The 72089-nt window shown below is 41.2% G+C and overlaps 1 long non-coding RNA gene across 1 annotated transcript; it reads right to left on the bottom strand.

The window, feature by feature from the left end:
- Nucleotides 1-16407: 16407 nt before the first annotated feature.
- On the bottom strand, nucleotides 16408-61875 carry LOC148149844 (uncharacterized). Its single transcript, XR_015757371.1, has 3 exons — nucleotides 61794-61875; nucleotides 36351-36455; nucleotides 16408-16533 (listed from the first exon to the last, which is right to left on the bottom strand). It is a non-coding gene; the product is annotated as an uncharacterized LOC148149844 (long non-coding RNA).
- Between the last annotated feature and the right edge of the window lie 10214 nt (nucleotides 61876-72089).

Below are 72089 nucleotides of genomic sequence, written 5' to 3'. Positions count from 1 at the left end.
AAACAGATTCTTCGGTCCAACTCGTCTATGCTGACCAAGTTTCCCAAACTAAGCTAGTCCCATTTGCCTATATTTGGCCCATATACTTCCTATTCATGTACCTGTTCAAATGTGTTTTAAATATTGGAACTGTGCCTACATCTACAACTTCTTCTGGCAGCTTATTCCACATACAAACCTCCCTCTGTGTGAAAAAGTTGCCCTTCAGGTCCCTTTTAAATCTTTCTCCTCTCACCTTAAAATTATGCCCTCCAGTTTTGAAAGCTCCTACAGTGGGGAAAAGAACTTTGCAACTCATGATTTTATAAATCTCCATAAGGTCACCTCTCAGTTTCCTATACTCCATTGGAAAAGGTCCCATGCCTATCCAGCCTCTCCCTATAACTCAAACCCTCTAGTCCCAGTAATATCGTGGTGAATCTTTTCTGCACCCGCTGCAGTTTAGTAATATCCTTCCTACAGAAGAGTGATCAGAACTGTACATTGTACACCAAAAGTGGTCTCACAAGCATCCTGTAAGAGACCATCATGTATTTCAGATGTAATGCAAATAGATATTAGTTTGTGGAAATAAACCCACTTACTATTCCCACGATTGAAATCATTTTCAGTTAAAGACTTTGTGTGGGTATCCAGTACCATTTGGTGTCAGTAGCTCAGCCTAATACCAGCAAGGATTGGAGACAGCAAATCTACTCAAAGTTTCATAGCCCCACCATTGTCATACCAACCAGGCCAATAAAGAATGGCAGAAATTGCTGGGGAAACTCAGTAGGCCTGGAAGCATCTGTGGAGAGAGAGCAGAGTTAACTTTTCGCATCTTCTTCAGGAACTGAGAGTAAATGGACTGCTAGGAAAGAATTCTAGCTACTGTCAGTTCTGAACAAGGGTCACCAGACTTGAAAAGTTAACTTTAGATGTTTTCTACAGGTGTTGTCAGACCTGTTGAGTTTCCCCAACAATTTCTGTTTTGTTTCAGATCTTCAACATATGCAGTTCTTTAAAGAAAGAATGAAGAAAAACAATAAGGAAAGCCAATCAGTTAATGCAGAGGAACCTCGATTATCTGAAGGATATAAGCACAGAGTATTTCATTTGGTTAATTGAATTCCAGATAATTGAATGCCAGTTAACATAGTTTAGCCAAACATCGGGATCTTCTGATTTTGCCAGATAATCCAATATGTGGATAATTAAAGGCCAGATAATTGAGGTTCCTCTGCATATCCCTCAAGATCAGTCAATATGAAAATGGCAAGCTGATGGTAGCTCATTGAATTTATTAGGATCTGGTGGAGTTGAAGTCGTGTATGTGGAGGTATTGTGGTTATATCACTGGAATAGTAATCCAGAGCACCAGCCTAAAGTTCTGGGAACATGGGCTTGAATCTCACTATTGTACATGATGAAATTTGAATTCAGTAGAAAAAATCTGCAAGCAAAACATAGCAGAATGATGGCCATGCAATCACTGCTGATTGATGCAAAAACTCATCTGGGTCACTGCTATCCTTTAGTGAAAAAATTTCACCATGTTTCTCTGAACTGGTCTATGTGTGACCATAGCAATGTGATGACTCTTAACTGCTCTCTGGGATATTCTAGCAAGACATTCAGTTCATGGGTAGTTAGGGATGGGCTACAAATTTTGACTTTGTCCATACCCAATGAACGAATAAAAAGAAGTCTAAGCTATCAAACTAAGACTTTATATAGGATGAATGAAACAAATGTTGTAGTATTAAGCATTTATTGAGCTTCTCCAGTGATCAACAGGGGAATTCAATGCACTATTGAAGAATAGATTTATTGTTCTTGGTATACTTCTAATACATTGCCATAGTCATTCAGTGTTGATGCTGTAGTAGGTAGCCAGTCTATCATGTTTAAAAAATGATGTTGTAAGTTGACAATAGCAGCTTACATAGCAGTTGACTATAGTTGACTTAAATAATAGTTTTCTGATTATTCAATTCACAAAATAGGTTTCATACTGCGCCAACAGCAAGGACCCCCAAGGAATGCTCTTTGATCACAAAATACGAAACATTTGAATAAATAATTGAATAAGATGTATCATCCACCTTTCATGTGGTTCTTCTTGTCTACTGTCCAGTCTAACAAGCTTTTCTATTCTGAGCTGAGAAAAAGGCTCAACTAATGAATTCCATTTGTAGAATATCATATCTGATGTTTTACCCCAAGGATTGAACTTTAAAAGCAGCCCCTACTTGTAATCTCTTTTCCTACGTAATGAATGAAATGACCCACTTTGCGAGGGGACAGATTTCCTCTGAGTCCATTGTAACAAAATCAAGCACTTGTTAGACAATGCAGGGTAGATTGCCATCTTTACCCCTTGGGTGTTCAGCCTTGATGGGTGAAAAATGTACATAGTACAGGCAATGCTTCAATGCTTGAACAGTGCGCACTATTTAGTGCTGCACATGGCTCAAAGTGGAATTATTTCCCTTTGAATACTAAAGGACACCTTAAGATAGTCTTTATTGACAAGAACATTAGAAGTAAGAACATTTAAGCCCGCATATAGTAATTCCCGTGAGCATCTAGAGCTCTCAGTTGCAATGGCAAGTTGCCTGAAATAAACTTCTGAACTTTGCTGGGTTTGTTGTGAGTTTTCCATCCACACGTTTGCTAAGATTTCTGTGCATTGATGCTCTGGATAGACTGCTCAAATAATTGCGCCTGAATGTTTAGGCTTCATTTTAGATTTTGACATCAAAGGCATACACTGCACCTGGGCAGAATGGAAAGTACTCTTGTAAAGGCCTCTACATCCAGGGATTAATATTGGCAGTGACAAAAAAATGAAATGCTACCAGCATTGTGGTAAATTTGAAAGACTGTGCTGGCAAGAACTGCTGATAAAATGGTGCCTCCAGAGAAGAATGATCTTCTGCACAGACAATGCAAAAGAAATTTTTTAAAAGTTGTCTCTTCTGAATCAGCCATGCTAGCGTTCTGGAAATTATTTTGACAAGAAGCCTTTAATCAATTCTCCATGCCTCAGTAAGGAAGAAAACAAAATAGGAATTGTGGCAATTGACCTATGTGCAAAATGACAATTCCTGTCAGTCCAATATTTCCTCTGTAATTTGTTAGTGATTGGGGAAAGTGGGGATAATATTTTTATCAAGGAACTGATTGGCCTCACTCTGTGCTGTACCATTCTAGGATTCTGTGAAAATGACAGAAAAGACAACATTGCGTGGTATGTAAGACATATGCTATTTAATTGTTTTCCTATTAGCGTGTGTATATTAATTCAGAATACTACTGTTCACTAGATTGGTTTTATCCCAGATGTATTCATATAACACCAGATCCATTACACAGTTTATTTTCATGTAATGTATTGCTAAGCATGAAACAGAAACTGTATGACGGAGGGACTGAAATATGCTTTTATTACAAGTGAGAGACCTCATAATTCCGAAACGACAAAGTTACTTAATGGTCTGCCTTCTGAATGGATTCGTCATAAAAAGCGTTTCATCTTCCCTTCTTTTCTGTGTTGATTTCGTTTCATCACAACTTCGTTCAGTTAGGAACATGCCTGCCTTCAAGTCAGAAAGTTGTATTGGAACCTCCAAACAGAAATTTGATTTTGTATTCAAGATTAATACTCCAAAGCTGATTTGCTGAATGTGCTGCTCTCCAGATTAGATGGCGCAAAGGCATGTGCAGAACCTATTGATCAGCTAAGGGCCACTTCTGCAAAATGACTGCAAGCACGTTGACACAATAGTTACTGTTGAGAGTGAACCAAGAAGAACAACTTCATATATTTATTCCAATGAAAAGGGTGTGTGAAAAGTAAAATATAAAATTTTTCATCATCTAGAAAAGAATAATTTGATTAAGGATAGTCAACACAGTTTTGTGAAGGGTAGATCGTGCCTAAAAAAACTTATTGAGTTCTTTGAGAAGGTGACCAAACAGGTAGATGAGAGTAAACCAGTTGATGTGGTGTATATGGATTTCGCAAGGCGTTTGATAAGGTTCCCCACAGTAGGCTATCGTACAAAATGTGGAGGAATGGGATTGTGGGAGATATAGCAGTTTGGATCAGTAATTGGCTTGCTGAAAGAAGAAAAAGAGTGGTGGTTGATGGGAATTGTTCATCCTGGAGTCCAGTTACCAGTGGTGTACCGCAGGGGTCAGTGTTGGGTCCACTGCTGTTCGTCATTTTTATAAACGACCTGGATGAGGGCGTAGAAGGGTGGGTTAGTAAATTTGCAGGTGACACTAAGGTCGGTGGAGTTGTGGATAGTGACGAACAATGTTGTAGGTTACAGAGAGACATAGATAAGCTGCAAAGCTGGGCTGAGAGGTAGCAAATGGAGTTTAATGCGGATAAGTGTGAGGTGATTCACTTTGGTTGGAGTAACCGGAATGCAAAGTACTGGGCTAATGGTAAGATTCTTGGTGGTGTAGATGAGCAGAGAGATATTGGTGTCCAGGTGCACAGATCCTTGAAAGTTGTCACCCAGATTGACAGGGTTGCTAAGAAGGCATACAGTGTTTTAGCTTTTATTAATAGAGGGATCGAGTTCGGGAAACATGAGGTTATGCTACAGATGTTCAAAACTCTAATGCAGCCGCACTTGGAGTATTGTGTACAGTTCTGGTCACCACATTATAAGAAGGATGTGGAAGCTTTGGAAAGGGTGCAGAGGAGATTTACTAGGATGTTGCCTGGTATGGAGGGAAGGTCTTACGAGGAAAGGCTGAGGGACTTGAGGCTGTTTTCGTTAGAGAGAAGAAGGTTGAGAGGTGACTTAATAGAGACATATAAGATAATCAGAGGGTTAGATAGGGTGGACAGGGAGAGCCTTTTTCCAAGAATGGTGACGACGAGCATGAGGGGGCATAGCTTTAAATTGAGGGGTGTAGATACAGGATAGATGTCAGAGGTAGTTTCTTTACTCAGAGAGTAGTAAGGGTATGGAATGCTTTGCCTGCAACGATAGTAGATTCACCAACTTTAAGTACATTTAAGTCGTCATTGGACAAGCATATGGACGTACATGGAATAGTGTAGGTTAGATGGGCTTCAGATTGGTATGACAGGTCGGCGCAACATCGAGGGCCGAAGGGCCTGTACTGCGCTGTAATGTTCTATGTTCTATGTTCTATAAAAAAGAAAACTAAAGAAAATTTTTAAGAGGGAGAAGTAAATAAAGTCATTAATAAAAAGTAAAAGAAAGCAAGCCTTTTTAAAACTTCTAACAATAATTTCTAATCTTGAGGAATGAGACTCAACACTTGTAAATTTACATTTTCAGTGTTAGAAAGATTGTTTGTTAGTAATTAAGTCTTGTCATACCATTTAGCAAATTTCACAAATAAATGCAACTTGTATTCTGGTGTTAACTTTGGCTCAGTTAGAGGAATGTGAGTTCAAGTATCACTCCAGGATTTTAAAGTGAAAGCCATTACAGTGTAGGACTATACTGTTATAGCATAGTGATTTGGATAAGATGTTAAACTGAGATTCTGTCTCCTGTCACAGATTGACATTGGCAATATTTTGTAGAAGAGTAAGGGAGTTATCTCTGAATTCCTGGCCAATATTTTTACCTCAATTGATATCATAAAAAGCACATTATGATATTGCTACCCCTTTGCTTTTTGTGAGATCTTGCTGTGTGAGCATTGGTTGCCACATTTGGTACAAAGCAGCAGCGACTACATTTCAGACGGAACTTCATTAACTGTCGAGTGCAGTATGATGTCCAACCTACATGAAAGATGCTAAGTAAATGTAAGCCTTTCTGTCCTCTGCCAATTTTCACTTTTTTTTGATTTGGTGCTGGATTTATAAGCAACTGTGCTCAGTGAAGTCTTAGAACATTTCTGCAGGAGTTTCTCAGGGTAGTGTCCTAGACCCAAGCATCTTCAAATCCTTAATTAATGACCTTCCCTGCAATATAAAGTCAGAATAAGTGATGTTCGCTGATAATTGCTCAATGTTCAGCATTGTTTGAGATTCCTCAGATATTGATGCAGCCTGTATTCACATGCAGCGAGACCTGGCACACACCAGGCTTGGGTAGACAAGTGATGAGTAATATCCATGTCACCCAAGTACGAGGCAATTACTATTTTCAGCAACAGAAAATGTGACCATCGCCTTTTGCTATTGAACAACAATACCATCATTGAACCTCACACCATGAGCATACTGATCATTATCATTGACCAGAACTGGATTGGACCAATCATAAAATACCGTGGTTACAAGAGTAAGTCAGATGCTGGGAATTCAACAGTTCCTAGTTGGCAGCTGATCTGAACCCCTTATCTTCAGTCAAAATGGCTGATGGAAAGAATTTACTGAATCCCATAGCTGTACAAGAACATAATGGAGGTTTTGATCCAGCTTCCAGGTAATGAGAAAAGTGTCTGGCATTTGGTGAGAGGCAAGAATAACTCAACCCAGGAGGTACGCCCTCCTATAAGTGGAGGCAATTAGGCTTGTTAGTAAGACACACAAGACCAACTAACCCTAAGCCCACCAGGAATTAAAGAGGACATAGGGATTGAATTGGGTACACACAGGTCTCACATGCGTACAGAGAGAGATGGCTGTAGCCTTGTGGGGTGGGTTGGTCCTTTGTTCAGAAGCACATGGTATCAGATTGGTATCTACCCTCATGTCTTATTATACAAGCCTTTCATCCTTTCACTCTTAACCATGAATCCTGACCCCACAACCTCCATGCCTTTTATTATCTTTTCTGGTAGCACTGTAATAACCACACCTGCTGCACATTCCCTTCGAGTGCAACAATTCAACAGGAAAAGTGACCCAAGTACTGATATCAAAAGAAATCAAGGATAGAACTAGGTTCTAAGAAGAATAATCAAAAGTTTCTAGAAAACGATAGCCAGCCTAAATACTGGGAGATATTTAGAATTCAGCAGAGGAGAATCAAAAGATAAAAATAGAGTATGACAGTGTAGTGACTAAGGAAGCCTGATGGAAAGAAGTTTAGTTTATTGTAGAACGCTAAAGTAAAGCCACTATTCATGGCATACATAAGTTAGTTCCAGCCCAGGTCAGGCATAAAGGGCTTGGTGATGTGTTCCAGCTGGACATGCTAGCAACTCATGTTCAGTAAGTTCCATGAAGAGATTATTAGAGATTCTCCATAGGCCTTGTAGGGGGTATCAGAGACAGTAAATTTGCAAAGAACATAAAAGAAGACTGTGAGACTATCTATAATTAATTGGGGAAAAAAGTGGGCTTGTTGTAGCTCACAAACCCATCAACACACTAAAAGGGCAGCTAATGAACTTGAAAGACCCTATACAGACAACAAGCAAAACTAATGTTATTTATAAAATACCATGCAAGGATTGTAACAAACACTACATTGGACAAACAAGCAGAAAACTAGCCCCCAGGATACATGAACATCAACTAACCACAAAACGACATGACCCTCTCTCACTAGTATCCTTACATACAGAGAAGGAAGGGCACCACTTCAACTGGGAAAACACATCCATTCTAGGACAAGCCATGCACGAGAATTCCTAGAAGCATGGCAGTCCAACCGGAACTCTATCAACAAACACATCGAGTTATACCCCATCTACCATCTCCTGAGAAAAATAACAGGAAGTTACATCACCACAGAAAATTATGTCACTACAGGAAATGACATCACCAACCCAAAGAAACCCAAACATACAAATAGAAAGCAGGAATTATTAATACTGCTTCGCCCAGAAGCCCACTGAAGATGTTACCTAGTAGGGTGACGAAACATCTGGAAATAAACCTTCCACCTCAGTGTGCAAACCTACATCCATTGGAATACTGTGTTCAACTTTGGTCTCCCAGCTATAGGAAAGATGTTGTGAAACTTGAAAGGGTACAGAAAAGATTTGCAAAGATATTGTCAGTTATGGAGTGTTTGAGCTATAGGAAGAGGCTGAATAGAACATAGAACATAGAATAGTACAGCACAGAACAGACCCTTCAGCCCACGATGTTGTGCCGACCACTGATCCTCATGTATGCACCCTCAAATTTCTGTGACCATATGCATGTCCTGTAGTCTCTTAAATGTCCCCAATGACCTTGCTTCCACAACTGCTGCTGGCAACGCATTCCATGTTCTCACAACTCTCTGTGTAAAGAACCCGCCTCTGACATCCCCTCTATACTTTCCTCCAACCAGCTTAAAACTATGACCCCTCGTGTTAGTCATTTCTGCCCTGGGAAATAATTTCTGGCTATCGACTCTATCTATGCCGCTCATTATCTTGTATACCTCAATTAGGTCCCCTCTCCTCCTCCTTTTCTCCAATGAAAAAATTCTGAGCTCAGTCAACCTCTCTTCATAAGATAAGCCCTCCAGTCCAGGCAGCATCCTGGTAAACCTCCTCTGAACTCTCTCCAAAGCATCCACATCTTTCCTATAATAGGGCGACCAGAACTGGATGCAGCATTCCAAGTGCGGTCTAACCAAAGTTTTATAGACTGTAACAAGATCTCACGACTCTTAAACTCAATCCCCCTGTTAATGAAAGCCAAAAATCACTACAGTATGGAAACAGGCCGTTCAGCCCAACCAGTCCACTCTGATCCATCGAAGAGTATCCCACCTAAACCCATTACTCTACATTTACCCCTGACTAATGCACCCATCTATACATCCCTGACAGCTATGGGCAATTTAACATGGTAAATTCATCTAACCTGCACATCTTCGAACTGTGGGAGGAAACTGGAGAACCTAGAGGAAACCACACAAACACGGGCTGAATGTGCAAACTCCACCCAGACAGTCACCCAGGCTGGAATTAAACTCATATCTTTGGCACTGTGAGGCAGCAGTACTAACCACTGGGCCAATGAGCCACCATGCCACCAAATAGGCTCAGGTTATTTTCCCTGGAGAGTCGGAGGCTGAGTGGTGACCTTGTGGAGATATATAAAATTATTAAGGGCATAGTTATGGTGAGCAGCCAAGGGGATTGGGGTCCAAATCTCAAGGTCATAGGTTAAGGTGAGAGGAGAAAGATTTAAAGGGACCTAAGGGACAGCTTTTTCATGCATGGAATGAGCTGCCAGAGGAAGTGGTGGAGGCCAGTATAATTACAACATTTTAAAGGCATCTAGCTGGGTATATGAATAAGAAGATCTTAGATGAATATGGGCCAAGTGCTGGCAAATGGGACTAGATTAATTCAGGATATCAGGCTGGCATGGATGAGTCGGACTGAAGGGTCTGTTTCCATGCTCTGGATCTTTCTATCCCTTTAACTACTTGTCCATGTGGCATCAGCCAAAATAGAGAAGGATGGGTTCACACTGTGCGATGTCCCAGTTTATGTGATTCAGTACAGAATCACACAAGAGATTTACCTCATAAGCAGGAAAGCGACATGATACCTTTGTACTGCTATCAGATCAAATGGCACAGAAGGAGTTCATTCAGACTATTGCACTTCTGGAGGACCTGCACTATCCTCTTGGCCTTGAAGACACACAAGAAGTCAAGAATGTTTCCTCCTTTAATATACCCAATAACTCTTTCTATTTATTATATCATTCATGGACTTGTTGTTTGGGCCAGAATTTATTGTCCATCCCTGACTGTCTTTTAGAAGGTGGCAGTGATCTGCCTTCCTGAATTACTGACATCCACAAGGTGCATGTACACACACACAGATCTGTAAGGAGCGAGTTCCCAGAATTATTTGATGGAGTGACTATTTGTCATTTCTCTCTCTCTCTCTCTCTCCCACTCCTTTTGCAGCTTCCGTATTTTGATTTGTGTTTTGTTTCATCTTTCACTTTCCCTTTCGGACATGTGATGACCCTGACCAAATTATTCTGGATCTTTTCATCCTTCATAACATCTAACTGAGACCATCTGGAAATGAGGGCATAGGTAACAAGTGATGGTTAACAAAGTTGCAGCTGTGGAAATGTAGATCCCTCCCGGATGGAATGGCATGACTTAATGCTCTCAGTACTTAAATTGTTCTGTCTTGGGCAAGACATTAATTGTGTGCTCTTGTGGTTAACTGCCTGGTTATCACCAAAAGAAATCACACTGAAAAGAGGTTCATGATGTGAATATAGATATAATCCATTGTGCTGCAGTTACTGGATCATGATAGTGTCAGGGTTCTTCTTGATGTTAAATTGGGTGCTTTTCACCTCTCAGTCTAAGGGTAACTCTTTGACATCCTCCTCTTGATTTAGTTATTAAAGACAAAATAACTATACACTTTCCTCGAATTCCCACACAATGCCCTGTCTTCCCTCATGCTTTCAAATGTTTGAACAATGATAACTCTCTTTGGAAAACTCTCCATCAAGGGAACATTAAAAAGCTCTGTGTTAGAAGTGATTGGGTAAATGATGGCCTATAGCAACAACTCATTAGTATACTGATCCAACTGTTGCTAACACAATCCTCTTTGTTCCTCTTCTATGTTTTAAAAGAAAATACTAAGATGTTTAAACAGTGCACTTGCTGAAGATAAAGGAGTCTATTAGTAAGTGGGTAGTGTGTTGAAGCTGGAATGGGAATACAGTGAAAACTGGACTAACCAGAGCATGTGCTGATGTGAAGCATATGATATTACTTAAGTAGGCATGAAAGCAATCTGGTTTAATATCACACAGTTTAGTGAAAGGAATGTCAGGGTTACACAAGGTTAGGGGTAGATTGATGTGAAAAAGCTGTACTTACTTTTTTGTGGGGTGGGGGGAAGAAAAAATGGTAAACTGTTTAAATATGCTCCTTCTTCATTTAAAAACAAAAGAATATAAATTGCAACGATTACCCGACGCGAGGGTTTGTGAAATTCAAGTGTCCATGTAACAGTCTATGCTTAACTTATAAAACAAGCTCTGCTTAAAGGAAGACAGATGGGTCTATCAGTCTTGCATTTAATGGCCCACCTGCCAATCTCTCCCAGATGGGAATATGTCTAGGGTCTGAACGCACACACACGAAAAAAAATTAAGTACAATGGACATAAACTTTCTTAAAAAGAAAAGACTAGTGACTAAAAAAAGCTGAAATGAGAATTTAACAAGTTGCTATAAATCAAAATTTTAAAAGTATTGGGGCAAGAGATGAAAATAGCAAAAATAAAGCAAACAAACAAAAAAGAAATTGCTTTGTCCCCATCAGCCTCCACACATACTTGGTATAAATTTAAAAATGTAATAAAAATTCATGATGCACACATCTTAACAGCATTACCCAAGTCTCAAGAGCTTCATGACAAGAATCAAAAAAATTCATGCTGATACCTAATGATTTTGTTTTGACAGTCTGGAAGTCGAAAACATCCAGCCCATTACACAATGAAACCATTTCCTGTTTTCTGTGAAGCATTACAGCCCAGCATGAGGCTCTGAGGGGTGACTATAATTAACCATAAAACATCTCTTTACAGGTTCAACACGTGTTACCATATCCAAGTACCTCTGACAAACTCGCCGTTTGGCTTCTGCAGTTGAGGTTAGAGAGACCAGAGGTATTGTCTGTGTGTCCATTGAATTATCAGGATCCCAAGGAGCAAGATCATATCCCCAAGTTTCAATGATGTTGACGTATATTGGAAGGGCATAAAACTTTCTCAGACTCGATATGGCTATCAGCCATTTCCCTCCACCCTAGGCTCTTCTTAGAATTTGCCATAGTGCTGAACAATCTCAGCGAATTAGTCATTCCAGCAAAATTGACTGAATTTTGGGATGGAAAAAACTTAACCTCTGCATCACATGTGGCTGAATCTTTTATTTTCATATAAATAGCTGTCTTCTTTCTTTGAAAGCGCAGCCAAGTGCACCAATTAAGTCAGAGCAGTCCAATGATTGAGCCTGGGTCTGCCAAACAACTAAACCATTAGAATAGTGGGCCGTATAATTTTCAAGGCTGTCGGTGAATGTTCCAAATCACTCACAATTATTTGAATGTATCCCAACTGGCATAGAAGGTTGCGTGAAAATGTCATGACCTAGGTGAAAGGATAAGGCCAACTGACCTTCCACTATGAAGTGCAGGATATGAGATTATGGCCAGTTAAGTAATAGCTCAGTTGGTTCAATGGCTGGCTTGTAATGTGTAGCAAAGCCAACAGCATGGGTTCAATTCCCTTACCAATTATGAAGGACTCTCCTTCTCAACCTCTTCATTTGCCTGAGGTATGGTGACCCTCAGGCTAAACCACCACCAGTCATCACTCTCTAATAAGAGGACAGGATTTTACTTTTTAGTGGTTATGTCACAGCCACCCAACCCCATTCCCAGTATATGTTGGAACACTGACCATTATAAAAGAAAAGAAAGGTATTTTACTGGCCTTTTCCTTTAGCCTTCAACTAGGAGGTGCTGTGGTCATGATGGAAAGACTCTACCCTCCTGAGCAACAGAAAGCAGAGGTGCGTGAGAGACACACACATTCTGCTAACAGAAAATCCCTCCCAGGTGGTGGAGTTGTGATTTGCTTAATGTTTCAAGATAAGGCATAGGGATCAAAACAACCATTCTGGCACAGCTCACCAGACTGAACACTGGAAATTAGCCAGATTTGCCTTTATGGCATCACACTTTGCAGGGACAGGGTTCTGAGATTGTTATTGTGGACTCTTTTCCTCTCTGCACAATAAACAAGTGGGTTTCCTCTCCCCTGTTGACTCTTGCTTTGCTCAAAGTCTGCATTATTGTTGCCTGAGGTGATGACCAATGGATCAATCATTGCACCCCCATTCTGAACATGTATCCTTAAACTCCAAAATAGAATATTCATATTCCAGTGGGCCAGACAGGATGCCCATTATCTCCCTAGGGAACAAGAAATCCAGATAGGGCCTTAGCCTTAGAACTTAACCATTGTAAATTCTCCAACATGAGAGAATCTAATCATCATCCATTTATATTCAATGGTATTACCATTGAATCCTCCATTGTCAATATTCTGCAATTTACTATTGACAAGAAACTGAACCAGTTATCGAAATACTGTGGTTACAAGAGTAGATCAGAGACTGGGAATAATGTGGTGAATAACTCACCTTCTCCCTCCCCAGTACTTTCCATCATCTACAAAGCCAAATCTAGAATAGGATTGAATATTTCCCACTTGCCTGGATAGATGCAGCTCCAAAAATATCAAGAAGTTTGCCTCCAGCCAGAACAGGGTTAGAGACATAAAAACTGCAGATGCTGGAATCCAAGGTAGACAAGCAGGAGGCTGGAAGAACACAACAAGCCACCTGAAACGTTGACTTCTCCACTTCCTGATGCTACTTGGTTTGCTGTGTTCTTCCAGCCTCCTGCTTGTCTAGCTCTGGCCAGAACAAAGCATCCCATGTGATAAGCACCCCATTCACCACATTTATGGGCGGCACGGTGGCACAGTGGTTAGCACTGCTGCCTCACAGCGCCAGAGATCCGGGTTCAATTCCCGACTCAGGCGACTGACTGTGTGGAGTTTGCACGTTCTCCCCGTGTCTGCGTGGGTTTCCTCCGGGTGCTCCGGTTTCCTCCCACAGTCCAAAGATGTGCAGGTCAGGTGAATCGGCCATGCTAAATTGCCCGTAGTGTTAGGTGAAGGGGTAAATGTAGGGATATGGGTGGGTTGCGCTTCGGCGGGTCGGTGTGGACTTGTTGGGCCGAAGGGCCTGTTTCCACACTGTAAGTAATCTAATCTAATCTAATCTAATTTAACATTCACTTCCTTCAGCATGATGCACAGTGGCACAATGTGTCCCATTTACAAGATGTGCTGCAGTAATTAATGAAAGCTACTTTGACAACACCGTCCAAACCTGCAGTGTCTACTATCGAGAAAGACACGGGCAGCAGATACATGAATATCTGCATGTTCCCCTGTCAGACACACGCTAGCCTGATTTGGAAATGTGTTTGTTTGCTGTCGCTGGGTCAAAACTCTGGAATCACTTTGTAACTCTGATTCTGCACTACATGGACTAAACTGGTTCAAGGAGACAGCTCATTACCACCTTCAAGGGTGGTTAAGAATAGGCAATGGATGTGATCTAGCTGGTTTCTCTTATATTGCATAATCGTTTTTTAAAAAATTAAATCTAGGTGGCTATGCACCCTGAACCCTGCTCCTGGACCCACATTTCTTCACCACTAACTACAAAACCCAAACAGGAGCTGAGATACATATGGATCTATCACTTGAAACTTGGGACTCTGGGTGTAAGACCCTTTCTAAAATGGAGACCGCCATATCACGAGTGGTACAGAAGGGCTAAGTCTTCACCATCTCATGAATGTCAGACAAAGGAACACAAAATTGACCGCAGTTCCAAGTGACATATTTACAGTTTAAGGGTGTCGTGATTGGAGCAGTATTAATGCAATAGATAAAACTAATGAATGAAGTTCGGTTATCTACAAACTTTGTGATAAGTTACTCAAGCCAATGTAACATTTCTGTAACAGGATTTGAACTGAATTTGTAGCTTGTTGTATAATGTTGAAGGATACAATTCATTCCAGAATATTACATGGTATATACTACATAGAACTGGTCATTCAATCCAGCCCACCCATACTGTCCTTTCTGCTCGCCATGAGTTTCCTTCCATATATCTTTCCCATTCAGCATAACCTTCTCCTTCATTTTCAAATCTAGTTTCCATTTCTATGCACCTATATCATTCACTTCAACCACTCCCTGTGCTTGTGAGTAGACCTGTTGTCGTACTTTCTGTGATGCCTTGGTTAGATTCACAGTCATCAATCCTTCATATTGGTATCAGTGTAAGCGACAGGTACCATGAGAGGAAGGATGCACACACAAACCTTTTGGCAGAAGAGGAGCTCTACCATGATAAATAAAGTAGGTTTATTATATAGTACTTAATTGCTAGCCACAATACATCTGAGTTATATGATTGTCCCATGGGGGACCTCAGGCTTCATGTAAGAATGGATTTACATTACTGTTCAGTTCATAGATCTCAGCACTGGCCTTGCAATTGACAACTTTGAACTGGAACTAGATCTGGTTCATTCCTCCCAGGAACAGTCTTTTACATCTTAATGAGCAGAGTTCATCTTAATACATCAACTAACCCTTTCACATTCTATACCTCCATAGCTCATCAATCCCTGAGTATAGGCGTTCCTTTAGAATTTCCTTTTGGGTTTGTTTTAGTGATGATATCTTATGTTGATGGCTTCTGGTCAAACTCTTCCTCAGAAGATGAAAACTTGGATAGACTTTGATTCAGATCTATGGAAATGGGTTTAGAGACAGGCACCATGCCAGGAACAAGTGGGCTGATAGAAGTGGTGTGGACTCCATCAGCATGTTTCAGCAACACGTTCCTGTAGCCAAGGATATTTTCCTGTATTGGGCTGATGACATGACTGGCTGTTCCTCCCCCAGAGGTGGGAAATCACATAAGGAGGTTCAGGCCCCAGTAAGAGTAATTAAGGGCAACACTGCAGGAATTTTCTCATTGCTATAGCAATACGCTGTGCCACATAGACAGCACCAGCACTTTGGAAATGGCCAATGATGAAAAGTCGCAATTGGTGTGCTCCCTTCCATCCTGATGTCATTATTAGCTTCAGATATCTTTGCTGCATCTCTGTTGTGTATGCCTGATGGGGACAGCAAGGTCCCTTTCTTGATACTTAACATAGCTCAATAATGCTCACCTCCACTGAGGGAGGGCTTCAGAGCTGCCAGATGTCTGACTGAGATGACAACCTCCGGAAGCAACTCAACTTCCCCGCATGCTGGAGTTTATCCTGAGTGATTGATGGACTGCCAATGCATGACCTTTGATCTCTCTACCCAACTGTCCCTGTTAGCATCCTTTACAGCTCCAGGTCCCATGTTCCTCTGCCATGAAGCCAACTCTGCACCCAGGGTAGCAAAAACTGTAAGTAGTTGTAAAATGCTGAGTAGTTAATGATGTGTTCTCTGATACTTTGGCTGGCAGTCAGATGGCAAGTACAGATGTGGCCAGTTGGGGGAAGATTGTTCCACTGGACACTGTGCCAGAAAGCCAGCGGATTTCCGTTTTTCCCAACATTGGGATCCCATAACTTGCAGGAACGTCTTCTCTGAGTCATAAATTTCACAATTTGAATGGCATCTACATGGTCAGCCGTCAGCCTCTTCTTTTCAAAAGAACAGAGCTCCAACTTTCTACCATTTGGAACCGGATAGAGAAGCAAATAATTCTTGCACTGATCTGCCACCAACTAAAAACAAATTTCACTTTTGCAAAAGGAACATCAACAAAGAAGTTAAGAAGACATATTAAAATACAAAAGACATTAAGAAAGAAACCAACAAAATGAACAATTTCTAAATTATTTTTTATTTATTCATTCAAAGGATATGGGTCATGTTCATTGTCCATCCTGAATTGCTCTTGCAGAAGGTAGTAGTGAGCTGCTTTCTGGAACTGCTGCAGCTAATGTGGTTTTAAAGCACTCATAGTGGCGTTAGGGAGGAAATTCCAAGATATTGCTGTAGTAACAGTGAAGGATTGAGAAAACAGAAAATTACAGACCAGTTAGCCTAACTTCAGCAGTGGGGAAGATGCTATAAAATGCATAATGAAAGACATGGTAACAGAACATTTGGAAAGCATTAACAGGAATGGACAAAGCCACTAATGGCTAAATGTGAAGTTATACACATCTGTGAAAAGCAGAAAGGAGGAGTATTGCTTTAACAGTGATATATTGGGAAGTGTGGAGGTTCAAAAGATTCTGGGTGCTCTTGTTCACCAGGCAATAAAAGTAGGCAGGTGTAGCAAGCAATTGGAATACAAATAGTTGGTTGGGATTTCATTGCTGGAGGATTTGAGTTCAGAAGTAGAAAAGTGTTTCTACAGTTATACAGGGCCTTGGTGTGACTGCATCTGGAGTATCACATACAGTTTTGGTCTCTGTTGTTGTAGTTCTGTTCGCTGAGTTGGGAATTTGTGTTGCAGACGTTTCGTCCCCTGTCTAGGTGACATCCTCAGTGTTTGGGAGCCTCCTTTGAAGCGCTTCTGTGATGTTTCCTCCGGCATTTATAGTGGTTTGAATCTGCCGCTTCCGGTTGTCAGTTCCAGCTGTCAGCTGCAGTGGTCGGTATATTGGGTCCAGGTCGATGACAGGGGATGAAACATCTGCAACACAAATTCCCAACTTGGTGAACAGAACCATAACAATGAGCACCCGAGCTACAAATCTTCTCACAAACTTTGGTCTCTCTACCTAAGAAAAGATATAGTCATGGTCATAGAATCACACAGCATGGAAACAGACCTTTTGATCCAACTAGTCCGTGCTGAACATAATCGCAAACTAAATTAGTCCCACCTGCTTCCTCCTCACCCTCCAAACCTTTTCTATTCATTGCCAATCCAAAATGTCTTTTAAACATCGTAACTGTACCTGCATCCACCACTTCCTCAGGAAGTTCATTCCACACATGAACCACCCTCTGTGTAAAAAATATTTTTTTTAAATCTCTTTCCTCTCACCCTAAAAATATGCCCCCTAGTCTTGAAATCCCCCATCCTAGGGAAAAGACAATGACTATTAACCTTATCTATACCCCTCATTATTGTATAAACTTCTATAAGGTCACCTCTCACCTTCCTACGGTCCAGTGAAAAAAGGCCTAGCCTTTCATTATAACTCAAACTTTCCATACCCAGCAACATCCTGCTAAATGTGTGAGCCCTCTCCAGCTTAATAATATCCTCTTGGTAACTGGGTGACTAGAACTGGACACTATATTACAGAAGAGGCCTCACCAATGTCCTGTACAACCTCAGCATGATTCCCAACTCCTACATAACTCATATATGCTTATACTTGCCTCAGAGAGGGAGTACATCAAAGGTTCACAAGGCTGGTACGAGGGTTGTCAGGATTGTTGTAGGAGGAGAGGTTTATTCAACTGGGCCTATGTGCACTGGAGTTTAGAAGAATGAGAGGGGATATTATTGAAACAAATAAAATTCTAACAGGGCTTGATAGACTAAATGCAGAAAGGATGTTTTCCTTGGTTGGGGAGTGTGGAATCCGAGATCACAGTCTCAGGATACAGGGTGGACCTTATAGGAATGAGATGAGGAAATAGTTCTTCACTCAGAGAATGGTCAACCTGTGGATTTTGCTGTCACAGAGGCCTGTGGAGATCAAGTCACTGAATTTATTCGAGAAGGAAATAGATACATTTTTAGATTTTAAAGACTTCAAGGGGAACATGGGAGAAAACAAAAAAAAAGACATTGAGATGGAAGATTAGCCATGATTATATTGAATGGCAGGGCAAGCTAAAAGAGCTGAATCGGCTAGTTCTATGCCTAGTTTCTATGGAGGCCCAAATGGAGTGGGAATGGCCAGCTGGCTGGAGGCCCAAGCGGAGCAGGAACAGACAATGAGCTGGAGGTGCAAGTGGAGTGGGGATGGACAAAGGGCTGCAGGCCCAAGTGGAGTGCGGATGGACAATGGGCTGGAGGCCCGAGTGGAGTGGGGATGGACAAAGGGCTAGAGGCCTGAGCGGAGTGGGGATGGACAATGGGCTAGAAGCCCGAGTGGAGTGGGGGTGGATAATGGGCTGGAGGCCCGAGTGGAGTGGGGGTGGAAAATGGGCTGGAGGCCCGAGTGGAGTGGGGATGGACAATGGGCAGGATGCTTGAGTGAAGTGGGAATAGACAATGAGCTGGAGGCCCAAGTGGAGCAGGGATGGACAATGAGTTGGAGGCTTGATCAGAGCGGGTTTGCCAGCATAGCCACAACTGGGACAGTTGTGGAACTGGGGACTGGTGAGGGCATTCAGCAGCTTGCTGGCCTGTTCAGACCTCGTGTGGAAATCCCCTGCACTGATCTACTATAGACCCATTATAGAAAGACTGTAATGTTTGTCTTATCTTTATTTCTTCTTTCTCTAACTTATACTATGGCTAGCTGTAAGTAATGTAACACTTTTCCTTTATTACTCTATTTTGTATCTAAGATTTGTACACAGGTACTTTGTACATAAGATGGCACTATGTGTGCTGACATTGTAAACTCCTGTACATGAGTGCATGTGACAAAAAAGCAATTCTAATTCTAATTTCCACAAAAGGGCAGTTGATTTCTGAGAAACAAGACCAAAGATATGAATAAATACATGAAACAACATCTTCTGCCTGTTTTAAGGCATAAGTCCTAAATTAAGTAGAATTCCAGCCATCAATTTGGCAAATTGGCCCAGTTCTAAATTAGTGTGTTCCACACCTGTTTTGTACCTGAGAAATGGTCACAATGCTTCCATAGTGAATTGCACCAACATTTTTATATGATCAAGTGAAAAAGGTACCAGTACTCCACTATCTCTCTTTACCCTCCTTGTTTGACAGCAGCAGATTTTTATTGAATGGATATGCTTGCCCATTCAGTGACTATTTGACTGTTGATGCACCGTAATCATCAAAGACGCAATAAATAAAGTGGCTTTAGTTATGTTAAAAGGCAAAAAAGGATAATTTATTTTATTATATTTAGCTCAATCATAGCAAAATAATTTCAAAAAAGTGCTTTGACTTTCGCACACTGGTGCACACTCACACAAATTGATTGTAGAGTTGGAGGATACATTAAGCAGTTTCGAGTCCAGTAATATTACATGGGTGTACAACTGTTCTACTACTATCATTGTCAAGGCAGTTTAGCTATGTAGACTGGTAATTTAGCTATTGGGTTTCGTTGTTTTTAAAATATTTGTTTGCAGCTTCAAAAATTAACAAGTATGTTTTGAAAATTACAAGTTTCGAGACAGAGAGAGAGAAATCCATATAAGATAGTTATGTCTTCAACATTTCACATGCTTGTCCTAATCTGCAGAGAAAACTGTTGTTTTAACATCCAAAAGGCTAGTTGGCTTGTTGCATGACTGTCCCTCTCTAACTGGCCAGGGATCCAAATATGGTCTTGGCTAGTTTATTCTAGTTGTCTGAATTACATGAGATTGTGTTTGAGCACAAGCCATTTGAGTTCTTTTTAAGACTTCTGAATCCCCTGGTTTTTTCCGTCTTTTCTTTTTTTTTATATTACCCCACACTACAAATGTACCCAAAAGGGTCTCAAGTCGACAGGCAGAAGGCTGGAAGAACACAGCAAGCCAGGCAGCATCAGGAGGTGGAGAAGTTGACCCAGCAGTAGTGCTCATATTTTCCCCAAATCACCCATGGCTGTGTGTGTATGTGTAGCGACATATAAAAAAAGATTCATTGCGCTAAAACTTTATTCTATATTTTCTACTACTAGGAAAGCACCCATGTGGCTAGAGAAAGAAGGGATTAAATCAAAATAGAGGCCTTTTATAGCCTGTCCCAGTGATCAAGTCTAATGGTTTGCCCCACTGAGTTGGATACTAAGAACTTGATGTTTTACTAATGATGCAGGAATTGGTTCCCATTCATCAACTTGCAAGGCAATTGGTCTCAATGCACCTTTTCAGACTGAGTGCCTCCATTTCAATAGTTTGGAATGTGGAAGGTGCTGTGATGCAAATATGTAGCCATCTTTGAACTGGAATGCTGCTTTGGTGGCTTTTTACAAAAAAAACAATTTGACACTTCCAGCCAGTAAATTCAAAAATCCATTTTTGTGAAGAAGAGTTTTACAATAGCCTGTGGACTTGGTTATGAGACCTGAAAAATAGTTCCATAATCTCTTATATTGAATATTATTTTAAAAATTGGAGCTATTTTTGTATCATAACTAAATGTATTCCTTTAAGCAGTATTCAATTTTAACTTTCTCTCATGGTTTAGTTCCTCCATTAATGCTCCAGCCCTGACACATGAGCTACTACCAATATCAGTTATAAAGATGTGGGTAACATCAGCAGGAGGTAAATTGTTCTTCATTCTCTCTGAGGTAATTCATAACTTTAGTGGTAGGCAACGCCCAGTAGGTACAGATTCTCCAAATGTTGGAGTTTAAGTCCCTACCTGAATTTGAGCATAAAATCAAGGTTAACATTCCAATGGTTGACTGAGAGAGTGTTGAGCTTTTGGGAGTGCTGTCATTTAGATGGAATGTCAAACCAAAACACCAGCTATTTTCCAAAGTGGATGTAGAAGATGTTATGGCACTTTTGAGAATGGCAGAGATATTATCTCCAGTAACTGGAGCAATATTTATCCCTTGATCGACATGACAGGAACAGATTATCTAGTTAGTACTACCTTGACATTTCCGAGAGTTTACTGCATCCATATTTCCTATATTAAAGAAGTGACTACACTTCAAAAAGTACTTCTCTGGTTGTGAAGTGCATTGGAGCGTCCTGCATTAAATGCACATTGTTTCTCTTTGCAGCATCCAACTGACAACATGATGACCACACTGTTTAAGAACCAGCATCTTTTCGCTCCAAAAGAAAATTGCAAAATCCTGATCCAGTTAAAGTCACCATGGACCATAGGCCTCTTCTCCCATTAGAGATACACGTTTGGTGTTCATTTAACCTGGGGGTTTCTACAGCTTCTGGTATTTCACTTTAGACCCTGCAACATCTTTGGATTTTCATATATTTGCTAATGGAAATATACTATTGTGATATGTGTCAATTTAATAAGTGGTACTACCAAATATTTCACAGTTTCTAAGTTTGTTTCCGTAAATTCAATGGACTGTATTTTGCTGGAGAAAGCTATCTCATTCATTATGTTCATGCATGCTTAAATTTCAAAACATATTTCTTACAAGATTAGTGGATGTCAGAGCTGCTAACTGTGTGTTGCAGGAAACGGGCAACCTGGGATCAATGGAATAGACAAGATATCCCCTTAACTAGTGAGATGTAGAAATAAACAAAGAGGAAGAACTCAGAATAAGAGTAAATTGGAGTGAGTGAACGCAATTTAGTTCAGAAAGTCAAATTGATTTGAATGGTAGAAAGGTTGGATTCAGCAAAAGAGTGAAGTAGAAGCCAGAAAGGATTTGCTTCTGATTGGACACTTTTAAATTCTCTTAAAATAATTCATAATCTGAAAGAATGAGATACAATATTTATTTATTTCCTGGGCATGAGAGGTTGACAAACAATCGTCAGTAATTATCTTTTGTTTTAAGTCAAATGTAATTGTTTTGAGAACTAGCTTTCCCTGGCAATTTTAATGGGCAGTTAATATTCAATAGCAGCAATTTCATAAAAATCAAGGGGACTTTAAGAAGAATATACAAATTATGCAAAGTTAATGATAAACTGGCACAATTTGTCCAGCAACATTTTGTGATTTCCAATTCATTAGGGAATCCCTTCCTTTCTACAAGATGTCCATCCTTTTATCAAAGCCTTTTTTTAAAGATTAATGCTTCTCTGGGTCTCTGTGACCTCTTAGCCAGTCGCCTTACTACATCTTGCAGAAAAATGAGAGGCCAAGGTCTGCAGGTGTATAGTTCCTTGAAAGTGGTGTCACAAGTAGACAGGGTGGGGGAGAAGGTGTTTGACACACTTGCCTTCATGAGTCAGAGCATTGAGTATAGGAGTTGGGACGTCATATTACAGCTGCACAAGACATTGGAGAGACCACGGTTGGATTACTACCTATAATTCTCTTTGCCTGCTAAAGGAACAATGTTATTAAACTAGAAAGGGTGCAAAAAGGATTTACAAGGATTTTGCTAAGTCTGGAAGGTTTGATTTATAAGGAGTAGCTGGATAAGATTTGACTTTTTTTCCCTGGAGCATGAGAGGCTGAGGGGTGACTTCATAGAGGTTTATAAAATCATAAGGGGCATGGATAGGGTGATTAACTAAGGTCCTTTCCCCAGAGGAGTGGAGTCCAAAAGTACAAGTCATAGGTTTAAGGTCAGAAGGGAAAGATTTAAAAGGGGCCTGAGAGGCAACTTTTTCACACCAAAAGTGATGCTTATATGGAACAAACTGGCAGAGGATGTGGTAGAAGTGGGTGTAAAACATTTGGACAGCTACATGAATAGAAAAGGTTTAAAGAGATATGGGCCAAATGCAGGCAAATGGGACGAGTTCAGTTTAAGAAACCTGGTGAATATGGACAGGTTGGGCCGAATGATCTGTTTCATGCTTTACAGCTCTATAACACCAGGATTAATAGTGGTGTGGTGTTCAGAAGCCATTATATACAGCTAAATTTGGCCTAAGATATTTTTTAAAGTTTCAGGGCTTCAGGCATTAATGATGTACATTGGTTCACCAAAACTAAACAACTGTTCATAAACTGATTTAGAATTGCTGCATAAAAGACATTCATCATCCAATTTTTATTTATCTGAGCCATCCCCTTTCTATTCAGGCACTTGTTATTTTTACTCGAATATTATACGTATACCATCAGATTTGTTTCATTTTCATTCATCTACCTTTTTCGTCGCTTTTGTTTTTCAACTTTTTAATCCCATAATTTTCGGATTTATTTTACTCAATATCCTGCATGGTACGTAATAGTTTTCATTGCTGGAAGAGAATTTCTGTCAGACTGGAAAGTTTGACAGTTGAATAAATTCCTGATCTACCTTTTGCCAATGTGTTGGTTACTTGGACCAATCAGTATGACTTTGGCAGTTTACGTTGATATTTATATACTTTTCTGAAATGAATGTCATAGGTAATTTATAACAGGTATGATGTTATCCAAACTCCAAAGCACATGTCAACCTCTTTAGGAACAGAATTTGGCATTGTTTTTCCTTCCTGGTTTACACGAGACATTTTTCTTCAAAATTGGGAAGTGTATGTTCTTCCAAGCTGTCCATAAATTAAAATCATCATGGGTATCTGAGTAATTTTCAGTCACATTGGAGGTCCTAATGAAATAAATTTCATAATGGTCCTTGATGGTCCGATAGCACATTCAGTTCTATATTACATTCATTCCATTCTATCCATACATAATATAGCACCTTATAATACACTTATTAGTCGTTCAAATCCATCAACCTTATAAGCATGTAGTTAGGTCCATTCTTGCTCTCAGTTTAAGGACTCTTGCCCACAACCCCTTTCCCTTACATTAAAGTCCTTAGGAGGGCCAAGGTAAGTTCACCTCATAAGACTATCCCAGAAACTTCACCCCAAAGTCAGTACCTAATTATAATGGAGGGAGAGTGCCACTCCTGTCTGGTATTGGAAAGGTAAGACGTTTTCTTTGCTGTCCAGTTGGAATATCAAATTATCTATTGAATAATTTGATAAACTGAATTTTCCAGTCCTGTTGAAGCTGATCAGGAATCTTCAACTTCTGCTGTAGTTCTGTCGGCAATCCAGACTAATGTCCATATTCTGCCAACATTTATATGGGTAACACCGTCTAAATTTACTTTGGTGGTAGTCTTGATAATTACCAAAACACAAGCTCAATATCCACACAAACTAGAAGGTCAATTTATTTCCAAGGCTGTTTACCAATGATCTTTCATCCCAAGAGCAATCCAACATTGGAACAATCTGCCACAGGATATGATTACCGTCACAGGCACTTTAAATCCTCAAGATCAATTTTAGATTATTTCCATTTCCATTTGAAGATTTAAAGAGCACCTGAGGGTCAACTTTTTCACACATGCAGTGTTGCATACGTGGAACAACCTGCCAGATGAACTAACCCCATACGAACCAACTTCTAATATTGTGTGCACTGGAACTGCATCCCAAAGGCTTAAGAATGCCAACTTCTGTTGCACTGAATAGGAGTTCATTGGTTTGTACTACTGCTGATTCAGCGCAAGACAGAGGCTTAGCTCACTATCGGAAGTAGGGACCATGGTACAGAGACACTACTAATAAATAGGAAGTGTTGTCCTAAAGATGATTTGAGGGGGAAAGCAAAGGAAGCTAGGAGAGACATTCAGGCATTGGGTCAGCCTGACACCAGTCTACAGCAAGGGGCTTTGTGTTAGGGAAGCTACAGGAATATCTTCCAAACCACGGAAGTTGAGTGGGAAGATCTGTTGGCAGGATGTGGGTGCTGACAGAATTAGAGGGCAATTAATCAACACTTAGATGGAACATAAAGATGACAGTGTATGCTCCAGGCAATAACTGCTGCGACTTCATTTCTAATAGGTCTAAATACACTTAAAGAACAAACTTGGACAGAAACAAAGTTTAAAAACGGGGGTAGCTCGGGGAAACCAAGAGTTGTACAGTTACGAAGGCAGGATGTTGTTCTCAAGGGCAAGATGTCCCAAGGAGCCTTATATCTAACAAACATCTTTTTATTGCATTTAGTTACTGTACACATGAAAGAATAAATTTAAAACAATGAGCTATAAATAAAATAATTGGTGCAAAATGAAAGTCTGGAGAATTGAATATCGTCGAATTCCCTCCAAACGATAATGTGGGTCAACCCAAAGCAGGTGGACTGCAGTGGTTCAAGAAGGCAGCTCACCGCTACCTTCTCAAGGGCAACTAGGGACTGGCAATAAATGTTGGCCCAGCCAGCGATGCCCCCACATCCCATGAATGAATAAAAAAGTTGCATCACATCCTATCTCATTGTACTACGCTTATTTGAAATGATGCATTCCTCATTATTCTCAAAACGCAAGCTGATGAAAAGAGATCATCGTCAGTGCTTTAAAGTGGCAATTGAAAGGTAATGACCTGCTCACACTGATCCTCAGCTTGGATTCTGCCAGGGCCACTCAGCTCCTCACCTCATTACAGCCTTATTCCAAATGTGGAACAAAAGAGCTAAATTCCAGAGGGAGGAAGAGAGCATGACAGTACTGTATATCAAGGCAGCATTTAGAGTCATAGAGTCATAGAGATGTACAGCACGGAAACAGACCCTTCAGCTCCACCGTCCAGGTCGAACCAGATATCCCAACCTAACCTAGTCACACCTACTAGCACTTGGCCCTTATCCCTCCAAACCCTTCCTATTCATATACCTATCCAGATGCCTTTTAAATGTTGCAATTCTACTAGCCTCCACCACTTCCTCTGGCAGCCCATTCCACAAACGCACCATCCTCTGCATGAAAAAGTTGCCCCTTAGGTCTCTTTTATATCTTTCCCCTCTCATCCTAAACCTATGCCCTTTCATTGTGGACTCCCCCACTCCAAGGAAAAGACTTTGTCTATTTATCCTATCCATGCCCACATGATTTTATAAACTTCTATAAGGTCCAGGGAAAACAGCACTAGCCTATTCAACCTCCCCCTGTAGCTCAAATCCTCCAACCCTGGTAATATCCTGTAAATCTTTTCTGAATCCTTTCAAGTTTCACAACATCCTTCCGATAGGATTGAATGTGGCATCAAAGAGCCTTAGTAGATTGGACCCAATGAGAATCAGGGTGATAAACTCTTCACTGGTTGGAGTCATACCTGGCACAAAGAAAGATGGTTGTTGGAGGTCAATCATCTCAGCTCCAAGACCTCTCTACAAGAGTTCCTCAGGGTAATGTCCCAGGCCCAATCATCTTCAGCTGTTCATTAATGCCCTTCCCTTCATCATAAAGTCAGGAGTCGTGACACTTATTGAAGATTGCATAATGTTCAGCTCCATTCACAAGTCTTCAGATACTGGCCACATGGTGCATAATATGGGAAATTGTGAAATTGTTCATTTTGGCACTATGAATAAAAAAAAAATCAAAGGATCACTTAAGTGGAGAAGGATGGCAAAATTCTGAGGTACAGAGGGATTTAGGTGTTCTGATACATGTCAAGGTGGACATGAAAAGGATGTCTCCTGTTGTGGGTCAGTCCAGAATGAGGGGACATTGTTTGAAATTAGATGCTGCCATTTCAGGACAGAGATGAGAGGAACATTTTCTCTCAGACGATTGTGCAATTTTGGAACTGTCTACCTCAGAAAAAAGTGGAGGTGAAGTCACTGACTATTTCTACTTCAGAGGTGAGCATAACTTTGTTAAGTAGGAGAATCAAGTGTTCTTGGGACTAAATGGGAACATGGAAATTGAAACGCAAACTGATGAACTATGGTTCTATTGAATGGCAGAGCAGATCTGAGGACCTGAGGATCTGAGTTTACTTCTGCTCCTCGTTCATATGTTCATAAATTCATATATTATTATGACGTGAGGGATGAGGAACATCAATTATGCAAAGAGACCAGAGAAACTGGGATTGTTTTGCTTAAAGCAGAAAAGGATAAGTATAGATTTAATAGAGCTTTAAAACCATGGAATGTTTTCTTTAAGTAAACAGAGAAATAAACTGTTTTCACAAGTAGGAAGATCAATGTCCAGAGGACAGCTTTAGAAACAACGGGATAAATCTTACATCATGGGGCTGAATCTTATAAGGCTCTGAATGACATGGACTATGGTGGGAAATCTGGGAGAATTATGTGAGAAGTCGATTAAGGCCTGTCTCGACACAGGAGCAACAAGTCCCATTTTCTCAGGAGTTGAGATGAGATTCTCATTAGGAGTGGTGAGGTGCCTATTAATAGGGATTATTGTTCAGCATCACCCCCATTAACACTGCTACTCAGGCTTGATAGATACTAGATGCTGAGAATTCCCAACTCGAAAGTCCAAGTGGGTGCATGGTGATTCTGGCTGAGTGTTTGTTTGTCCAGTGCTCCCTCACCTCACACCTACATGGGTGCTGACAGCATCTCTGCCGTGCAGGCACCAAGCCAGACAGCTAGCCATTATTGTCAGCTGGAGCAGGCAAGGGGTGGACATGCTGCTCCACATCACCTTGCTATGCCAGTGTGACACCAGCACCATGTGTGAGCAGCTGGCATGTCTGGCACACTGCACCTGCTTCAGCTATGTTTCAATATCAGAGGGGAGAAGTGCCCAGTCATGTCAAGGGAGACACACTTCAGTCAGGCGAATCAGTCAAGGATAGCCACCGATCTCAGTACAGGGGCTTGAGCACACTATGTCAACTGCTTGGGGCAGATAGTCTGAGGATCCTTGGTGAAGAACTGAAAGTAGGGATTATTAATCCAGAGACCCAGGTCATGTTCTGGGGGCCTGGGTTCGAATCCCACCATGGCAGCTGGTACAAGTTGAATTCAGAAATCTCTGGAATTAAGAGTTTAATGATGACCTTGAATCCATTGTTGATTGTTGGAAACACCTATCTGGTTCGTTAATGTTCTTTGGGGAAGGACACTGACATCCTTACCTAGTCAGGCCTATATGCGACTCCAGACCCACTGCATATAGGTGACTCTTAAATGCCCTCTGGGAAATAAGGATAGGCAATAAATGTTTGCCTAGCATGACTCTTTATCTTTTTATAGTTACGGCAAGCATAGAGCTAGCGTTGCACATGAGGGGTGCAACAGCACTGGGATTAGCAATTAATGAAGTAGGTTTGGACCAATCACACAGGAAATTCCATTCGGTCTCACTGAGAGAAACCCCTTGATGAGACTGAATGAAAATGACCCTTTTCCAAATCATCATAAGGTTCAGTTTGGGCACTCTGACTAATAACATGCTGGAAGCAGATTTAAAAATAACATTCATTTTTAGATCTTTACTCAGCTCAGCCACAGTACGAAAGTGGTGAATGCTTAAAATTTATTTCAAAAATTGAAGAACTTTCTGCTACAAAATAGGAGAAAGGGAGGACAGCAGATGCTGGAGAGTCAGAGTCGAAAGGTGTGGCGCTGGAAAAGCACAGCCAGTCAGCTGGCATCCGAGGAGCAGGAGAGTTGACGCTTCGGGTATAAGTCCTTCAGTTAGGAATGATGAAGAGCTTATGCCCGAAATTTCAACTCTGCTGCTCCTGAGATGCTGCTTGACCTCTGTGCTTTTCCAGCACCATTCTTTTCAAATTTATGCTACATAATGACAAGTTTCATGAGTGTTGGTGAAACCACAACCTTCTGGGCAAGAATAAAGATTATTGTCAAGGAATGTTTTTTAAAAATCAGTTCTTGGGATGCATGTGTTGCTGGCTGGGTTAGCATTTGTTGCTAATTTCTCATTGCCTTTGAGAAGGTGACAGTGAGCTTACTTTTTGAACAGCTGCAGTCCGTGTGCTGCAGGTAAACCCACAATACAATAAGAAAGGGAGTACAGGTATTTTGACTCAGTAACATTGAAGTGAAAATCTATTCTTAAGCCAGGATAGTGAGTGGCTTGGAGAGGAATGTGTAAAAGTAGTGGGGGTGAGGGGGAGTAGGCTCAGGAACATTTTGATGCAACAAATTGATAGTAAAATGAAAGATTTAACTTCACTCCTCCAAAGATACTGAACTGACTGAACAAACGGTTCTGAGAATCATACTCACGGTAACTGAGTGGTTAGCACTGCTGCCTTACAGAGCCAGGTACCCGAGTTTTGTTCCACCCTTGAGTGACTGGCTGTGGGAGTTTGCACATTCTCTCTGTGTCTTTGTGGGTTTCCTCTGTGTGCTCTGGTTTCCTCCCACATTCCAAAGGTGTTCAGGTTAGGTGGATTGGCCATGCCAAATTGTCCCATAATGTGCAGATTGGGTGGGTTAGTCATGGTAAATGTGCAGATAGGGTCTGGGTGGGAATTATTTGGAGGATCAATATGGAATCGATGTGCCAGATGGCCTCGTGCCACACTCTAGGGTTTCTATATATAAAAATCATCTTTATTTGTGATCTATTTGTGTGATCTTTTAGCTATTCTAATGTTCATAGAGTCATACAGCATAGAAACAGACCCTTTGGACCAACCAATCCAGACTGAATATAGTACCACACTAAACTAGTCCCACCTGCCTGCTCCTGGCCCATACCCCTTCAAACCTCTCCTACTCATGTGCTTATCCAAATGTCTGTTACATGTTGTAATTGTGCCATCATCCACCACTACCTCAGGAAGTTCATTCTCCAGAAGAACCACCCTCTGTGTAAACATTTGTCCCTCAAGTCATATTTAAATCTCTCTCTTCTCATCTTAAAAATATATCCCCTAATCTTGAAATCCCCCATCATCAGGAAAAGGCACCTACCATTAACTCCACCTATACCCCATATGATTTTATAAATTTCTGTGAGCTTACCTCTTAACCTCCTTCACTCCAGTGAAAAATGTCTCTGACCATTCAGCCTTTCTTTATAATTCAAACTTTCCTTACCCACTAATCTGTTCTGAAACTTCTTCAGCTTAATATCCTTCCTATAACTGGTGACCAGAACTGGGTACAGTACTCCAGAAATACAAGATGTTAGCCCAAGAGTTGTAGGTGAAGAGGTGGAACACCTGTGTCTCTTAAACTGAGGCTATTGAAGGTGACCATGATGATCAGCATGGACTCTATGGGCCATAGGGGCCTTTTTTCTGTGCTGTAGACATCTATTGCTTGGTTAAGGAGCTCTGGCTTTTGAGGACTGGCCCCTCAAGGAAAATGTTGATCACATCTAAACCAGTCCCCCAGATCACCATGCTGACTAGGAGGATCCAACATGATAGATCTCCACCTGGGACCTCCTACCACAGCATTCCCTAATCCTCCTATCAATGTCAGGTAGAGATTCTGGTCGGATTTGGAAAGAAGTCAGAGAGGAAGGGAAATTAACTGTAAAGATCACCCAGGGTCTGAAGGGTCACCACTTGAATCTCACGCACCAGTGTCTACATACTTTCCTCATAAAATTGGAACCTTTGTTTATTTTTGTCCTCAATTGCAAAGAAATTCTTCTCAAAACTCTAGGACTCATTCCTGAAGTTTCCAGCAGCTTTTAATTGAATTTCAAGTCAAATAATCTGGGTTCAAATTCTTACTCATTAAGTGTTAATGTCTGATGCACGCATTTGATGCCTGATTTTATTCTATTATTTGATGTTCAAAGTGTTCCTCTTTCCTGGTGTGACATCTGTGGTTACTAAGCCTGGACTTGTTGCTAAATTAACTGCATATTTTTCACTACAATTACATTTACCAGAGAAAATTAAATGACAAGCAGTACAATCAATATCCACACAACTGGTACATGAACATAATGAGATATTGGAACATAGAAAAACCACCAATAGTGGAAATATGAAGCATCAGCCATAAATAGAATCAAAACATTCAGTCCAACTCTTCCATGACAACCAGATATCTTAAACTGATCTAGTCCCATTTGCCAGCATTTGGCCCATACCCCTTTAAACCCTTCCTATTCATGTACCCATCAGGTGTCTTTTAGATGATGTAATTGTACCATCCTGCACCACTTCCTCTGCAGTTTGTTCATTACAAGCACCACCCTCTGTGTGTAGAAGTTGCCTTTTAATTCATTCCCCTCTCACTTAAGCGTATGCCCTCTAGCTTTGATCTCCCTTACCCTGGGAGAAAAGACCTTGGCTATTCACCTTATCCATGCCTCTTCTGATTTTATAGACCTCTGTAAGGTCAGCCCTCAGCCTCCAGTATTCCAGGGGAAAAAAAACCCAGCCTATTCAGCCTCTACCTATTGTTCAAATTTTCCAAATCCAAGCAACAACCTTGTAAATCTTTTCTGAACCCTTTCAAGTCTAACAATATATTTCCTATAGCAGGGAGACCAGAGTGGATGCAGTATTCCAAAGGTGGCTTAGCCAATGTTATGTACAGCCGTAACATGACATCCCAACTCTTATAATCAATGCACTGACCAATGAAGACAAGTGTGCCAAATGCCTTCTTCACCATTCTCTCTACCTATAACTCCACTTTCAAGGAACTATGCACCTACATCCTTAGGTCTCTTTGTTCAAGGAGGCTGTCACCTTCACAGCCACCAGGAAGAGGCTAGCCTCCTCCTAGTATTGACATAGATCTGTCACTGTTATATGGGACATACAAAACATTCATTGCCACTGTTCACCCCCAGGAGATGAAATTGAGACCAGAAAGTTCTCATCATCCTTTGGACTCCATGCATCCCAAGGGACCCTGTGACCGCGACTTCTTCCTGATTCAGATGCTCCTCATCCTCCGAGGTGACCTTCTGCTGCCGTCAGCTCAGGTCCTCCTGCATCCATATTCTTGAGGAGGTGGCCACAGCAACCACCAATAGCCAGGTACAGAACTCTCCGGACCTTGACTGACCTCAACAGAGAACAAAAAAGTGTAAGAGGCTCTTAGTTGTCAGAAGAATCATTGGCAACATTTCCTGTAATATGCGTAAGACAATATGGAGACAGATAGAGACTTCCAATGGCCATGCAGCTTTGAGGGAACATTGGTTGTTGGTGGTATGACCTATGGATGATGGTTGACCATGTCTCTATACAGTGAGACATACCCTGATAGCAAAGGCCATTCCTCCATCATCTGCTGAGGACAAACCTCAGCACATTCACCAGTTTGGTGCGGCATACATCAAGATAATAGCTCCCCAAATCATCGCACCCCCGTCTGTGTGTCTGACCAAAACAACAAGTCAATACAAGAACACTGAGGATCTTGGCTCAGGCTGAAGTGCAAACAAGGCAAAGCATGGATGGTGCGAGAATGTAGGTGGGCACTAGTTGAGTGAGCGCAATGAGCACTAGCAGGCAGCCCTGAGATGCAGCTTAGTCCACTCAGTGAGCTGGGAGCCCTGTCCCTGTGAAAGGTGCCCCTGCTGCAGTCTTTCAACACTAGGAGTTGGGATACCCTTCAGTGCAAGTCTGTGTTTCCAGTGCAACCTGACAGTGTATCAGAGAGGTGTCATAATGAGGTGAGGTGCTGGCAAATGCCAGATGCCAATGTCCGTGGATGTGGGAAGCATGTTGTGGGTGTCTGTGGATCATACCCTGAGAGGTTTGGTTCAATGCAACGTGGAGCTCCTTCAGAACAAGCAGTGAGCTAGATTAATCAGTTCCTCACTCTGATTTCCATGACAACTTTCCTCCAAGTCGAACTTTTTTTTGCCACATTTGCTAAGTAGAAAGCTGAATTTTTATGAAGTGTATTGGGCCGTCAATAAATCATTTATCAAGCAATGATTATTTTAACTCACCACTGCCTTGTGACAAGCTGTTTGTGGAAAGCATAAAAGATAGAGTGCATCGAAGCTGTTCTGATGGAGAGTCACAGAATAAAAATCTTAATTCTGCTTTCTTCCCACCAATGTCACCAGATCTGCCGAATTTATCCAGCAATTTCTGTTTTTGTTGGAAGAGTTACTCCCAATGTTGAGATAGACCTCTCATCTGAATTTGCCCCAAATTTCACCTTGGTCCATGTCACTTAGACCCCCATGCGTTTCCGCCCTTGCTTTCTGATTTAAAATCTAACCCATGTGTGCAGATTATTGATTTCAGAAACCAAAAAGTTTCAAGTGGCACTAAAGCACAGCTCTAAATAGAGACTTTACAGCAATCCAAAGGATGCTTCAAAATAAACCTTTCAAATTTGTGACTTCCCCCACCTTGACAGATAAGGGCAATGAATGCATGGGAACATGACCATCAGCCAGTTCCCCTCCAAAGCATACACCATCCTGACTTGGACGTACATTGCTGTTCATTCACATCACAGGATTAAAAACCTGGAACTTTCTGTCTAATAATACTGTGGGAACATCTTCATGACTGTTTCAAAAGGAAGACTTTTCCAAATGAATTAGGATTGGACAACAGGTATCGATCTTCAGAGCAATACCAATGTCTAGCAAACAAATAATTTTTTTTATCACTAGTTCCCAACCTGAAATAGAAAAAGAGATACAATATGAGTAACAACTATTGTTGAGTCATAAATTATGGACATGAATAGCATGTGTATCATGCACATGTGCTATCTGTTAAAATTAACTTCCTGTTTCATCAAGAGGAAGTCAAAGTGCACCGTTGTTACGATGTGGTAGAGTGAAGCAAACTAGCAAAGCTGAAGCTGAAGTGCTAAAATGGTACAGCTGCCATAATCTCCTCCTTCCCATATGACTGCAGACTAAATTTGGAAAGCAATGCGGACTTCAGATGAATAATTCAATATTATGTAATTAATGGTTTCAAAACAGTATAATTGGCTGCAACCTTTTTGCACTGGAATTTTCATGAAAATTAAGCACTGCAGATTTCCCACTATCCTATACTTGAATCATTTGATCCATTTAGTGAAACCACCTCAGTCTACTGCATTGGGATTAATGAAAGCTGAAATATCTATCCCTTAACTTTTGATTATTCAAACATGATTATTTTGTTGCACAAGTTATTTCTGTATCCAGATAGTTATTAAACTTATTGTCCTTCAGAATGCTTTACAATCATATGGATAATGTGCAGAGCCCACTTAAATAGTCCTTCTTTCCAAGGGAGAACAAGGTTTAGAATTCCCTCCTACCGAGACTGCCTGGTACAGTAGATAAGTCTTTTCACCTCCGGGAAATAGATTGCAATTCAAATTAGACAGATGGGATAAAATACTGCTACAGTTAAGGACTGCAAGTGAAATAGGGTTGGGCAGTGTCAGTTGAGCTCCCAGCAGATAAGTGGCTACCACATGAAACTGCCTTTAATCGAATCCAAACTAGCTCTAATTTGACAAAATTACACAGTGTCTACTTAGATAACTTGGAGAACCCAGCACCTGAACCCAGCACACTGGTTCAGCAACAGTTTCTTTTCTGAAGCAAATACTTGATGAAAATATTGAGTGCTGTCATTTCAGAAAATGATTGCTTATGTCAGTTTTAAAATTCATTCAGAACTTGCGGGCTGAGCCAGCATTCATTACCCTTGAGAAAGTGGTGAGGAGCTAGCTTCTTGAACCAAGTGAAGTGTGTGATGAAGGACGAGTGCTCCGAAAGCGTGCAATTCCAAGTAAACCTGTTGGGCTATAACCTGGTGTCATCTGACTTCTGACTTTGCACACCCCCGTCCAACACCGGCACCTCCATGTCATGGCTACCTTCTTGAACCACAGCAGACCATGTGCTGTAGGTAGCCCCACAAACACCGTCAGAGATGGAGGTCGAGAATTTTGACCCAATTATACTGAAGGAACAGCGAAATATTTCCAAGTCCAGATGGTGAGTAGCTTGAAGAGATACTTGAAGATGGTGGTGTTCCCATGTATCTGCTACCTTTGTCCTTCCAGAAGGAAGTGCTTGTTAGTTTGGAAGGTGCTGTGGTAGATTGGTACTTGGTACAGAGAGGATGATATGTCATTCCAGAATAATGATCTCCCAATACGACAAAAAAAACCCCAAACTACAAACTACTAAGGTGCTTTGTGGAGAAAAATCAGAGTCAACTATTCTGAAGATGAGTCACTGGATCTGAAACTTTGACCTTGATTTCTCTCCATGGATGCTGCCAGATCTGTGGAATTTTTCCAGCAATTTTGATTTTGTTTCTGATTTCCAGCATTTGAAGTTCTTTTGGTTTATCCCTAAGTGTTTAGAGTCATAGAGGTATACAGCATGGAAACAGACCTTTTGGTCCAACTCATCCATGCTTACCAGATATTCTACACTCATCTAGTTCCATTTGCCAGCACTTGGCCAATATCCCTGTAAACTCCTCCTATCCATGTACCCAACCAGATGTCTTTTAAATGTTGTAATGGTACTAGTCTCCATCACCTCCTCTGGCAGCCCATTCCATGCACACACCACCCTCTGGGTGAAAAAGTTTTCCTTAGGACCTTTTAAACCTTTACCCCCTCACCTTAAACCTATGCCCTCCAGTTTTGGACTTCCCTACCCTGGTGAAAAGACCTTAACAATTTATCCTATCCATGCCCCTCATGATTTTATAAACTTCTATAAGGTCACCCCTCAGCCTCCAATGCTCCAGGGAAAACAGCCCCAACCTATTCAGCCTCTCCCTAATCGCTCAAAACCTCCAACCCTGGCAATGTCCTTGTAAATCTTTTCTGAACTTTTTCAAGTTTCACAATGCCTTTTTCTGCCTTGCTTTCAAACCGAGAAAAGTGACTGGTTAGCCAAACTCTGTGTGATAACAGAATTGAAAAAGGTAGAAGAAAAATGTGAGCAAAATGGTTTACAACAAAAGTAATGGAGGGATTCAACAGCTAATGGTCTAACAACATTCTCAACACTCAGGAAAAGTTGCACAGTACTAAATATCATGAGGAAATGTTGGTTTTCCAGGATATTAAATAAGCTCCATTTTTGAACTTTTCAAAATTCCTGCCCCATTTGATTTAAATCAGTGCTCAGTTAGATAGGTTTTATTCACTTATTAATAAAGAGGGGAGGAGATGACCTAGTGGCATTATCGCTGCATTGTTAATCCAGAGACCCAGGTAATGTTCTGGGGGCCTGGGTTTTAAACCTGCCACAGCAGATGGTGGAGTTTGAATTCAATTTTTTTTTAAATCTGGAATTGAGAGTCTAATGATAACCATTATGAATTGTCAGAAAAACCTATTTGGTTCATTAATTTCATTCAGGGAAGAACATCCTTACCTGGTCTAGACTACATAAGACTCCAGACCCACAGTATTGCAGTTGACTCTTAACTGCCCTCAGGGATGGGCAATACATGCTGGCTCAGCCAGCAACGGCCTCAACCTGTAAATGAATTAAAAAAATACAAATCTGATGAGCCTGGGTTCAGTTGAAAACATTAAAACTAAGAGTGACAGATATTTGTGAGGCATGCATATAAAGCAATACGAGCAGACAGTATTGAGCAAAAAACAAGCCATGATCTAATTGAATAACTGAACATGCACTGAGGGGCTGAATGGCCTTTATCTACTCATATGCTCCTATGATCTCACTCATTACTTTACATGGCCTAAAGCACGAGGGAATGCAATGCACTGTCTCATTGTTCGCCTGAGTATTGTCTTGTGTTGTGCATAACTCATTAACAGGCATGAGAGCAACATTTTCACAATGCAAAAATAATTCCTCCTGTCTATGGACATTGCATCTTTATTTTGTTAAAGCTATTGTGCATGGGCCCAAGGTGCTTGTATGAAACCAACATGTTTATGATTTTTTTTTAAAAAGTACATCGATTTGTTGTTTATTATTCCAAGGCTGTGCACTCCTTCCACCATCAGAATTCATAAACTTATCAAATGATTACATAATTGAAGACATCCCTCAGCTGAAACACATCCAAAGTGGATGCAGATCAAACACAATTGAAATTAATAATTCAGTAGCTGACACAGAATTTACATGCATTCTAAACATTGCAACATCAACATGGAATGGATTATTCTATTGACTGGTGTCACTTAGTGGTTCACAGCACACATTAACTTTCCAACTGAAATTTGTATCTTTGATTAAGAGCTTAACCGAATGTTAATGCTGGTGACTGATATCATTTGTATGGAGACGATAATAGATTATGAGTAACAGGAAATATGTTTCTGTCATAGAGTTGGCATTCTTTCATGAAACAAAGGGCAAAGTTTAAATGGTTTATGAATTTTATAGGCACTATACATCTCCTGGCAGTGTAGATACTACTGGTAGTTTCCGGGAATGCAGATAGATGGAAATTGAATGATCATAGCTTTTACTTTGTATTTGTTGAATTTCAGCACCTTTATGTTTACAATCAGGTATAGACCTGAGCTGCTGAGTATTGAGCACATTAATCATTGTACTTTTTTTAAAAAATGAAGGGTTTCATTCACATAGCACTCCTCACAAGCACCAAATCTCTCGTAGCAATTTACAACCAATTAAGTTCTTTTGAAGGGTCGTATGGCAGGAAACACAGCAGGAGAAAGTGAGGACTGCAGATGCTGGAGATCAGAGTTGAAAGCATGGCGCTTGAAAAACACAGCAGGTCAGGCAGCATCCGAGGAGCAGGAGAATCGACATTTCAGGCATTAGCCCTTCATCAGGAATGAGGCAGCCAATTTGTGCATAGTAAGCTCCCGAATCAGCAATGTGATAATGGTCAGATGAGCTGTTTTTCTCATGTTGATCGAAAGATAATTTATAGCCTGGATATCAGTAATAACTGCCCCACTCGTCATTGTAATAGTACTATCTGATCTTTTATGGTAACCTATGAGTACAGATAGATCTATGATTTAAAGTCTTGCCCAAAGGATGACACTTCCAACACTGCAGCATTCTCTGAGTACTGCACCAGAGCGTCAGCTGGAGTTTTGTGTTCAAGTTTCACTGTATGACCTGAACTTAGAACTATCTGACTCATAGGCAAGATTAATGTCAGCCACAGTTAATCTTGTTCAAGAGGTGCAGATTTCTCTCAGCAAACTTCCTGATGTTTGGATAGGAATATTAACTAATGTTATTCCCTTAGCCACATGTAGGAAAGTCTAGGTGCAAGTTAAAGACTTAGATTGAGCTTTTCAAGACAGCATTTCTAGGATATTCCAGGTTAGATCATGAAGGAATGCAGCCATGAATTACAAGAAAAGGATAAAGTTTTATGTTTATGTGATGGATAGAGTAAAGGCAAGCATGGACCAATAACCAGTTTAAGGTTACAGGGTCAGCAGCTAGGACTGAAATGAGGACAGATTTCTTCACCCAGACAATGATAAGCCTGTGAAATTCTCTGTCACGTAAAGTGGTTGGCGCCGAAACATTTAACGTTTTCGAGAAGGAGTTATAGTTCTTAGAGCTAAAGGGGTAATGGGCATTGGGAGAAAATGGAAGCAGGGGACTGAGTTGGATGGTTAGTCATGATCGCATTGAACAGTGGAGCAGCCTTGAAGGGCCAAATGGCCTACTTCTCCTCCTAATTTGTATGTTTCTATGAATTAGGAGTTTGAGACACTGTACACCCTGAGTATATATTCATTAAGTGGTATAGGTGCACACAGTTACCTTGGCAGCTTCTTAAGGCATGCAATCTTCTTCTGGACAGCTTCCAAATGAAAGTCTGGCTGACACCTGTAAACAAAATACTCTTCGATTCTCCCGTACAGATGATATTCTGGTGAAACAGTTGAAGCAAACTTCATCAAGTTCACCTCATGGAATATCATAAATACCGAAAGAACTGCAGATGCTGGAAATCAGAATCAAAAATAGAAATTGCTGGAAAAGCTCAGCAGGTCTGTGACATCATCTGTGAAGAGAAATTGGAGTTAACATTTCAGCTCGAGTGACCCTTCCTCAGAACTCGACTTGAAACGTGAACATTGATTTCTCTCCAGAGATGGGCCAGACCTGCTAAGCTTTTCCAGCAATTTCTGTCTTTGTTTATGTGACATCATGTTCACCATATCAGCCAAACCAACACTGGCCTAAGCTGGAGTAAGATACCAATGGTTTTAGACTCAGTTTTCCACCACCTCTTTTATTTTGTCAGTATTGGCTCTTGACAGCGGCCCAGTTAACCTACAAAAAGTTTAAAACAGAGATTGTCAAATACATGTGATCACTAACAATGATCACACCACTAAAAAGATATTTATGCTGTAATTACCAGGCTTATCTTTCTGAAGGATGTTTAACGGGCAATTAATGTCCAGATACAGGAAGTCCTTACAAGTAATGGAACTGCAGAGCAGTGCAAATCAAGAAACAAATTCTAGATACATAGATCGCATATCTCTTATTTCTGAATTTATTGCCCAATTTGCAAGTTAATTACTGCCCACTGCATTTACAGTGCAATTATATTTTCTGCAGCTCTTTCGTATTGCCATCATTTTTTTAGAATATATAACAAATGAAGAATTTGCATTTATATAGCATCTATCAAGCCCCAGTGTAACTTAGAGAAAATAACCATTTGGAATACTATCTATGTTTCACTATAGATATAATCTAAGCCAGTCCATGCATAGGAAAATCTCACAAACAAACACAGTGAGATGAATCAACACCATGTGAATTTGAGTTTTTCCAACAATTTCTGCGATTTTTCTGATTTTTGTTACATTGAGGTGAATGACCAGGTAATCAGGTCATTCAGTTTCATTTGGGTTTATTGAACAATGAACACTAATCTCACCATGGGAGATACAGCACCTTATCTCCCCCTCCACCTCCATTTTGATTTCATCCCTTCCTGCGCACATTCCTGATGAAGGGCTTATGGATATACCTTACTAGTTTGAGACGCTGTACACCCTGAGCATATATTCATACATTCGTCGATTCTCCTACTCGTCAGATGCTGCCTGACCTGCTGTGCTTTTCTAGCACCACACTGATCGACTCTACTCGCCATATCCCTCCCATACTTTGATGGTTTTTATTGAGCTTAATGGGCTTTGCCTGTAAATTTCTAATTGGCTACATGGAGGTGAGTCACTGGTGGCCAGTAATAGAACAAAAAAAAAACAAAAAAAGTTACAGTGATTTGGTGGTGAGAAAGCCGTTCAATTGTGTGTAATGTCACTTCCATATACAGAGGAACCTCAATTATCTGACTATTGATTATCCGAATTTCAGATTATCTGAAGAAGATTTCAAGGTCCCACAAAAACGTTTCATCAAAGAGGTAAGTGTATTCGACTTACCTGTACTGAAGAACATGTGAAAACACTGGCAAAAATAAAGTAACACAAGCAGCTCAAGCATCAACGACTGGATTTTTTTTAGGTAAGGGTTGTTACACAGCATTTTGCAAAAGTAAGCATTTTACAGGGTATTCCCATCGGTTTACCAAGCTGTTCATTAAACACGTGTGCGAGGAGGTCCTTTTGTCATTCTATCGCGAAACTGAGTTCCCGGAAACTGACAAATGCTCTTGCAATTGTAGAAGCTGTTTGGGGCCTTGTTTAATGCTGGGATTTGATATACAGTATCTATGTGATGGTAAGTCCTTCTCATTTTAATCTGTGATATGCAGACCGCAAGGATTAGTTTTTTTAAAATGGCAGACTCATTAAAATTATAAATGTAAACAAATTCTCCAGTAGAGCACAGCGTTAGATCAGTATGGCTTCCTTGTTTAAGGTAAAATTGATTCTCCGATAATCGAGTATCTGCTTGAAATAGTGCCTGCCCATCTCGTTCAAATAATTAAGGTTCCTCTGTATAAAAAAATGCCAATTGGACACCAAGTCAGGTTATCCTTGCTCTTCTTCAAAAACCACCATGGGATCTTTTATGTCTAGGTCAGGTGGTTAAAGGTTTTATTTAAAAGAGAGCAACTCTCTAAGTACAGCACTCCACTTTGTCCTGCATATCAGTATGGACTGTATACTCCAGTGTGGAACCTCAGTAGTTAATTGTCTGATTCATGCATGCAATTGCTACCGCTGAGCCACAGCCAAAACTGAAGTCTTTCTTTGCCAGAATCATGAATACGCTTCCCAATATACTTTTTCTAGTTCATTCCCTGGGTACCACCTGTGGAGACCCTCTCACTTCTGAGTCAAAAGGCTCAGACAGAAATTTGTTTCCAGCGCTTGAATATTGAAATCAAAGCTAACACAGTGGTCGAGTACTGAGGGGCATGGTGCTGCCTTTTGGATGAGTTGAGATGAGATGTCTCCATTTTCCTTTTAAAAGAGGGTTAGAAAAGATCTTGTGACATTACTTTGGAAGTAACCAGGGAGTTTTCCTGGGATTCTCATCAATATTTATCTTTCAATCAGCATCATTCAATAACAATACTCTGGTCAATACTGTTTGAGGGAGTTCGCTATTGGCTGGCTTGTGTTCTATATTACAACAGTGCATACACTTCAAGCAAGCACCGTCATCAGCAGTCCCTCAATATAAGATGAAATTATTGGTCATTTTCTGTTGTGTGTCTTTATATAGTGGAAACAGATTGATTCACCAACCACAGACCGTGAGGCACTAGGGAAGGGCATCCCATGAGGCCGTGGGATCTGGAGCATGGGATTCTCTTCCTTGTCCTTCTGTCTCAGAGGTACCTCTGGAAGTACTAAACCCATACTGTGTGTCTCTGGAAGGATTTCCTTAGCCACAGGAAATAAGAGATTCAGGACCATGTATGTCAGTATTTTCCTTGCTATGGACAACAGGGAAAGGCCCTCTTTTTTTTGTATTCAATTGCAGGATGGGGTGTTGCTAGCTAGGCAGCATTTATTGCGCATTTCTAATTGCCCAGAGGGCAACTGAGAGTGAACCACTTTGCTGTGAGTCTGGAGTCACACATGGGCCAGACCATGGATGAGGGTAGAGCAGTGGATGTAGTATACATGGATTTTAGTAAGGTATTTGATAAGGTTCCCCATGGTAGGCTTATGCGGAAAGTCAGGAGGCATGGGATAGAGGGAAATTTGGCCAATTGGATAGAAAACTGGCTAACCGGTCGAAGTCAGAGAGTGGTGGTAGATGGTAAATATTCAGCCTGGAGCCCAGTTACAAGTGGAGTTCCGCAGGGATCAGTTCTGGGTCCTCTGCTGTTCGTAATTTTTATTAATGACTTGGATGAGGGAGTCGAAGGGTGGGTCAGTAAATTTGCAGATGATACGAAGATTGGTGGAGTTGTGGATAGTGAGAAGGGCTCTTGTCAGCTGCAAAGGGACTTGGATATGATGCAGAGCTGGGCTGAGGAGTGGCAGATGGAGTTCAACCCTGCCAAGTGTGAGGTTGTCCATTTTGGAAAGACAAATAAGAATGCGGAATACAGGGTTAACGGTAGGGTTCTTAGTGAGGTGGAGGAACAGAGGGATCTTGGGGTCTATGTTCATAGGTCTTTGAAAGTTGCCACTCAGGTGGATAGAGCTTGTAAGAAGTCCTATGGTGTATTAGCGTTCATTAGCAGAGGGATTGAATTCAAGAGTCGTGAAGTGATGTTGCAACTGTACAGGATTTTGGTTAGGCCACATTTGGAGTACTGTGTGCAGTTCTGGTCGCCTCACTTTAGGAAAGATGTGGAAGCTTTGGAGAGGGTGCAGAGAAGATTTACCAGGATGTTGCCTGGAATGGAGAATAGGTCGTACAAGGATAGGTTGAGAGTGCTAGGCCTTTTCTCATTGGAACGGCGAAGGATGAGGGGTGACTTGATAGAGGTTTATAAGATGATCAGAGGAATAGATAGAGTAGACAGTCAGAAACTTTTTTCCCCGGGTGACAACAGAGTGTTACAAGGGGACATAAATTTAAGGTGAAGGGTGGAAGGTATAGGGGAGATGTCAGGGGTGGGTTCTTTACCCAGAGAGTGGTGGGGGCATGGAATGCGCTGCCTGTGGGAGTGGTAGAGTCAGAATCTTTGGTGACCTTTAAGCGGGAATTGGATAGGTACATGGATGGGTGCTTAAGCTAGGACAAATGTTCGGCACAACATCGTGGGCTGAAGGGCCTGTTCTGTGCTGTATTGTTCTATGTTCTATGTTCTATGTATGGCAGTTTCCTTCCACAAAAGGCATCAGTGAACCAGATGGGTTGTTTTCCCCCTGACAATCAGCACATGTTTTCATGGCCATCGTTAGACTCTTAATTGCTGAATTTTATTTTATTGAATTCAAATTCCACCATCTGTCATGCTGGGATTCAAACCTGGGTACCCAGAACGTTACCTTGATCCCTGAATTAATAGTCCAGCAACAATATCACTAGACTATTGCCTTCTACTGCTTGGTTTAACTCCCTACTTGAAAGTAGTTTTACTTGTTGCAGTTTTGAAATTATTTTACTTTCCAAATCCGCACGATAAGTTCAGGAAGGGAATAAAAGCCAGGAGCCCTGAAGACCTCAGCTGAACTGATTTTAGGGCAGTAGGCTTTGATGCTTTTCATTTACTTCATCGCTGTTGTAGATCAATGGACTGTACCACTTAACACAGACGACCTGGAGCATTTCAGCTATGGGTTCATGGTCAAGGGAGTGCTGGGAATGCTCTTCCCACCAATGCTAAATGACATTGTCACTCTTAAAGGGACATCATTCTGGATGCAAAGGGGGTATTGTCCATTTGAAACGGGGCTGTCAGTGGCTGTGAAGGCTTCAGAAAACCTTGCACAATGTGACAATCTCAGGCTCTCTCTTCCCACCAGTTCTAGATTTGTCTTTGTGGGTGTCAGCCTTGAACTATCCGAGTGCCATCTTCTTGACTTGCAACATTGAGTTGTTCTGCTGGACAATGGATCAGCTCTTTCTTGTTCCAAGACAGCTTACATACCTCAGCATTACTTTCGTCACCTGCCCTCTTGACACCAATACTCAGATTTAATGGTCTAAACATAGGTGGTTAGTGCAGATGTCTTTAATTTGGTTCCATTGTACTGAACTTCACCCGACATGGTCATAAAAAAGTGCTATCATAAACGCAAGGCTTTTTTTTCCCTTTATGCTTGGTTACCATATACAATGTTCAGGAGTGTATCAAATGAGCTGCACACACCCTTCTCTATGTTAAGCTATAGCATCACTAAAATATTATCATAGCGATCAATCATGCACTCACCAGCCCTGAGTTTCACTGCCTGTGTTGGATGGACAGAGTGAGGAGAAATCTTGGCTCCTCTGCCCACATTTCTCATTTTCAGTCCATGGGGATAGACTGGATTAGGTCTCAGGCATGTGAAGAGCATATGATCCTGTCCATTTCTATAGCAGGCTGGGCTGAAAGCCTTCTGGGGATTTCACCACTGTTCAAAGTTTACAAACAAAGATTAAAAGAGAAACTACCCCTCCTGGTCTCAGCCCTCACTCTCCATGCCAAGCTATACTCCGTATCTGATCCCATGCACCTCATACCTAATGCCATAGCCTTCAAATCCAACAAGCCTTTAAGTAATTCTCATGGCCTTTTAAAGCTCCAATGCCAACACAGTGCCAACTCCACACTTCATGCCAACTCATGAAGTAGGGCAGCAGGGTGGCTCAGTGGTTAGCACTGCTGCCATACAGTGCCAGGGACCTAGGTTTGATTCCAACCTCGGGTGACTGTCTGTATGGCGTTTAGGTGAATTGACCATGCTAAATTGCTCATAGTGTTCAAGGATATGTAGGTTAGGTGCGTTAGTCAGGGGTAAATATAGGATAGAGGAAATGGGTCTGGGTGGGTTACATTTTGCAGGGTCTGTGTGGACTTGTTGGGCTGAAGGACCTGTTTCCACACTGTAGGGATTCTATATCTATTACTGTGCCTAGATATGAATCAGGATGCATCCTGACAGACAATAAAGTTACCAGCCTATTGATGATGTCATTATAAAAAAAATTCAATGCATTGAAATTTTTTCAACTAGTCCCTTACGAAAACAAATATTTCACTTCTGTGCTTAATTCCTTATGCCAACAATCATTGCCATTCAATAAGTGGTTGAAGATGTCCATCAATAAAGCATCCCATTTTAAAAATGATAGTTTGCGAGTTCAGTCATATGGCAATCTAACAACCTCTACTCAGCTCCACGACCTCTCATGTCCGTATACCAATGTAATACCTACTTCTACTCACAACTCTTTCATCTTCACCTACCAAGCCAACCTATTGTGTATCTCACTTAACAAGGTTATGTTGTCCTTGGCTTTTATTTAGAGACGTCGTAAAAGACATAGACTCCGAAAAGTCTAAGTTTGAAGGGTTTTAGGGTCAGTTTGATGAAAGCTAACAGATATTGTCTCAGGGAAAAGGCTTTCAAGTTTTTAGAAAAAATACACTTATACAATGAAAGGGGAATGGCCAATTCTCCCAGCTCAGCTTTTCTCTGGTTTGATTTGGTTTTGGTGGTCCAGCTATTCACGGAAAGCAGTCAGGCAGTTGTGAAACTGCTGGACCCAAAAGAAGCACTTCATGCTGACCCTCTTTCTCACTGATATCTCTGCTGTAAGACCCTGTGTTTGACATTACCTTTTGTGCCAAGTGGTGTTTATGGGGATGTTGCAAGTACTTGGAACAGCATCATTACGTTGGAATGATCTGTTGGCTTTTCGGATAGATAAAGTTATTTTACATTCTGTTCTCTCTTCCTCGTATTTCGTTCAATAATTTTGTAAATAAATTCTGTGTTGATTAAAACTAAGTGGTTTGACCAGCTCCATCCCTACTGCATTATACCTGCTTAAAACAGCCAGCAAAGTTTGGGTGTAGGCGACTTTTTTGTTTGAGGGGGTCTGGCCTCGTCTATAACAACAAGTACCCATGCACATGGGAAACATATGTAGTTTGATTACTGAAATTTTTGTATTGCAGACAATGATGTATTGAGAAAAATACTCATTCACATATATAAATTATGATAATTATTGACAGGTCTTAACACACAACCATCTTCACAGTTAACAATCCCAAAGGGCACCTTGACCCTCACCACTTGAAGATTCCTGATGTTACCCATCCCCCCCAACTATCTCACACCTTCAGGCTCAAGGTGTCTTTGCACTGTATTAGCAGGGGATTTTAACCCTCCAAAGAAGGACCTTGGCAATCTGAGAGAAATGACTGAGAACGGACCTGCTCTTACCTGATTAAGTGTCCACAATCTAGGTTCCAGACACCAGAGATTCCAAATTGTGATTCTTATTTGAGGTTGGTGATCATGTAAATGGCCAGATCCCTCCAAGAGGCAGACATATTTGAGTATCACCACAAGTCCATCACAGAGAAATGTGGAATTGCCAGATTCAGGAGAAGCAATTCGGATTCCCATTAGGGCCACTACTACGTGATACATCTTCCTGAACAATGCAGCACACCTGAGTTCTGAATGAAGGATTGCATTCATGTAAAAACCTTTGCTTTCTCTGCTCATTCCAAAATAGGTTACAGCCAATTAAGTACTTTCAAAGTGTAGCCACTGATGTCATACAAAAAATGTGATACAACGGAAGCTCCCATTGACAGCCTCTCTGCTAGATTTATAGAGGACATTGTGATCTACAGCACAGAAAGAGGCCCTTCTGCCCATTGCATCCACACTGATCAAAAACAACTTCCTAACCATCAGATCTGTTTTTGGTTGAAATGATCACCGAGGGTACAGTATTGGTCAGGCCATTTGGAATGATTCCTCTCCACTTCTTTAACATAATGACGTGAGATCTTTTACCTCCAGCTGGTCTCAGTGTAGCATCCTATCACAAAATCTACAAATGTGCAGCACTCCCTCAGTTCTGCAATGGACTACAGAGTTAGATCTTTGTACTTAAGCTGCTGGACATTGAATTTAAATGATTTATTGGCACTAGAATTTTACAGCAAATAATACATTAAATAACAGTGAAAAGCTTCAACTGTTGCCACAATCTGGAACCATTTCGAATGATTTAGGAATAAAAAGAGTAAAAAGATATACATGAAAGAGGGTCTAAGATCATTCTGCCACCTCAAGCCTAAGCCCTGAACTCTGAGCTCTGAGCTGGCTGACCAGCGACACCTGAGTAGCCACCCTTCCTCCACCGTATAGCCAGTGCCTGCACCAGACCCACTAACACAGGAGTCGCCACTCTTTCAGGTGTCGTCTCTTCACCACTGGGCCCAACTTGACACGAGGAAGAGAGTACCATAGCAAAAATGCACGGCTGTGCCACCTCCCCATTTGGAAAGCCAGGTTAGTTGCAGAATTGCTCACATAATCCCTACAGTATGGAAACAGGCCATTTGGCCCAACAAGTCCACACTGACCCTCCAAAGAGTAACCCACTCAGACCCATTGTCCCTACCTTATTACTCTCCGTGTACCCCTGACTAATGTACCTAACCTACACATCCCTGAACGCTATGGGCAATTTAGCATGGCCAATTCGCCTAACCTGCACATCTTTGGACTGTGGGAGGAAACCGGAGCACCCGGAGGAGCACACAGACACGGGAAAAATGTGCAAACTCCACCAAGAGAGTCACCGGCGACTGGAATTGAACTTGTGGCCCTGGCGCTGTGAGGCAGCAGTGCTAACCACTTAGCCACAGTGCCGTCATAGGGTTTTGCCAATTGCAAGGTTTTGATTAGATTCCCTACAACGTGGACACAGGGCCTTTGGCCCAACAAGTCTGCATCGACCCTCTGAAGAGTAACCCACCCAGACCCATTTCCCTCTGATTAGATTAGATTAGATTAGATTCCCTACAATGTGGAATCTTGTAGGGATTCCACATTGTAGGGAATCTTTTGCGGAAATAGTGACAGGGATCATGGAGGGGTGGAGGATGGGGGCGATGGGTGCAATCGGCGATGTTAGGGTTAGCATTACGGTTTGGGTCTAGAATCTCCAGGATTGGCCATGATCCCAAGGAGACAATGATTGTACTGTGGATGAAGGGGATGGGGCGGGGGAGCCTCTAGCCATCAGATCCGAAAATCAAACTGCTTTCCTAGTTTTCTTCAACCCAATAATTTATTCCCTGGGACAGCTGGATATGTGATATAGAATGCAAATTACGACTGCTGATGGTGACATATGGCCAAAAGTTATGCACCATGACGTGTGAAGCTGGACTCCTATACACATATATCTTGTACCTACAACCATGTGCCTGATGGTCTGGTATCATTAGCATCCTTAGCTATGCCGTGTGCGTTCATTAATCACGCTTAAACTCTTTCATAACAGCTCCAAGATCCTAATGACCTCAGTAATGCATTCATGGTTTCAGAACACTTTTGCCAAGTTCTGTCACAGCTGCCAGCTTGATTCTCATCATACCCTGCAACTGGTTCACAAAGAGAGATTTTTGAGTTTTTATTTCAACAGCTGTTTATTCATTTCACTTTATAGGACACTTTTCTATTTAGCACATGTTTCAGAGAGTCACACCAAACAACTTTGCGACACCTTGCACCGATCTTCATAGTGACTGGAAACTGAGAACAGGCCAGAAATACAAATTCTCTTCTCTGGATGAAGTGAACAGCTCAGAGGATCTGTTGCCTCTTGCCTCATCGTTTCAGTACAGGGAGTTCCATCTCAAGGATACACTGTAACAACTTGCCTGCACTACGCAATGAACCCACCGTCTCCACCACCTAGAAGTCCAGGAAGGGCATGGGAATATTGTCAGCTCCAAGTTTCCAATTTATTTATCCTGCCTGGATATCTGTCATCATTCCTTCATTGCCTGTGTTTTAAAGTCTAGAATATGAAGGAACAATGTTGTGGGAATACAGATTCAGGAAAACCTACCAACTCCTTCTCAAGAACAACCGGTAATGGGCAGTACATGCCAACTTTTCCACTTGCCAAGAAAAGCATTCCTTTTGCAGCAAACTCATGGAGCAGTTACAGAAGGAATGTGACATCTTTTAAGAGGCGCATTTCTACTAAGAATAGATCTCTGAAGGCCCATTGTGATTTAGGCCAAGTGAGTGGACTAACTTTCCGCAAACAATACCTCAGGCCTGAAATGTAGGCTGCAAAGGATTTTCGTTTTAGAATCATAGAATCCGTACAGTATGGAAGTGGACCATTCGACCTATCGAGTCTATACTGACTCGCTGAAGTGAATACCACCCAGATCCCCCCACCCCACACTATCCCTGTACCCCTGCATTTTCCCTGGGCTAATCTACCTAGCACCATCCCTGGACACTATGAGCAATTTAGCATGGCCAATCCACCTAACCTGCACATCTTTGGAGGAAACCGGAGCACCCAGAGGAAACCCACGCAGACACGGGGAGAATGTACAAACTCCACACAGACAGTCACCCAAGGCTGGAATCAAACCTAGGTCCCTGGCATTTGAGGCAGCAGAGCAAACCATTGAGCCCACTCGCTTGCACAGGACCTTCTCTGGGTCAAAAAGTAATCCCAGAGCCTTCATTATAATCAGTGGAGCACATTGACAAGCCAATGTGACACCAAATAAAATAAAGTTAGACAGAAGATCTGACATGCAGTTCTTCATTACAATGGAAAATTAACTTTAAAAACTATTAGTTTGACCCATAATTTTTCTTTTTATTCATTCACAGGATGTAGCTGTCACTGGCTAGGCCAGCATTTATTGCCCATCCCAGAAGACAGTTAAGCATCAACCACATAGCTGTGTGTTTGGACTTACATACAGGTCAGACCGGGTAAGGATAGCAGATTCCCTTCCCTAAAGGATATTAGTGAACCAGATGAGCTTTTCCTGATGATCAGTAATGGTTTCATGGTCATTATAAGATTCAATTCCAGATTTTATTGAATTCAAATTTCTCTATTTGCTATGGTGGGATTTGAACCCAGGTCCCCAGAACATTACCTGGGTCTTCACATTAATAGTGTAGCAATAGTGCCAGCAAGCCTTCAACTCCCTGAACCATGATGAAACCCGTGGTCAAGCTATGTTAGTAGGACAAAGAAATACAGTTGACTGGAATCCCATGTACCACCTTGAAGATTCCTCTCTTCCAATACTGACACACAAGCGGCAGCAGGGCGTACTACCTACACTGCAACAACTCAGCCAGGCTCCTTCAACAACACCTTACAAACTCATAAGCATTACCACTCAGAAAGATAATGGCAGCAGATACAGCAGAAATGCCACCACCTGCAAGTTGCCCTCCAAGGTAAGTACCATCCTGATTGTAACTTATCCTGCTTTTCCTTCGCTGGTGTTGTGTCAGAATCCTGAAACTCACTTCCTCACTATGGATTTATTTACCTCACACGGACTGCAGTGGTTCAAACAGGCAGCTCACCATTACATTAATTAGGGTTCATCAATAAATGTTGGCTTAGTCAGCGATGCCCACATCTTGTGGAGAAATAAAATAAAACTTTGAGACAATATTTCAAAGAATGTCAATGAGGAAATAATTAGAACACATAATGATCACCTTACACTTTACATTCTTTTAGCTCTGATTTTCCCATTTCCTGTTAATGTTTGGTGATTTTATTTAGTCCAAGAATGTTGGTAATAGAATTAACTTATGTCTCAGTTAGATTAACATAATTAATGACAAAGACATTAACTTCAGGGTACAACACTTTAACATTTGCCACATAAGGTAGTTAATTTGCTCTGTTTCAGCAATATCATCAATCCTCATTACTTAAACAAAAATATTTTAGATAATTGATAGATATATTTTCTCTCTCTTTCCTTCCTTCCCAGTAGACAGTGTTGGCAGGTGACCTCTACAAAGCTTGTTCCCCCTTCCCACTCACCCCACCATATTTCAGCATAGTTGAAAGTGACCTGGATGACTTCAATTATCTCAGTTTTCTGCGGGAAGCTGCTCTGGCCCCACTCAAACTTCATTTCCTGCTCCAGTGGCCAGGGTCAGATAAACTTTGTACATATCAGCCACAGGTGCAGCCTCCAGCCCTGCTAATAATGGAGCACCACTCTTGGTGCAAATGCTTGTTTCCAACTCATTTGTCCTTGTTTGAGCAACTTACAGTTTGATGCAGTACACTACTCATTATTTGGGTTTGCAGCCACAGCACTTGCAACATTCTCAACCTTGCTATCAAAAGCCTCCATAGCCTCCTCCCTCCCTATCCCTACAATCTCCTCTCATTCCACAAGCTGAGATATCTTCACCTTTGGACTTTTTTGCATCTTCAATTTTAATTGGTTCATGATTGACAGTCTTGCCTTCAGTTGTCAAGACCTGACACTCTGGTATTCTGTCCCAATCCCTCCAGTTCTGCCCCTCACTTTCCTCCTTAAGGCATCCCTTAAAACTTATGTCTTTCAGCAAACCATTGGACATCTGACCTAACCTTGTCTTATAATACCTTGGTGATAAACTTTGCTTTATAACTTTGCTGTGCAGCTCCTTTGATCTGCCTTCATGCTAAAAGATAATATTTCAATGCAATCTGTCGTAGTTTTGATTTTCAGTGTCAAGTTTTCTTTCAAGATTGTAAGCAAGACTCAAAAGGTCCAGCCTTTAAACAATGTTGTCCAGTTTTCCCACAGGTTCCTGTCTCTTGTGGTATCCAGATATTAGTCAGTGTGCATAGATATATAGAAACTAGAAACAGGAATAGGCCATTCAGCCATTTGACCTGGTTCCACCATTCAGAATGATTGTGGATCATCTTCTATCTCCATGCCATATTTCCCCTTTCTCCCCACACCTTTGATACCTTTAAAATTGAGAAATTTATCTGTCTCTTTATTGAATATATTCAGTGTTTTGGCCTCCACAGCCTTCTGTGCTAGAGAATTCCACAGGTTCACTCCCAATTGAGGGATGAAATGTTTCCTTACCTCAGTTCTAAATGGTTTACCCTATATTGTGAGACTGTGACGTCTGTTCTAGACATTCCAACCAAGAGAAAAACCTTCCCTGCATCTAGTTCTGTCCAGCCCTGTTAGAATTTCATACATTTCAGTCAGATTTCCTCTCATCCTTCTAAACTCTAGCAAATACAGACCCATTTGAGGCAATCTCTCCTCATTGAAGAGTCCTACCATCCACAGTAACAGCCTAGTGAACCTTTGCTACACTTCCTCTATGGCAAGTTTATTCTCTGCTCAGTAGAGAGACCAAAACTGCATGCTATACTCTAGGTGTAGTCTCACCAACACCCTCTATAACTGCAATAAGACATTCCTACATCTAAACTCAAATTTTCTATCAGTGAAGGTCAATATACAATTTCCTTCCTAATTGCTTACCGCACCTGCCTGACTATTTTCATTGAGTGGTGTACAAAGACATTCAGATCCCTTTTTACATCTGCATTTCACAATATATCATCCTTTAATCAATACTCTTCCTTTCTGTTCTCCACACCAAAGTGTATAACTTCACATTTAGCCAGGTTGTACTGCATTTTCCAAGTGTTTGCCCACTCACACAACTTGTCTCTGTCACCTTGAAGCCTCCTTGCGTCCTCCTCATAACACATAGTCCCACCCAGTTTTGTATCTTCAGAAAATTTGGAAATGTTGCCGAGAGTTCTCTTTAAGGCAATCAAGTCACTTTTTGATGCACAATGTCAGAATTCAAACCATGATTGGATTCCTTGCTTCTCCAGTTGTCCAGTCTTTGGACTTAATTAAAAGGTAATTTTTAAAAAAGACTTTATAGAGGTTTATAAAATCATGAGGGGCATGGATAGGATAAATAGACAAAGTATTTTCCCTCAGATGGGGTAGAGTCCAGAATTAGAGAGAATAAGTTCAGGGTGAGAGGAGAAAGATATAAAGAGACCTAAGGGGCAACATTTTCACGCAGAGGGTGGTATGTGTATGGAATGAGCTGCCAGACGAAGTGGTGGAGGCAGGTATAATTGCAACGTTTAAAAGGCATCTGGATGGGTATATGAATAGGAAGGGTTTGGAGGGATATGAGCTGGGTGCTGGCAAGTGGGACTAAATTAGGTTGGATATCTGGTCAGCATGGACAAGTTGGACTGAAGGGTCTGCTTCCGTTCTGTACATCTCTATAACTGTATGACTCTATGACATGAATGTAATGCCAATACAGTGCATTTTGTAAAGAGGTAGCATGTACACAAGGCAACCTGGTACTGTTGGCATTATTTCCTCAAAGGTTGCAAAGCATTTGGATAGAAATTATATAATTCAGTTTGGTTTTGGGAGCTATACGGTGAGACTGGATAGACTGGGGCTTTTTTTCCCTGGAGTGTAGGAGGTGAGGGGTGACCTTATAGAAGCTTATAAAATCATGAGGAGCATGGAAAGGGTGAATAGCCATGGTCTTTGCCCAAGATGTGGGAGTCCAAAAATACAGACCACAGATTTAAGGTGAGAGGAGAAAGATTTAAAAGGAACCTGAGAGTTAATCTTTTTATACACAGAAGATAGTGCACATATGGAATGAGCTGCCAGAGGAAGTAATGGAGGCTGGTACAATTATAACATTTAAAAGACATTTGGATAGATACATGGATAGGAAAGATTTAGAGGGATGTGGACCTCGTCATGGCTGTGAAGTGGAAGTATTTTCAGGTGAGCTGTAAATTTTGCATAGAAATTCTGCATGTAAATCTCATAAAGTGACCAGGATTGTCGACTACAAATCTTGCCATTGAACATTATAAATTAATCCTAGTAACCTGTACTGGGTGAGTGCAGGATTAATGCAATTGCCCTTTGAAGGCATATTGCTCACACGGTGAGCCCACTCCATCGGAGAAATAAAATAAAAACATTTACTCTACCCAGTCTGGGTGTGGTGGCAGCCATATTTAATTTCTAAGGCAGGCTTGCAATTCAGATGAGGATGGAAGGTGCGATAGAACTCTCTTCCAGAGAGAGTTGCAGGCTCAGTTTCTGAATCCACGTGGCTCTACCCCCAATGAATGCCTGAACCCATGTTAAGGAATAAGTGAGCTGTATTAGCAGTTTGCTTAAGGATGTCATGAAAAGATATTAACTAAAGAAGCTAGTATCTAGTGGATGCAGAAGTCTGCTGGATAGAATCTAAGTACAGTTTTCCTAACTGAATAAGGAACTTGAAGCAAGGTGATTCCTCATTGAGGTTAGGCATCTGTAAGGCTGTTGTTGAGGGGAAAATGGTTGAATCTTAACACTGATATTTGTGCTAAGACCATTTCAAATAATTGTTATGAAATGTATAATAACATTTAATAAATTTCCTTTTACATGTAGTAAATTTTGATGGTCTTTTGTTAGAAGTGTATTGATAGCCTCTTATGAATATGTTTAATGACTGACCATCATAGCTACTAAATTGCAAAAAACAAAATGTAGAGTCAACTTATAGGACAGAAAGGAGCTTTTCAGCTAATGGTGCCCTTATTGTCAATCACACCAGGTTTTACTCTGGGTTCTGGCTTGTTCAGTACTGCCATCAGCAGAGATCATAACAAAGAGAGAGTTCCCTCTGGATTGAGATTCAGTGAATGCAAGTGGAGTCTGTGAATATTTTGAAGAAATGAGTATGTGCAGGTGTTAAGCATAAAACAGGAGCTGTTGTGTAGTATTACACAGAGTGAAATTTCAAAATGGATTTGACTGTCACTAAGGCTCTTCTGGGAGTAATAAGTATGACAATGGATTACTTGAAATCTCTGTCTAATGCTAGGCTGTAAGGGTGAGCACATGAATTGAAGGTAAAAATAAATGGAGGGTCTCATGAGAATGGAATGCTTAAAGTGTGAACCAAACACTTAGATCTGAAAGGAAGAAAAGATTAAATTGATTTGTCACCACCAGAATTAGCTAAAATTCAGTTAGAATCTCTTTTACAAAAGCTTGAATAAGAAGAAAACAAGAGGAAAAAAGAACTGAAAATCGGAAAGTGTTAAATTGATGGAGAACAGAAAAAGCAAAAGAATGGAAAACGAGGATATGGAAAACGAGGATAAGGAAAAATAAAGGTAAATGAAGAGAGGAAATATAAAAAGGAAATGGAATTGAAAAAGCTTGAAATTAAGAGAGAAGAGGAAATCAGAAACATGACTTAAAAGAAAAGCTGAGAGGAAAGTAAGATAGACCGGATCAGATGATGGCTGATTGTAATGAGGGATTTGATTTAAGCAGAAATCTGTGTCTAGTGCTTAAATTTACAAAGGATGGAGTTGTCATACCCCTCATTTGAAGATAAATATTTGAGATTCAGTGGCCAAGTGACTCTCATATCTTAAAGTTATTGAATGTTTTGATATATATATAGTCTTGAATGTGTATGCCAGGTTGGGGGTGTGTTTGGGAGGTGAGAGGAGAAAGTTTTAAAAAGGACATGTGGGGGCAATTTCTTTTACTCAGTGTGGTTGATGTGTGGAATGAGCTGTAGAGGAAGTGATGTGTGCAGGTACAGCACAGCGTTTAAAAACATTTGTATCAGTTCATGAATAGAAAAGGATTGGAGGGATATGTGCCAAGCGCAGGCAGGTAGGACTAGTTTAGTTTGGGAACATGGTCAGCATGGACTAATTGGACTGAAAGGTCCATTTCCATGCTGTATGATTCAATAACAAGGTGCAGGCTATAAAGCTAATAAAATAACAATACTCAATGCTTAAGAGCTTGTCCCTGAAATCTCATCAGGCATATGTAGCATTTGTTAGAGTAAAGAAAGGCTGTGGGATCAATGGTTTTAATAACTGAAGTTAGAAAAATATGTAAAAACATGACATCATGATTAAGGAATAGTATTCCAGTAAGACTTAAGATTTATGTCAGGTTTACAAGAAAACCTAACCAATATTTTGAGTTGGCCAAAAAGCAGTTGGAAAATGCTCAGCAAACATTGAAAGCAACACATTACAAAGGACAAACCTTAGAATTTTGTCACAGCAGGCAAGTTATTATTCTTGGAAGTTGTGTCAGAGAACTATTAAAACCAAAGACCACTGGCCCTTGTCAAATCTAAAGGAAACTCAATGGTGTGCATTAAGTCATGATTACTCCACACAGGTGACAAGTGCAAAGTAAAGCTTGCGCCGATCCAGCACCAAGTAATTACCACCTCCAACAAGAGAGAATCATTCCTTGTCATTCAATGGCATAACCATTACTGAATCCTCCATGATCAATATCCTGTGGGTTAGCATTGATCAGAAACCGAAGTGGACCAGCCATATAAACACAGTGGCTACAACAACAGGTCAGAAGCTAAGAATCTTGCAGCAAGTAACTCACCTCCTCATTTCCCAAAGCCTGTCCACATCAAATTGGCACAAGCCTGGAGTGGGATGGAATATTCTCCATTTGCCTAGATGACTGCAACTGTAACACTACTCAAGAAGCTTGACAAAGCAGACTGCTTGATTGCTACCATCTCCATAGTCTCCATCAGTGCTCATTAGCAGCAGTGTGTACCATCTACAAGATCCACTGCTGAAACTCACCGAGGCTCCTCAAACAGCATTTTCCAAACTCCACGATCACAGTTAGAAGGAAAAGGGCAAGAGATATGTGGAAATACCACCATGTGCATGCTCCCTCTCCAAGACATCCTGACTTGGAAATGTATCAATGTCGTTGGGTCAAAATCCTGGAACTCCCTCCCTAACAGCATGTAGGTCTACCAATATCAAATGCATCGAGTGGTTCAAGAAGGCAGCTCAACATCACCTGGTTGAGTTGATGGCAACTAATGATGGGCAACAAATACTGACCCAGCCAGCGAAGCCCAGATCCTCTGAAGGAAGCAAATCTGAGCAGTATGCATCCAGTAATGATCTCCTGCTTCACGTGACCTCACAGAAAATGGGAATGAGCCCTTCAAATGCTGAGGTCACATGATAATGTCATGAACATGTCTCTTAAAGATACACTGATTGTGAGTCATAATGCAATATAAATCCCTGCATCTCTCTCTTGCTCTTGTTCAAAACCTTACTCATCAACAAACCTTTCCTCAATGTCATTTCACAGGTTCAGTGCCTAAATTGAATTAGACAATGTCCTTGTGACAATGATTTAAGATTTTATTTAACTACAGGACACCCTGGAACCAAGACAAACTTTTTACATCAATTCTCATGACAAAAAAATCTTTCAAAGTTTGAGAATTACTATTTCATTTTCTCATAATTGTTTCAATTAAGATAAAATTAATGATATTCATAAAGGCAGAAAGGGACTGAACAGAGGAGGGTTTACAAATGTACAGAAAGTCTGTTAGGGTCCAGGAGATAAAGATACATGAGCTGTTAAAAGGAATCGCAGACATTAATCTGCAACTGCAGGAAAACACAACACAGTCAGTAACTAGTACAGAGAATGCTGTAGAAACATCAGCAGGTCTGGCAGCATTAGTGGAGAGAGAAACAAAGTTATTGTTTCGAGTCTGGTAGGACTCTTCTTCAGACCCAAGAGATAGTCAGTCCCTGTTTCTCGTCTTGGCCTCCTTTGGACGGGATGGAACCAGATTCTGGATCAGTGGTGCTGGAAGAGCACAGCAATTCAGGCAGCATCCGACGAGCAGCAAAATCGACGTTTCGGGCAAAAGCCCTTCATCAGGAATGGGATGGAACCACAGATGATTGGAGAGAAACAGCGTAGGAGAAAGGGAGAGAAGAAGACATGGAAAACACAACAAAACGAACAGAAAGTTCTGTGGAGTGTCCGACTGGAGGACATGTCAACTTGATGAAGGTCTTGGAATCTCTCAGAATTAAAGAATAAATTCCAAGGTACTTTTGATGACAATATCTGTGAGAAAGAGAAATTATAAAGAGTGCAGAAAAGATTTACTAGGATGCTACCTGGACTGGAGGGTTTGACTTATAAGGACAGGCTGGATAAGCTGGATCATAGGAGACTGAAATGTGACCTTATAGAGGTTTATAAAATCATGAGAGGCATGGGTAAGTAGATTGCCGGCAGCTTTTTCTCATGATAATGGAGTCTAAAATTGGGGAGACAGCATCTGAGAGGGGAGAGATACAAAAGGGTTCAGAGGAGCAATTTTTTAATCAGAGGATGGTGAGTGTCTGTCTGAGGTAGTGGTAGAGATGAATATGATTTTGTCATTTAAGAAACATTTGGACAGGTAAATGCAGGGGATAGTTATCGAGGGATATAGACCAAATGCAGGAAAATTGGGTTAGCTTAATTGTGAAAACTGGGTGGCATTGACAAGTTGGGCCGAAGGGCCTGTTTCCATGCTGTACACCTATATGACTCTATGAGGATATTTTGTTGTGTTGATTACTTTCCTTGTAGGAACTTTCATTCATTGGCTAGAAAACTGTTGAAGATAAAATTGTACAGAACAGATGGGGGTCATTGTGTCCATCGTGCTGTTTGAAATAGCAGTTCCATGACTTCCGCTCACCTGCCCTTTCCACACAGCTTGTAAATTTCCCCTTTCATAGCTTTTACCCAATTCTCTTTTGCAAGTTACCAATGAACTTGCTTCCACCATCCTATCAGGCAGTGCATTCCTCATTGTGTAAAGAGAAATTCTATACCTTGCCTTCCTCGATGTTTTTTCATGATATCTTTCACCGCTGGAAATGGCTTCTTCCCCTCTATTCGAGTAAAATGAAAGAGGGGTGAAAGACATTGCGCTGAACAGACACATAAAACCATAGGAAGTAGCAGCAAGAGAAAGACATTCGGTCTTTCGAGGCTGCTCAACCATTCTACAAGATCATGACTGATCATCTTACTAGTCCCCTGTGCCCTCTTTCTCCCCCCACCCTTTAGTTCCAAGAACTATATTTAATTCCTTCTTCAAAACTCCTTCAATGTTTTGACCTTAACTGCGGTAACAAATTCTGCAGGGTCACCACTCTCTGAGTGAAGGAATTTCTCCTCAACTCAGCCTTCCCTGTATCTTTAGAATATGATTCCTGGTTTTGTACTTCCCGGTCATCAGGAATATCCATCCTCCATTTACCCTTTCTGATCCTGTTAGAGTTTTGTTGGCTTTTGTTGGCTTCCATAACACCCCCCTTCATTCTTCCTCACTCCTAACTCCTGTTAATATACCTACCCAGCTTCTCTTCAATCATTATCCCTGCCATCCCAAGAAACCTAGTGATATTTTGGCGAAATGTAATTTTTATGTAGCTTCATAGAGGGTTTCTCTCCAAGAGTTTGAGTAATTTTTCCCGTTTTATCATCCCAAACTCATCTCATTAACTACTTAAAGCACCTCTCCCATCTGTCGCTATTCAGAAGTTATCATCAATGGCCAGATGTTGAGGAAGAGATTGGAATCCCTGGCACTATCTTTAAAACACCATTGCATTCAGTCAACCACTGGCATTCTGGAGCTGCTTTGCACACAATCTCTTAGAAATGGACAGGGACCTGGAAACTCTTGGGAACAGAGTGGTGCAGATCATTGGAAGAGATCTTACCAGCCTGCTTTGTGATTGCTACCGGAGAAATGGCCAACAGTGCAGGAAGAGGCTGACTGACCTCTCCTCCTCTGTTGGGGGTAAATAACACTATCTTCTCTCTGCCACTGCACCCACCTCCCACTAGGGCTCACGCTCCACCATTTTCACTGTTGCATGCTAAATCTAGCCTCACAGCCTCTTGTTCATCCAATGCCCCAACATCACTAACCCTCTGTGCTGCCTACACACTCATTCAGTGAACGCCACCAACCTGATCCTACTTGCACCCAGCAATGGTACCACCCACTTTCATCTCATTCCATCCGCACTCAGCTTCCCACCTACCTAACCCACCTCTGCTTTCTTTTACTCCAGAGAAAAAAAGCAGCCCATAATAGGTGGGAATAGGCCAATACAGGCAGAGCCAGGCATTTGGCTCTTCACTCCTTATGAGGTATCTTGTCATTGGCAGGAGAAGACTGGCACGGCTCCATAGCATCTCAGCAACTAACCCTCATCCATTGGCGTACCACCCTCTCCCCCACCCCCATTACCGCTCTGTGCACATGCCATTTTAACCTGCCACCACTTGTACCCCTTACTCATGACATTCCCTCTTTCTGAAGAAGAGTCAGCGGACCAACACATTAACTCAGCCTTATCTCCACATGACGCCACCAGAACTGCTGAGTTTTCCCAGCACTTTCTGTTTGCAATTCCCTCTCTCATGTCTCACAGATACCAATGGATGGCCGGTCAAGCGAGCAACACAATCAACACATTCTCCCCCCCGACCTCTGAGAAGGAGAGCACTCACGTGATGCACTGGAAAGGCTGCTTCCTGCAGCAGCTAAGATACTTACACCATCAGTCGCCACTTTTTCCAAATGAAGCTTCTTAAGAGACTTGTAAAGAGGCCTTTCTGATTGCCTCTCGAGCTTTTAAATGTTAATGTAGCGAGTCCACTTCCTGTGCTTTCGCAAAGCTATCATTTCTCCTGCTGGACAGCAGCAAATTGTTTCATTTAGGTTTTAAACCGACTGAATGGGACCAACATGCATTGACACTGGGGCATCTCCTACCCTTCTTGGAGCTCTCCACTTTATTCCACCTCGTCCTGGTTGGTAAGGCAGCAACAGCCTTTCAAGTATCTGCCAGCTGCCAGCTTTTACCACCTGATGCCAGGCAGACACCTTGTGTTTTCTAGAGGCTCACCTGGTGCTGAGTACCTTCTCCTGCCCTACCGATCTACTTACATTTGAAATTAGCCATCTTGGTGGCATTGCCATGTGACAGAGGAGGGGGTGATGGTCTGATACCCAGAACTCGTCGGGGCATTAGGCTCCTGGTACCTGAGCCCATGCAACGAACCTGGCCCAGGAAGTTGGTGAATAGCTAACTAAGTGTTAACAGTGGTGAAGAGTGAGGAGGGTGAGTCAGGAAAGAGACAGTGGTGGACATTATTTCAAACTCCCTTTCACCAGACAAACCACCCACCCCTAACAAACCTGTCCGCAACCCAGAAACCATCCTGACACCTACTCCCAGAGAGAGAAGTGTATGGTCAAAATCTGCAGTTGTTAAATTTAAGAGGGAAGGACAAAGGTTTAAATAAATGCCCATTAGCAAGATGAGATGCTCTTTCTCGAGACTACTCACGTAATTGGGGGAGCCGACTTGCAGGATGAAGGGGATCACTTTTCTGGATGACTGCATTCCTTTCTCAGGTGCAATCAATTTCTTTCCCATTCCAATTACATCCTAATTCCATCCAGCAATCAATTTTAAGCCAATGTGCTTGGTGAAGACCAGGTAAACAGACTGTTCAAATCTGGCAGGTTACTTACTGACTCTGAATGGCTTAATGGTCATTATTTTTGTATTTAAGCTGTAGGAGTTTGGAGGCAGATGTGGTATCTGTTTGGAACCACATGAATATATACACACACACATCGTATTACTGTTGAAGGATTCTGTACAGTTTTTAACTGGGGTCACTGCTCTGTCTGACTGAAACAATTGGTGATTAGGACAAGAAGTTCTCCTAGCTAAAATCCATATTGTTTCCTTTGGGCATCAAGAGAAACAGACAATGAGTCCTGCTCTCTGAACATCTCCTTGCAACCGTCTCCCAGCAATTAACCCAGAGGGTGATCAAAGGTCACACAACATTCTCCCCAGCAATGGTCGCTCTTGGTGATGATCTGGACACGAAGGAGCCATGACCGAGGGACTCAAGATACCTGAAGATGGATGAACGAGTGCAATCCTCAATCACCCGCCCACACCCAGCCCCTGCTGAAAGCCCATTCTGCCTTAAAATTGCCATCACTGCCTTTGCCATACCGTCGATCCAAAGGATTATTCATTTCCTCCATCTCACGACTGAGTTTGATTATTAACCATTTCCAGCTCCAATGGTGGTAGCAGTCCAGGGTCTGTGATTTCCACTCCCAGGACGAAGATGATCTGAGTGAAATGTTGGTTTGCTTGACGATTATTCAAAAAAATGCAGCCTTTATGGACTAATAATGAAGTGAGTCGAACGGCTTAGGTGTGATTATGTCAACAATGTAGAATTAATTTGTATAAAGAGTGCCAGATTGAATAGGGGATTAGAAGCAAGAAAACAATTTAGTGGTGGCAAACAGCTTGGGGCAACAATAGTTCTCTGCTGAGCAGAAGGAAGATTTACATATGTAGGCCGTGAAGGGAAAAAAACACCAAATTGTTTACAGATTTGGTTGGGGGTAATTGGTGCCAACAAATTGTATGTAATTGTTTAAAAATGTGATTTAAGACAGAAATAACAGCAAAAAGAAAACACAGAAAGTTAGGATATTTGAAAATATGTGTGCCTTGTAGTTTGTGTAAATCTGACAGGCCCAGGTTTTGAGTTGTAAGGATTGATACAGAATGGGGGATTTTAGAATTTTCTTTTTGTTTTCATAAATCCCTATTGTGATGTGGATTAAGAGGATTAAGAACCATTAAATGACCAACCTTCAGCTCCCCAAAGCAGATTTTTCTCCCCTCCCCATCTCCTCGACTGAAGCAGACTATCATGGCTGGAACTATAGCCAGACGTGAGGGCTCACTTAACATGACAAAAGCAAGCACAAAATCTGCAACTGCCTTTGCACCGCACACTGTGGCTCAAAAGAATCTCTGTGTAGCTCATTTTCATCGCAACAAATCATATTAAACCCCGCCTTGACGTTGTTATAGACCTGAGCTTAGACCTCTCTTGGTTTTTTTTTCTCCCTTTCAGCACATGGAGCCCCAAAGTGTCATATTAATTATTTAAATCTTCAAAATATTCCGCTTGCATCCTCAAAGGTTCTGCTCGGTACCAGCAGGTCTGTGATCTGCATTAGTTTTGTTAATTAGAGCTGAAACGACACTTTGATCTCACTTAAAAAAGCATAAAAACAAAACCAGGAAAGGACAGCAAACTTTTGGTGTGATGAACTCATGTTGATTTTATTGTGTCCACAGTAATGGGGTTCATGCATTGACCAGACTTCAGAATGATCTAAAGGCAAACAAAAATGCTACAAGAAACAAATTTAGCAACAATACAAACTGGTGGCCATACTTCAGAGAGTATGGCAGAGGAACAGCAGAAACGCTGATCTAACAAGGCGACTGTAGAGATAATAACAGTAAGGACCTAGAGAGCACGATCAATCTGACAACTTGCCACCAAACCACCCACTTGATGCTGCTGACTTAAACAACATCAATGAACTCAAGTGAACAAATTGGAGCTTTTCCTTGTGCAATTCAAGATACCATCTGTCAATGTCCTACTTCTGAGAACACAAAGGAACTGTGACAGTGCCCAGAATATCATAATCCATTCATATTTCCTGCTTATTGCAGTCGCCATAAAATGTTTTGATCATATTGCAGTACACTAATACCTCATGGGGTAAGTTTCGCTCTGAGCTGTATGTCACTTCGATCTGCTTCATGTAATGGTCGATTAGATTTCCTCCTATCAAGCTGGTGAAAACTTGACAAAAATCACACAGAACATTTAGGATCTGTACTTGACCTGTGAAGCAGGCTTGAAGTTTATTTTTTCTAATAGGTGTTCCAGTATTAATAGCTTTGCTGGACATAAAGGATTTCGCAGATTAGCCGAGGAGTTACCTCTCTTTTCGTCTTCCTCCCCCCGGCATAAGTCTTCCTTTGTAAATTTGTTGTCATTGGTGCATGTGCCAGTCAACTGGCCCAGGGTACATTTCCATGAGGGACCCTCATAATTACTTCTTCATCATAAATGACAGCTTTGGCCAATGAGTCTTTAAGTTCTTGGTGCATTTGCAATTGAATGGAAGTTCTTCATACTGTATATTAATTTAATCTTTCATGTTGAAATCAGCCAGATGGGCCATTATTGCTGCTTCTGTTCTGAAGAAACCTGCCCCCCAAGAAAAAAAAACAATTCTTTCAGGGGATTTCGGAGGATGATGTAAAATGGGACCTTGAATCTGAGGTAGCTGAGCTGCATTTTAATTGCAGATTGTGCAGCCTGCTGGTGGCTGTTCTCGAAGCCATGAACATCCAGTCTGCATTACTCCCTAGGTCAATTAAGGCCAATAAAACAAAACTCCTTGGAATGCTTCACTTTATCTACATGTGGTAAAGTCTTACATTTTATGGAGGATATCCAAAGCAAGAACATTTAAATTATAAAGCGCTTTTGCCTTGCATAAACCATTAAATGCAGATTAAAATCTCCCCATTCATAGCCCCATTTGGAAGCTGTCTCAATGACAAATCACACACACTAATAAAAATAATTTTAAATCTGTGAATCTGCTGCCTGTGTTGGACTAAGAAACAAATCTTTAATATTATAGTTTTAAATTTAATTTAAGATGAGAAACCCAGGTGAATTAGGCTAAATCACCAAGTCATTGTGATTAAAAACAAAACATGTTGCCTTGTTGATGTTCCGCTTGGGTTTTAAACACCTGAAGGTTATTTTCGTTTAGGGAGTTCGGTCACAAATGATCCATGAATTCAATGGATGAAGGTGCACAATTGCAGGGTTAAATTGTCATCGCCTGTTCCTATGCAGGAAGAAGGGACTGACAGATTTAAGGAATTTCAAATACTCGGGATCTTTGGCTGATTTTAAGTTGCGCCTCTTCATTGTATCAGGGGATAGCAGTCCAAAATTTAGGATACTGCCCATTCCCACTATTTTCCACTCGGTCAGTTTTCTGAGGGTCGTCATATAGCCAACGGTATTATTGGAAATCTCATTAAAATATTACAGAATGAATTCACGTTGCCAAAACCTTTGGGAGAGTTAGAAATTTGGCATTCTTACTTTTACCCTAATGAGTGCAAGACAAAAAGTTTCAACAGGTCTATCTTTCCAAGAATTTTCAAGTCCTAGGCTCCCAACTTCATTTAAGTACATCATTGTGATTTATAACATACACAGAACTCTGATGTATATTTTAAGCTCTTGAATATTGCTAAATAAATACACATTCTGTCAAAGCTGTTCATCTTGCACCCATCAGGACAATTTACAAGAATACCAGTTCAAGGAGTAAACCAATATGTATAGTGCATGAGAGAAGAGTGCTGACCGAATAGCGAGTGGTCTCTGATTGGGTGGACGTGTTACCACGGCAGGAATTTACCAATCAATGACAATCAATGGGTCACAGCCAGGGTTTGTTTAAATTTTAAACTAGGCAGATTGACTCTGGTCAGGGCATCACCCTGAGAAATGAACAGCAATTGGTTGTCATCTCTTTTATTCAATTGAAACAGGGATTCAGTCAGGCAGCCTAAGTATATCATCTCTCACCCTCTAAATGTCCATGGAACTCCATGGAGATTATGAAAAACCTTCATTTGAACAGAATGGGAATGCATTAAAAAGGAATAAGACATGATTTATAATTGCAATCTACAGTTTTATGTTATTGCAAGTGTACATCACTGTAATTTTATAGCAGCACAGATTTTGGTGACTGACATGACTGTCAGTATTCACAGGAGAAAGTGAGGTCTGCAGATGCTGGAGATCAGAGCTGGAAATGTGTTGCTGGAAAAGCGCAGCAGGTCAGACAGCATCCAGGGAACAGGAGAATCGACGTTTCGGGCATAAGCCCTTCTTCAGGAATGGGGAAAGTTTGTCCAGCAGGCTAAGATAAAAGGTAGGGAGGAGGGACTTGGGGGAGGGGCGTCTTCTGTGCAGAGGAGATGACCTGGGGTTGCAGTCAATACTCAGTGAAGTTGATAGCATCATCTGTTTTCTAACTCTAACCTTAACCTTCACCCTAAAGTCAGAAATCTGCAGGCTGGTGTGCTAGTTATATCCTTTTCTTGTTGCAGTCTTTATAAATATAATCACCACACAATCAGTAAATTGATGCAGACTTCAATTTTTATTACTGTAACAACAATTGGAAATGTAATGCCATATGAAATGAGGTGGGTTGACTCTTGAAATGTGTACTAAGTCAAAATTACTTTCGAATAGCCTCTCTGGCCATGAAAAAGAACTAATCCCAGACCATTACTTCCTTTATTCTATCAAATAATTTTGAAAATAATGACTTTTGAAGCTTTTAGTAATATTTTAGCTTCACAATAGTCCAGCAGAGTCTGTCTGAATCTTTATATCAATTACATATTAGCAAATATTTCAAAAAGTCAACTCAGTCTCAGTTCTAGCAAACTCTCTACATATTTAAATGCAGTTTGGCAAACCAACAAAAATAGCAACCTACGATAACAACAATCAAATTAGATTCAATCTGAGGAAAATCACACTCAAAATTTCCTGGGTATGTTGAGATTCAAGATTCTTCATGTAGCATCCAATTCACAGATTCCAATAAAAATGGAAACAATGGTTAGACATTCATTTTCCTAAATATTATAAAATAGATCTCAAGTAACAGGGGCATTATTTAGTCAATGGTTTGTTCTTCTCTCGTGGCTTAGTGTTTATGCACTATGGATTTGGTCCACAATGTATCTTAATTGGGTAATATCAGAGAAGGCGAGAGAGAGCAAGAGGGTGATCAAAGGAGAGAGAGGGTGAACGACCTAGAGTGAACCTGCATCTGGTCCATCCTGATTGCCACTTTATGTTTTCCAGGATAGAGGTCAAGCAAGGAGAAGATCAATCTCAACTCTGGTTAAAAAGCTTGTAGTGTTCAACAGGAACAAAGTAACAGCAACAAGCTATTCAGCCCATTTACTGAAGCCTGTTTTGCCAGGCAATTAGCCAATGGCCAATTTAGATCTTAACTTTATCAACCCATTTTGGTTCAGTAACTCCTATTATCCTTTCAAACAAGTATCTGTTGATTGCAGTTGGAATTTTTTTATTCATTCATAGGGTGTAGACATCACTGGCAACCAGCACTTATTGCCCATCCCTAATTACCCAGAGAGTTAAGAGTCAACCACATTGCTGTGGGTCTGGAGCCACATTTGAGCCAGACTAGGTAAGGTTTCCTTCCCTTAAAGGGTATTAGTGAACCAGGTGGGTTTTCCCGCCAACAATGGTCAACATTAAACTTTCATTTCCAGATAATTATTGAATTAAAGCTCCACCATCTGCCATGGCAGGATTTGAACCTAGGTCCCAGAATATTATCAGAAATTCTGAATTAATAATTGACTGATAACACCACTAGAGGAGAAAGTGAGGTCTGCAGATGCTGGAGATCAGAGCTGAAAATGTGTTGCTGGAAAAGCGCAGCAGGTCAGGCAGCATCCAGGGAATAGGAGAATCGACGTTTCGGGCATAAGCCCTTCTTCCTGAAGAAGGGCTTATGCCCGAAACGTCGATTCTCCTATTCCCTGGATGCTGCCTGACCTGCTGCGCTTTTCCAGCAACACATTTTCAGCTCTGATAACACCACTAGGCCATCATCTAACCATTTGCATACAGCCTGACCTTCAATGATTTTAGGGTGAAAGCATGTTCCAGATTTCCACTCCCCTTTGTATCATAAACTCATACAACATAAAGGAGGCCATTTAGTCCATCATCAGTCTTTGCTAGCCCTTTTCTCAAGATGTTAAATTAGTCACACTTCCCTATAGTCCTGTAACCTACCGCTCCCTTCAAGAATTAATTCAATTATTTTTGAATGATATTGAGGAATTTGCACTTGAGATGCGATGAGATTCCCTACAGTGTGGAAACAGGCCCTTCAGCCCAACAAGTTCACACCAACCCTCTGAAGAGTAACCCACCTCGACCCTATATTTACCCCTGACGAATGCACCTAACACTATGGGCAATTTAGCATGGCCAATTCACCTGACCTGCACATCTTTGGATTATGGGAGGAAACCGGAGCACCCGGAGGAATCCCACACAGACACGGGGAGATCGTGCAAACTCCACACAGACAGTCGCCTGAGACAGGAATTGAACCGGGTCCCTGGTGCAGTCCCTGAACTACACTTATGCGTAGTCTTTACACTTAGACAGAAGAGATAGATATTATAGCACAACAACAAAAAAAACTGGCACTCTGCATTGGACTATACATTTTGCTTTGTGAGTCCTTTGTAAACACAGACTTCTCCTTGTCTGTGTCACATGAAAAGAAAATATGCAGACTTTAGCTTAGAAGTGACCAGGCAAAGAAACAATGATGACTTAACTTATTCAAATGCGGAGAATGCTGGAGAAACTCAGCAGGTCTGACAGCATCTGTGGAGAGAGAGAAACACAGTTAACAATGGTTCTTCAGAATATATCATACCAGATTCAAAACATTAATTGTTTCTCTCTCTGCACAGATACTGGCAGACATGCTGAGTTTCTCCAGTATTCTCGAGTTCATCATAGTATGTCAGCACCCCCAGTATTTTGCTTTTTTTTGAGAGTGTTAACTAATATCTTATTTCGGACTTTTGTTCTGAGTTGACGCTATAGCCTTATACTGAGAAACCTCGATTATCCAGCATTCGATTAACTGAATTTTGGATTATCTGAACAAGATTGCAAGGTCCCAATGTTTGGCTAACAATGTTATCCGGTATTTGATTATCTGGCACTCGCAACCCATTTCCTTCAGATAATCGGGTTTCCTCTGTACACAGACTATACTCAGTATTCACTGAGAGAATGCCGTGAGCTGGCATTTCCTTGGAACTTAGAGGAATTTCCCAACTATCAGCTTCAGCACAACACTGGAGTCAAAGTCATAGAGTCATACAGCATGAAAACAGACCCTTCAGTCCAATCTGTCCATACCAACCATAATCCTAAACTAAAGTGGTCCCACCTGCTTGTGTTCGTCCCATTGCCATCCAAATATTTCCTATTCATGTACTTATCCAAATGTCTTTTAAATGTTATAACTGTATCCACATCCACTACATCCTCTAAAAGTTCATAACGAACACAATCCACTCTCAGTGTAAAAATGTTGCCTCGAAATCTAGCGTTAATTTCAGCTGAGTTAAGAAAACAGTAAGTATCATAGGAACAGACATTTTCCTCTCCACCCAGCCCTCAGATTCAAAACCATCAGCAAAATGACAGGCCATTCAGCTCCTCCAACCTGCTGTGCCATTCAAATGGATCCTATCTGATTTGTGTCTTAATTCTACCTACTCAACTTGGCCATTTTTGGATTTTGGCAGTAAAGCATGAAACTTGGCGAGGCCCTTCTATTGAGAGTAGATTTATTTGCAGCATGCAGCATTCCATATCTTGGCCTCCTACAATCCATGTAACCCAGTGCCCTCAGCAACCCTTCACTCTATCCTTTTGATTAAACTCGCTAAACAAGTTAATGGATTGAATGATTGACAGCCCCTCAAAGGGGAAACATATCACAAAATCCAAATCTTCAAAAGAAAGTTTAATAAATTTAAATTAAAATACCATAGAGGGCAGGTAGTGATAGTACTCTGTGTCAAAAAGTGTGGCGTTGGCAAAGTGCAGATGGTCTGGCAGCAGCTGAGGAGCAGGAGTGTCGACATTTTGAGCATAAGTTCTTAAGGGTTTATGCTCAAAATGTTGACTCTTCTGCTCCTCAGATGCTGCCTTACCGGCTGTGCTTTTCCAGCACCACACTTTTTGACTCTGATCTCCAGCATCTGCAGTCCTCACGTTCTCCTAGTGATAGTACTCCACCTGCCCCATTTAAATTGTTCTGAAAATCAGTAAATATCAATAGCCCAGTGAAACAAAATTAACCCGATGACCAAATATTAAAGGGGAACTGCAATGAAGAAATCAACTCAAGGGAACCTCACAAAATAGGAAGTAAAATGTGATTTTGAAGGAAGATGGCATTATCTTTGCAGTAGTTGTCAGTTTAGTGAGGCATCAAGTGCTTTGTGAACTCAACATGCTTCCTCTCCTGTGTTAATTATGTGGGGATGTAATGACAGAAGCTAGGCAAGTAATCAAGTCTAAAGACCTCCTCCATGGCCTGCTGCCTGGACCAATTGTTGTCCACTTTGGGCAACAGGAGGAGATCCATGAGAGGGTCTTCTGGTTTTCCCAGACACCCCTGTGCATGGGGTGGCCAAAGTTTAGGGAGATGGAGCTAAAGCAAATTCCTTTTCATACCCTTTTAATAATCCAAATTAATCATAATAAACAAATGGCACACCCTAAAAAGTTGCAAAATTCAAAACCTTAAAGGAAGATAAACAAGTTATTTGAGAATATCTGTCGGGGAGATAATATATTTCAGCTCCTGTGGTGCTCACCAAATACAGAACTCAAACATGTCAGAGAACAATACATACCCCCTTACCACAACATACAGCAATGGCCTGGTGCTGTTATTGGTTGAGTAGAAATCTAGGCTAATATTCTCGGAACATGGGTTCAAATCCCACCATGGTAGGTGGTGAAATTTTAATTCATAAAATTCTGGAATTAAAACTTTACTTGAATGCAATCGTGTAACCATTGTTGATTGTTACTAAGGTTTGTGTAGCTCTCAAATGTCTTTCCATGATGAAGATCTGCCATCTTTCCTTGGTCTGGTCCATATGTTACTCCAGACCCACAGCAATGTAATTGATTATTAACAGCCCTCTGAAGTGACCCCACTATTCAGTTCAAGCATCAGTTAGGGATAGGCAATAAATGCTGTTCCATCACTCACAAAAAAAATTAAAAATAAGCACAGAAGGGAGGAAGGTAATCAAATCTAACAAGCTCCTTCAAAGTCAATTGCCCCAAACTGTTGGCCAGAAACAGGGAAATGAGGAGGTCCTCCAATCTGCTCGCCAAATATCAGGAGCATGATAGCTAAAGAAAGTTGAGAAGTGGCCCTTCAAATATTAAGAGGGGCTGCAACCTCACACATCCTACACAGGTAAGGAACTCAGATTCCTCACAGTCACAGAAAGGTCAGGTAGCCTGGGAGTCCATGAACCTGCTTAGACAACAGGTGCATACCCTCCGAGTGCCAATTGGCTCAAGCAACACCCTCCACATCAAATCCCCAAATGGAAACTGTTCCTCTCTATATGTGCCTGATATATTTAAACAATACCTTCGGTCTGTTTATCCTTAATCCCAAAAATATAATTAACAGAAGTTTAACATTCGCTCCAAATCTCTTACAATTAATAAAAGCCCTGCATGAGGTAGGCTGGTGGGCAAGCCTGAAATGGTTCAGTAATTGACACTAAGTGGAGTTTCTAATTAGTCGGAAAAGGACCCTTAGAAACGCCTGTGGTGGTCCGGGTTTGTGATGTCTGCACTGAGGAGGTTTCCAAGAATTCTTTCCAGACTTCCAGGTGGAATCCATATATTAACCATTCTGACTGTAATTTAATATGATAAATGTTTCATGTTTTTTGAGCGAGGGGGTTGTATCCTTGGCTCGGAGAGCAATACATCTTCTTTCAGCTCCCAGTCACAGCTGTTGTAGCTTAGGAATTGTCAAGTTGGGTATTTCTCCAGTAGTTCTGAGCCCTGTCAAGAGAATGGTTCCAGGAATGAGGAACTTCACTGAGATGGATAGATTGAAGATGCTGGGGTTGTTTTCCTTTCAGAAAAGAAGGTTGAAAGGAATTTGATGGAGATATTCGAACTCCTGAGGGGACTTGACTGGGGAAAACAATTGCCGTCAGTGGAAGGATCGAGAACCAGAGGGCACAGATTTCAGACAGTTGGCAAAAAAGCCAAAAACTTACTCAGACATTAGTGTTTGTACTTTGGAATGTTTAAGTGTGATGGAGTCTGGGTCAGCTGAGGTGTGTGAGAGAGAATTGGATTATTAGCTGAAAAGAAAGAAGGGAAAGGTAATGAGGAGAAAGCAGGGGCATGGCATCAGGTAAATCGCACTTTAAGAAGACAAACATAGACAGTATGGGCTGAATGGTCTCAATTCTGTGCTGCAACCATTCTGTGTATCTGACATGTTTCTCTATGTCCAATTGATTTGTTCAGGATAGTTCAGAGTGTTATTATAGACAAAAGTGCACCATTAATCAAGCCTCAGCCAAGACAAATGAGATTGGTGAAAGTATATATAGAGTACGCAACCCTCAATGCATTATGTCAAGCTGTCTGTTATGTACCTAATCTATACCGGCTGCACCCATACCTGCCTCCATTCCTCTTCTTCCACTCCCTAGTCTCATCTCAGGTCTCTTGTA

This window comes from Chiloscyllium plagiosum, unplaced genomic scaffold (assembly GCF_037043375.1).
Source record: "Chiloscyllium plagiosum isolate Xiang-an unplaced genomic scaffold, Cpla_swu_hap1 HiC_scaffold_6, whole genome shotgun sequence".
Classification (NCBI taxonomy): Eukaryota; Metazoa; Chordata; class Chondrichthyes; order Orectolobiformes; family Hemiscylliidae; genus Chiloscyllium; species Chiloscyllium plagiosum.
This window is presented reverse-complemented; position numbering and strand designations above follow the sequence as displayed.